Source organism: Rhineura floridana, chromosome 1, assembly GCF_030035675.1.
Source record: "Rhineura floridana isolate rRhiFlo1 chromosome 1, rRhiFlo1.hap2, whole genome shotgun sequence".
Classification (NCBI taxonomy): Eukaryota; Metazoa; Chordata; class Lepidosauria; order Squamata; family Rhineuridae; genus Rhineura; species Rhineura floridana.
This window is the reverse complement of record NC_084480.1, coordinates 301,489,076-301,561,164: the sequence shown is the minus strand read 5'-3', so window position 1 is coordinate 301,561,164 and position 72,089 is coordinate 301,489,076. Positions and strand designations below refer to the sequence as shown.

Here is a 72,089-nt window from a genome sequence, read left to right as displayed (position 1 = left end):
GTAATTTTAATGGTGTTACATGGCAGGGAGGGACATGGCTGTTTAAGTGGGAATGCGTACTACATCACTTACTTCAAAATGTGGTAAGCCAGCCCTGCTGTGTTTGGGGACCCTTCTGCTCATTCTGCTGAGTGGGGCCCTGGGAGAGGTGCCGGAGGATTGGAGACGGCCAAACGTCGTCCTGCTCTTTAAAAAGGGTAAAAAAGAAGATCTGGGGAATTACAGGCCGGTCAGTCTGACTTCAGTACCGGGAAAGATATTAGAACGGATAATAAAAGAGTCCATTGGCAACTATCTAGATGACAATGCTGTGATTAGTAGGAGCCAGCATGGGTTTGTCAAGAAAAAATCCTGTCAAACTAATCTCATCTCTTTTTTTGATCGGGTCACTAGCTTAGTAGATGGTGGAAATGCTGTAGATGTCATCTATCTAGATTTCAGCAAAGCGTTTGACAAAGTTCCCCACGAACTTTTGATTAGCAAACTGGTCAAATGCGGACTAGACGGAAATACTGTCAGGTGGATTCACAACTGGTTGGAAAACCGTACTCAAAGAGTGGTTGTCGGTGGCTCTGCTTCGGACTGGAAGGAGGTTTCGAGTGGAGTGCCACAGGGTTCTGTCCTGGGGCCGATACTCTTCAACATTTTTATCAATGACTTAGATGATGGGGTGGAGGGAAGCCTTATGAAGTTTGCGGATGATACGAAACTGGGAGGGATAGCTAACACAATGGAAGACAGGAATAAAATCCAAAGGGACCTGGATAGACTAGAAAATTGGGCTGAAATTAATAAAATGACATTCAATAAAGACAAATGCAGGATTCTGCATTTAGGCCACAAAAACAAAATGCATGGGTACAGGATGGGAAATACCCGGCTTAGCAGTAGTGCGTGTGAGAAGGACCTTGGAATTGTAGTGGATCGCAAGTTGAACATGACCCAGCAGTGTGATGCTGCGGCAAAAAAGGCAAACGCAGTTTTGGGCTGCATAAACAGAGCTATAGTTTCCAGGTCGAGGGAAGTAATAGTCCCACTATATTCTGCATTGGTCAGGCCTCATCTGGAATACTGCGTTCAGTTCTGGGCGCCTCATTTTAAGAAAGATATAGACAAGTAAGAGAGGGTTCAGAAGAGGGCGACGAGGATGATAGCCGGTATGGAGAACAAGTCTTATGAGGAAAGGTTGAAGGAACTTGGCATGTTCAGTCTGGTGAAGAGAAGGCTGAGGGGCAACATGATTACACTCTTTAAGTACCTGAAGGGCTGTCACATAGAGGAGGGTACAGATTTGTTCATTGCCGCCTCAGAGGGTAGGATTAGGTCTAATGGTTTTAAGTTGCAGGAGCGTAGATTCAGATTGGACATTAGAAGGAACTTCTTGACAGTAAGGGCAGTTCAGCAATGGAACCAACTGCCTAGGGAGGTGGTGGGATCCCCTTCGCTGGATGTCTTCAAGCAGAGGCTGGACAGCTATCTGCGGGAGATGCTCTAGCTGTGGATTTCCTGCTGTGAGCAAGGGGTTGGACTCGATGGCCTACAAGGCCCCTTCCAACTCTATGATTCTATGATTCTATTCTATATGCCCCAAAGTCCTGCCCTGATGCTTCCTCTGCTTTCGCTGGGTCACCATAGCTGGACCAGGATCTCTGTTTTTAAAATCCAGTGTGAAGAAGCTGGGCCCCTGCTAAAGACTGCAACTGATGGATGAGTAAGCTTCACCTACTGAAAGTTTATTTTGATTGACTAAATTTGATCAGATGGCTGAAAAAACATTTTAAATTAATACCAAGTGGTACAAAAACTGCAGATAGCAAGCAGCTTATTCAAAGAAGCATTTCCACCTCTGCGTGAGAGAACAGGGCAGAGCTGGGAAACCTGTGGCCCTCCAGATGTTGCTGGACCCCAACTCCCATTAGTTCAAGCCAGCACGGCCAATTGTCAGGGATAGCGGGAGATGGAGTTCAATAACATCTGGAGGGCCACAGATTCCCCATCCCTAGATGCCACTTCTAGGGCATTTGTGTGCCAGGATGTCCACAGGGTGTGGATCCAGAGTAGTCATCCAGGATCTCAGGGGTCTTAGACTCCTTACTTTTTTGGCAGCCAGGTTCCAGCATGGTCCCCATCTCTCCAGCATCCTATAAGCCAATCAGCATGAAAAGGGAGTGTATTGGCCACTGAGAAGAGGCTGCTAGCATGCTTGTCCTTTCCTGCTGATTGGCTCCTAGGGAAATAATCACATGTAGCCTGAATTTAGTAATTCAAGCAGTATCTCTGACAGTGAGTAAGGACTGTCAAATGGTGACAGTGACAGAAAAGCAGAAAGCAGTATTCAAATCTGGCTAGGTTATTCTATAATCTTAGAAGGTTGTATAATCGTAAAAGGGGGTGTGGCTGTGACTATCATGAAGGGACCCTGCACTTGTGAATTTGCCACTACACTGCAGAACATCCATGAATATAATCTAAAACCATTTCAGAACCTTGGGTTTAATGATATGCAGATTTATGCAGATTTAATGTGTAATTCTAAACACTCTTAGTAAGGAGTAAACCCCATTGAAGATAGTGGGACTTGCCTCTGAACGAACATATTTAGGATTGATCTGTTAATTGACTAAGGCTGAGTTCAGATGTGGGGAGTTTACGTTATTTTTCCTGATTATAATGCTACCACTTCTGTCCCAATTTCTAACGTTCCTATCACACTGCAGTACCTGTTGCATTATGGAACTGTGTTTTTTTCATCAATATACTGTCATGTCATGCTAAATTTCATTCACACCAGTGGGTGTAGTGTGACACAACAGTGGAATTCATTGGACATATCAAACCCCCCCTTTATGCACATGTACATTTCTGCATGCCTGAATACCACCCCAAATTTTGTTACGTGAGCAGTGTTGGCATGAACCAAAATGCATGGAAGCAAAATGGAAATGAGCACCAAACATGCATATGACTCCGGTAGATTTCCAGAAGTGTCTTTTGCATCATGTGAAAGGTCACATAAAATATAAAAATTAACAGGGGAGGAAGGAAATTGTTGGGAAACTGGAATAATGAATGCAGCCTAAAACTCACACAGTGAATGGAGCTATAGCTGATGCTTACTGGAAGTAAAGCATGTTGTGTTTAATAGGGCATACTCCCATATAAGTGTGCAGAAGATTCTTTAATCTCTTGTCCATCTATGTTCTGTCATTTTTGCGAAAGCAACCCCAGGATGCCAAATTTTAACTTCTGTCGTCAGATGGTGGATTCAGACAATGGTTTGTACTGAGAAGTCAGTTCACACATCAACCACTTTGTCTGTCTGCCCATTGCCAGCTATCTTCCTGTGTCATTCATTCGTGGTTGTCATTCCTTTGTGAATGCTGCATGTTGTTCCAAGTGGACCTTGGTGTATGTTGAATGAGTGGTTCGCTTTGGGTTCTCAGGGCAAACCATTCAGACAGTCTGAAAAGAAAAGTGACCAGTCATGGACTGAGCGGCTCTTCATCCCCCTTGTGAAAAAAAAAATCGCTTCCTGATTATCTAATTATCAAGCATTCATCCTGATTTCTTTGCACAACTTTTCCAGGGTGGTTATATGACATCCGCTGTTTATCGATCATTCGTTCTGATTTGTGGGCGTGGGTGTTCTAAGAGATTGCTTGAAGCAGTTGTCATCCAATATTTTCCAGTGCATTTCCCCATCGTTTTCCTCATTGCAACAACTACACCTGGGGAGGGGGCAGGTCTACTGCACAAAAGCACCAGATCCTGTAATTGAATCCACCCACAAAATAGTGACAATCTGGAAGCAGACAGGGATTGTACGGTTCAAAGATGATGAGAACATAGCAAAACTGCCTTATATCAAAGTCCAGATTGATTTTGATTGGTCTGTCTACCTGAGTACAGTACACGGACTGGCAGCTGCTCTCCAGGGGTTCAGACAGGGAGTCTTTCCTAGTCCCACTGGGACCTTCTGCATACAAAGCAGATGCTCTACCACTGAGCTAGTCAGCAAAGGGAGCCTTGCATTGAATGCAAGATGTGGGAGGTGATTATGGATGAAAATTAGTGCTCCCAACAGGATTCCTGCAGGCTATGTTTTTGTGTGAGCAGCTGGTATAGCACAGTGGGGAGGAGAGCCTGGCTGGGAGTCCAGAGTCTGTGAGTTCAAATCCTTCTTGTGTCTCCTGGGTGTCAAGGGCCAGCTAAAGATCACCCCCACAGGGAGTGGCTCAGTGGTTACGTGCCCTGCCACCTGTGCAGCTGTGGACAAGCTGCATAGTCCCAAGGAGCTGGCAGTTGCGGACAAGGAAGGGGCTGGCTTGCGCATCTGTGGCAAGCTGAGCAGGCCCTGGCCAGCTGGGGAGGTCTAGCCTCAGAGGGAGGCAATGGTAAACCCCCTCTGAATACCACTCACCATGAAAACCCTATTCAAAGGGTCATCCATAAGTCGGGATCGACTTGAAGGCAGTCCATTTTCATGTTTTCGTGCAAGGCAGCCTTTCCTCTTCAGGCTCCAAGACATCTTGAAACGGGACTTGGAGCTGAATGATCCTGACACTCCTGTGAAGCATCACCAGACAGTGTTAAAAGGTGTTTCTTCCCCCCCTCCCAGTTAATTCTTTTTTTTTTACATTTTATTTCTTCTTTGCCATACAAATATCAGAACAGCATAAAACAATACATAACACACACAACAAAAGAAAGGAAAAAAGTAGCATTTGTCACATTGTTGCATATAAAGAAGTCAATTTTTAAAAGGTGTTTCTAAATAATTTTGCATTTCCTTTCTTCTCTTTATATGTGTTCTTGGTGCTCTTTATATATGGATTTGAGTGCTGTAAAAAGTTTTGCTTTCATTCAATTTAAAAAACAAAACTCTAGAAAGTTAGTACCTGAGCAGGCATACAAAAATATTATCCAGATCTGTATCCTCTTTTGTCCTCATTTTGGGGTGATGACTTTTCTCTTTTTTGGTCACCATAAGTCGGAATCGACTTGAAGGCAGTACACACACACACACAAGTGGCCACTCTGGAAGTCACCCTGTAAACACACACACACACACACACACACACACACAGAGAGAGAGAGAGAGAGAGAGAGAGAGAGAGATGAACGTCTTGCTCCTTTCATTCTCCAGTCATAATTGATCGGTGTTTACTAAGCAATTAGCAACACTTTTACAGTTTGATCTCTCCCATTGAATGGAGGGACAACTGACAATGAGTCTGAAGATTCCCCAAAGAGGCCCCAGAAGATATGAAGGAAAGAATCCTTTTGCAAAGATGAGCTTTCCTTACTGTGGCCAGCTCAAGAGGCCCACATAGAAACCCAGGGAAGAAGACTGACTTTCCTGGGAAAGAGGACAAGCAGGACATTCACATCCAAGCGGGTATGGCTGGTCAGGAAGAAGCCACACACGATCAGAGTGTGCAGAAATAAAAAGGGGTCACAACACTGATTCGCTGGAACTGAAGAAAAACTTCTGTTGTCAAATCGGTTGCGAAATCCAGTCCCTTTCGTTTCTGGCAAATGGGATCCTTCCAGGCACGGTTGTTTTCTTTGCATTGCTGAGCAGGCGTGGCTTGAAACAGTCAACTGCCTCTGCTCTCATAAGCAGTGTAGAAGTCGTGGCTTGACAGCAATCACACTGTTGCCCAGAACTGATGCTAAACAGCCAATCCTGCTCCCCAGCTAGTATGCCTGTGGCAGGTATTTTAGGGCTATTCCACACATTGCACTGATGGAGGCATGCTCAGGGTTACCATTCAGTGTACACTGAAATGGATGCTGCAGCAAATTACAGCTCTGTCATGAGTGTACCTGAACAAAACCTGAATTCAACACCATCCTTTTTTTTTTCATTGTACCCTTGCAATTTAGGTCAGTGCCCCACAGATATTTTGGACTCCAACTCCCATCAGCCATAGCCAGCATGGCCAGTGGTCAGGGATGGTGGGAGTTGTAGTCCACATCATCTGGATCTGGATCATCTGGAGGGCACCATGTCAGCTACACCTGCTTTAGGTATGCATCTAAAGGATGTAATGTGTGATATGGCCATCATTTTCTATGGTTCTTAATGACACTTCCACCTATTGAGGCTATCCATGCAAAAATACTCCCTTCCAAACATCTCCAAGCCATTTTGAAAGGCCAGCGGTTAAAAGGTCTCCTAAAATAGCCAATGGATCAGAAGCATCACATCAGTAGGATTCCCTCTTTCACTCTCCTTCCCTCCTCTGGGCACATGTTGGTATGTTTGTTGGTGTTCTTCTTACTTTGCTTCTTTTCTGTGTTACTACTGTTTCTGCAGAGAATCTAACCTGGAAAATTATACTTCTCTCATTATTCATCATAGAAATCTGTGTCAAATTTATTTTTATTAATTTTTATTAATTCCAAAGCCTTTTTATTGGTCAGTGTCATATGATGGTGAAGACAGCCTTTTGTGTTTCAAACTGGAGGTTAAGCTCTATTTCTAGTTTGGGTGCATTAACAGTTGAATCTGAAATTGCAGTTTGATGTAAATTGATGTAAAATCAGACGGATTACAATATGCTGCTACTTAAGCAATGACTTTAGCTGTTGGAAAAAACAAACTTGCCCTGCCCAAGATGCATGTTTTCAGCCCGCTATGCTTAAACTACTCCACTTAAGGAAAGGTGGGCATGGTCAATTAAAAACGTAGAGCACACCTAGAATTTTTCTAGAATATATTTTATCTTCCCCTTTTTTATCTTGTGCAAACTGAGACATGTCCTCGTGTCCATTGGAAACTATTCTGCAGAACAGTCAGTGCCATTATTCCACAATTGTTTTTGGAGCTTTTTTTTTTAATGTTGCAAAGTGTTGCTGTATTTCACATATTCACAGAAATGGACTGCCTTCAAGTTGATTCCTACTTATGGTGACCCTATGAATAGGGTTTTCATGGTAAGCAGTATTAAGATGTGGTTTACCATTGTCTTCCTCTGAGGCTAAGAGGCAGTGACTGGCCCAAGGTCACCCAGTGAGCTTCATGAGTGTGGGGATTTGAACCCTGGTCTCCCAGGTTGTAGTCCAACACTCTAACCACTACGCCACACTGGCTCTCATTCACATAAACAGAAACAGAAGAAAATGATTTATTATAGGAAACTTCACTAAAATTGCAAAGTAAATCAAACATATTTAAAGTGACAATCTGAACTATATATATGTATTGTTGCTTCCTCCCTGCTAAAACAAGATCAGCACAGCACGTCTTGTTTGTTATTTGGGCTGACTGCAGGTGTTGCCACCACTCACCATATGCTCAGAGGCACATGTTACCAAATTCTTCCAAGCTATACAGGAAGTGAATTGGACTGTAAAAGACCAACTCAAATTGTGTTTGCATTTTGACAAATTTGTAGGGCAGTACAATATTGAGGAGGTCAGGTCTCCTGCTCCCCTGGTACATTCACTATAGCTTCCCAATTTCCCTGCTTTTTAAAGTTTGATAGAAATATCTGTTGGCTATAGGTACGTTCTTAAACCACAAGGTTTTTTGCCTATTAGTGAATTTATCTGCTTTTTAATCTGGAAGGTAAGAATGGGATTCTGTGCAAGTTTGCTGAGAATGGATTGATCATTTGCGTGCTCATTGAGTTCAGTGGGATTTACTCCCTTGCAATCATTCTTAGGATAGGTAAAACTGACCATGGGGAGGGAGGCCTGGAGTGGGCAGAGGAGGAGGAAGAAGCAAGAGAGGAGGAGAAGAGGAAGGGAGAAGGAAGGGAGAGGAGAGGGGAAGGAGGGGAAAGGCAGGTCTGATCATTTGCATGCTTATTGAGTTCAGTGGTATTTGCTCCCTTGCAATCATGGCTACGATAGGTAAAACTATGGGGGAAGAGAAGGTGGAGGGCAGAAGGAAAGAGGAAGGGGGAGAGGGGAGCAGAAGGAGGGGGAGGAGATTGGAAAGGGAGGAGGGGGAAGAGGCAACAAGCAGGTGATGAGAGGGAGGAGGGGCTTGATTATTTGCATGCTTATTGAGTTCAATGGGATTTACTCCCCTGCAATCATGTTTAGAACAGGTAAAACTGACCATGGGGGAGGAGAAGGGGGAGGGCAGAGGGCAGAGGGGAGGGGGAGGATGAGGGGATTGGAAGGGGATGCAGGAGGGGAAGGGAGGGGTGAAGGAAGGGAGTGGAAAGGGACAAGAGGCAGGGTATAGGAGGGAGGAGGAGGGGAGGGCAAGTTTGATCACTTGCATGCTTTTTGAGTTCAGTGGGATTTACTCCTGTGCAATCATGCTTAGGATAGGTGAAACTGACCTGAGGGAGGGGCAGAGAGGGGAGGAGAAGGGCAGGAAGGGGAGGAGGAGGGCAGGAAGGGGGAGGGGAGGAGATTAGATGGGTGGGCACTGGGTAGAGGGGAAGCCCCTTTCCTTTCCAAAAGGAAAACATTGTGAACAGTATCATTCTTTTTCAGTTTCCCCTACCTTTTTATTCTACAGCAGGCACATGTAGCCTCCTGCCAAAATTTAAACCAAAGCTGTCACTGGCCACATCCACACCAGACCTTTATTTCACTTTGGACAGTCATGGCTTCTCCCAAAGAATCATGGGAAGTATACTTAGTGAAAGGTGCTGAGAGTTGCTAGGAGAAGCCCTGTTCCCCTCACAGAGCTTCAGTCAGATTGGCTGACTGTTAAACCACTCTGGCCACTGGAGCTCTGTCAGGGGAACAGGAATCTCCTCTCAGGACCCTTCACAAACTACACTTCCCAGGATTCTTTAGGGCAAGCCATGACTGTCTAAAGTGAAATAAAGGTCTGGTGTGTGTGTGGCCCCCTGATTAGGCAAGCCCACCAACTGTGAGTCTGGCTTTTAGAACTCTGACAGTTCGTTCTTACTGGCCATGCCAGACCTTATCAGTGTTCAATGCTAATTTTAAAAAAATAATTAAAAATCAGCCAGGCATTTTTTAAACGTTTATTTATTTATTTATTACATTTATATACCGCTCCATAGACGAAGCTCTCTGGGCAGTTCACAGCAATTACATTGAAACTGCAGAAGATGAAGGTCAGAGTATGAGACAAGGTCAGTAATAGGATTATAGGTACTCTGTGAATATGGCTGATTTTTAATTAATTTCAAATATTTATGAGAACTCTGACAGAAAAGAAGTCCAAAAGGAGTCTGGTTTCTCTCTCTCTCTTTTTACACTTTGAACTCTCGATTCTCTCTGTTTTGTGTATTGCCATGAAAATTTGGAGGGTTGTTAAGCAAGCATTTCTAAGTTCAGGACTATACGTTTTGTAAGGTTTTGTTTTGAAATGAGCTTATGGGAAGCATAAGAATGGCATGGGGGTATTTTCAATTTAACATTGCGGAATGCGAAAAATTCATGCTGACTACAGTATAGTGGCTGTATAATTAAGAGATGCCCTGTGGATATATAAATCAACTGTAAGTCTTTACACATGTTTAAGACTTTACAACCTCACCACTGAAGTCCATGCGTTGGTCACCTAAAAGCTGGATTACTGCAGCCAAGGGTGTCCGTGGGGGGACACTCCCCCCCGTAACTCTAAATTTAATCTTGGGTGGAGTGGGTTGCCAATGACCTGTAGTAACAATTCATAGACCTCCTCCCCCCCGAAATATTTCAATCTTGACTGCAGCGTTTTCTATGTGGAGCTGGCCTCAGGCCTGGTTTGCAATCTCCAGCTGGCGCAGAATGTGATGGCTGGACTGCTGAGGGGGGCACATAGCCACCAACACATGACACCATCTACTCCTGAGCCAGGTTCAACATCCTTGTATTAATTTACCAAGCCCTGTACAACTTAAGTCCAGGGTACCTTTAGGGCCACCTAAACTCTTACATTCCAGCTTGATTCCTGAGATCATTTGTAGGAGCTTTGCTGGTTGTCCCCTGAGTCAGTGACACTCATTTGACATCAACATAAAACTGAGCCTTCAGTGTTATTGGTCCACTCCTGTGGAACGCTCATCCAATAGGAATTCAGCAGGCGCCTTCTGTATTACTTTTCAAATGCTTGCTGAAAACCTTTGTTTGCTGCCAGGCTAATGCAGACAATTAAGGAAATTTTCCCATCATATTCAGCAGGTGATCTGTTTTAATATTGTTTGTATGTGTAAGTGTACGTGTTTTAATGTATAACTGTTGTAATTGTTGTGCGGTTCTTATAACTGTTGCAAACCACTTTGATATGATTTATGAAACTGCAATATTGAAATATTTTTACAAATAAATAAATAATGCTTCAGCTGAAAAAAAAGAGTGAAGCTGGGGGGTGTCTTGTCATCAATAACTTCAGGAAGATTCCAGCATTTACCAGACAAACTCACCTTCAGTCTCTTCAGGTGATAAATGAGACAGGCTCCCCTGTTGTCGCTTTGGGTAACAGGTCCAATCCTGCCCTATTTGATGCTGGTGCCATCTTGGCCATCCAAGGGGGAGCAACCTGTCCAAATGGGGCCAGGTCTTCTAAGTATGGCCAAGGGCCAGAGATGATGGGAGATGCAGTTCAGCAATATCTGGAGAGCCAAAGGTTCCCCACTCCAGGTACATAACAATCCTGCATGCATAGGTCAAAACTGCATGGGTGACTCCCTGCTTTTATGTGGGGAATTTCGATTTGGGGCCAGTCACATAGGACTGGGTGTGCAGAGGCTTCATTTCGAAGGGCTGTCTCCATCTGGAAAGCAGAAACAAGCCAGCCCTACTCGCGGGGTCAGATCAGAGCTTTAAACTGTCATTTGCAGTGTAACTGCTTCTTTGTGAGTAAAGCACTCTTTCCCTCAGGGCATGTTTGGAGGGAGCACCTGCTTTAGCTGAGCCAAAACTATAAATGCTGCTGATTTAAGCTTTTAGATTCCTAAATGGTCCAGGGCTAAGAAATGGAAGGAATGAATATCTCAATATATATTCCCCCATGTGATGTGAGATGTTCAGAGGAGAGTCTACTGGCAGTCCCTTCATACATCAGAGCACAACCAAAGGCAATAAGATCTTGAACCTCCTGTTTGGAATTCTCTCCCTAGGGAGGGTGCGTTTGGCTGACTCCCAGACAAGCTTTTGCCAACTAGCAAAAGCCTTCATTTTTAGGAAGGCTTTTGGTGGGATTGCAAAGTACTTTGTTTTCCCAGAACTCTTAACAGCAATATTTTAGACTTGCTGTTCAGTTGTTGTTGCCATTGTTTTTAGATATTCCAGTTATTTTTCCCAATTTGTTTTTAGGATAACAGCTGGTATAGCACAGTGGGGAGGAGAGCCTGGCTGGGAGTCCAGAGTCTGTGAGTTCAAATCTCCGCTCCTGTCTCCTGGGTGTCAAGGGCCAGCTAAAGATCACCCCCACAGGGAGTGGCTCAGGGGTTACGTGCCCTGCCATCTGTGCAGCTGTGGGCAAGCTGCATAGTCCCAAGGAGCCCAGTTGCCCCCCAGTTGGCAGTTGCGGACAAGGAAGGGGCTGGCTTGTGCAGCTGTGGCAAACTGAGCAGGCCCTAGCCAGCTGGAGAGGATTAGCCTCAGAGGGAGGCAATGGTAAACCCCCTCTGAATACCTCTTACCATGAAAACCCTATTCATAGGGTCACTATAACTCGGGATCAACTTGAAGGCAGTCCATTTCCTTTTTTTTTTTTAGGATGTTTTTATTGACTGTTTAACTTGTTGTATGTATATTGCTTTTTCTGTGAACTGTTCCAAGCCCCTTCTGTGGGCTGAACACAACAAGGTAATAAAGGAGGAGGGGAATGTAAACCATAAACTCCCAAAATGCAACAGTCCAATAGGCATGGGTGATTGACTATGTCCGCATCTACACTATACATTTAAAGCAGTATTGTACCACTTTAAACAATCATGGCTTCTGGAGTGGTTTAGCAACCAATCCTACTTTCCAGAGAACTCTGGGAATTGGAGCTCTGTGAGGGGAATGGGGTCTCCTGACAACTCTCAGCACCCTTCACAAACTACAGTTCCCAAAATTCTTTGGGGCAATAATCACTGTTTAAAGTGGCATGAAACTGCTTTAAATGTATAGTGCAGATGGCGCCTATGGCTTCATGTTTCTGGTGTGTTATGTAATATTTTCATTCTGTTGCTATTTTAATATAGCTAGTGATGTGGGGAGTTTTGTTCAAAGGTGTTCAGTGGTTTTGGATTTTAATGTTTTAGGAAAGTTTACTGTTTTTGCACATACCATGGATTGCGAAAAAGACAAATACATGGGTGTTAGAACAAATTAAACCAGAACTGTCACTGGAAGCTAAAATGATGAAACTGAGGCTATCATACTTTGGACATTTAATGAGAAGACCTGATTCACTAGAAAAGACAATAATGCTGGGAAAAACAGAAGGGGGTAGAAAAAAATGAAGGCCAAACAAGAGGTGGATTGATTCCATAAAGAAAGCCACAGACCTGTACTTACAAGATCTGAACAGGGTGGTTCACGACTGATACTGTTGGAGGTCACTGCTTCATAGGGTTGCCATAAGTCATAATCTACTTGAAGGCACATAACAACAACAACAATTTTATTCACTTCCGGGAAGGGTGACTTCGCTTGTGCCTGCTTTTGGGACGGGCTCCCGCCTCAAAAGAAGCTTATTCAGATATAAATCAGTCAGAACATTTTTTTTTTGACTGATGAAATTTCTCCCGGGCAGGGAGAAACGTAGAGATCAACCTCAAAAGCCTGTTTTTGTTGGGAGGACTGGATTTCATTAATTTATGAGATAAGGTCCAGCCAACAATGCCGGACGGACTTCCGAACAAGCTCTATCTGTTTAAGCGATACGTTTATCTTTTCTTTAAAGAGAGAACGGACTAACAGGCAAGCACCCTTCTTTCTATTATTTTTTTTACTTGGTTTAAATTGTTGCAGCAAAAGGAGATTTGTCAGATTGATCGGCTTTGGACAACTTCTGGGTGAGCTATAACTCTTCTCTGTTATTCACGAAATTAACAGCTTATCTCTGTTTCTGTCGCAAAAAGCTGTCCTGGAAGTGCATTCTAAAGATAATAAACAGAAGAGGGATTTCTATTCCTGATTTCTATTCCGAGGAATATTATATTGTCTGGGACTATTCTCTTTTTGGTCTATTTTATTTTGACGAATCTGCTTCTTCACGACGCCACTAACTGTTTTGATGCTGGGAACTAAATTTGTTTTGCATTCTTGAACATAGAGAGATAAGGCAGGTTGCTCTGTTTATACTGTGATGTCATCAAGCCTGGAATATTAACCCAATTGTTGCTGAAATAAGAAGTGGTTCTTCTTTATTTTTGTTTTGCTTTGTTTTCGTGGTTTTAAAAATGGCAATCAAGAAAGTGGCTGAGAATCTGGAAGTAACTATGTTTCAGAAAATAATGGATGAGATTGAGATAACGAAACAAACCCTGCGACAGGGTAGTAAGGAGCTGAAAATTGAACTGAGCAAAATGACGCAGGAGCTTAAAGAAATAGGGGATCCTGTGAGAGAGGAGAATGAGATCAGAGATGAGAAAAGAAAAAATAAAGGGAAGATACAAGCCCTGGAGATTGGAACAAATGTGGAATTGGAAAAAGATCTGGAGTTTATGGATTTTAGAAATAAAATCTACTGTTTGGAATTTAACGTTATCTCTGAAGAAATTAATGAAGATATTAGAGATAAAGTTATCAATGGCTTGGATAATCTTCTGGACTGGAATGATGTGATGGAGCTTGATATAGAGAAAATCTATGGAATTAACTGCAGCCATGTGACAATGGAAAAACTCTTAAGAGATGAGCCAGTGCATTTTGTAAAAAAGAAGAACACAGATATGACTTTACAACAGTATTTCAGCAACTTATTCAGAATGGATGGCAAGAAAATATTTGGGATAGAGGAAATTCCCATCAGACTCTTATTATATGACTATGGCTACAACAGCAAGATTATTATGGAATACTGATAATGGAAGATTGGACACTGAAATTACTGGACTTAACAGGACTATTGAAGATGGAAGATGGAACTAATAGGGATAATGGAATAATGGCTATTGAAATTATTGGACCTAACAGATTCTGATGAGATGGATTAATCGAAATGTTTATTTGGACTATGGTTATGACAATAAGATTATTATAATTATTAACGAGATGGATTAATTGACATGTTTATTTGGAGAAAAATTGATAGATATATTTCTTAAAGAATTGAAACCTCTCTTTGACTTTTTGTGGAAAGAATAAAGTAATGTTTATGAGATTTGATGATTAATTAAGATAACTACTGGAGGAAAGTGATTTTATAATATGATTTAAGAGACAGGATTGTTATATATTGTAGACCTATAACTGATTTGATATGTGACAAATGGGAAGTCAACATTTTATTTTTTTTTTGTTTAATCATTTTTGTTTTGTTTTGTTTTTTGTCTTTGAATGTTTTATGATTTTGTTTTCTATGTTTTATGAAAATTTGAATAAAAATTATTGTAAAAACAACAACAACAACAACAATTTTATTGTGTGCTACTTCAAGTGCCATTTCACAGAGAAGGGGGTTTATAAGGGCTAGAAATAAATAAGCATGTGAGGAAGCTTTAAAACTAGAAACCCCAAGATGCATTGCAGTCATATGAAAAATACATGTGCAAAAATATCCAGTGAATGACTGCAAAAAAGAAAAAAGGGGGGCTAGGATACATCCAAATTTCAGTGTATATTTCCACAGAAATCCATTGCAGGAGAACCCACAATAAAATTCCTTCAGAAAGTTCTCAGTCTCCATATTTTATTGTGCACAAACTCTTGTAAGCAACAGATGGTATTAAGGAGTCTGGGATGGTTGCAGGAACATACCCCCAAAGGCTGAAGTGAAGTGTTAAGCAGGCTTATCCTAGAATATATTCTTATTTCATACCTGGATTTTCCAGATGTGTAAATTTGACCAAAGCCTTGCTAATTTGTCTTTCTGCTAGGATGACTCTGAAATCTTGGGATCTAATGAAGTCATCAACACTGTTTCTTGGCATCCCATTCTATTGCCTGTCCTTCAAACATCCATCATGACATATCTGTGCTGTGGGTACAATATATTGGTCTGGAAAAACTGTTCTCTGATACAGCAACACAATTTTTACGTTTTCAGCATGCATTTAATTCTTGCTATGGGTAAAATATTTAAATTGACACATAAACCAAGGCTGATTCCATTTTCAAACAAATGTATGATGGAAAAGATAAGCCCCAGGTCTGGCTCCATGCTAGAAATGCAATCAATACCTGCAAATTAGGGTGTGTGCTTTTGCCTGTCAACCTTGAGGATACTACAAGCTGAATACAGGCAAATCCTTTAGGCTGTAAAGACTGTGATAATGCCAAACTTAAATGAGATACTTTACCTGCAAATGAGTTTTGATAAAAGTTAACTGATTGCCTGGAATGGGCAGATTTTCCACAAAGAAATAAGGTCATCGTCAGAAGTAGCCCTGTTGGTACTTTAGATGTGCTATGCATGCATCTCTCAGTCTATCTGTCTTGCTACTTAAAGTAAATACATGTGTTTAAATCTGTAGTTTACTGTTGATTTTAATTAGATTTTTAATGTTTTTAAATACCCGTTTATCTTTTACTGATAATTTTAATGTTTCAATTTTTTTTGGGCAAACCACTTTGAGGTGTTTTTTTTTTACAATCCAGCGGTATATAAATTTTGTTAGCTAAATAAATAAAATATGTCAAGTTATGTGAGCATAACACACAAATATCACAAGGACTCAAAATGATCTTTAGATCCAACTCTTGGTTTTCATTCCCCAAAGCCACAAAGCTCAAGCATATGCAAGTTTATTTCTTAAAACACTTGTAGCTCTTATTTTGCACCACATTTATTTGTTTATTTGTGTGTGTGTGTGTGTGTACTTTTCACTTTTCAGGCAAAAGCAGTTTACACAGAAATAGTCAATAAGCATTAATTAAAACAATGTCATAAAACTGCAAAACAAGCTGCTTTTACAATTTGAAAAGCTGTTTTTATTTTTTTGAAAGTTTTCTTCTCTCCCCTCTCCGGGATGAAATAATAATAATAATAATAAACTTTATTTCTACCCCGCCCTTTTTCCAATAGGACTCAGAGCGGCTTACAACTAAAAACAACACCATTAAAACATACAGAAATATACAATTAAAATAGAATTAAACTATGAGAAAAATTAAAAACCATAAAACATACGTTAAAAATAGCGGACAATTTAAAATAATAAAATCATATACTGTAGACACCAATTCTATGACATTTAATCTTGGTCGTTCTCTATCCCAAATGCCCGTTGAAATAAAACAGTCTTTACTTGTTGCCGGAAAGACGGCAAGGAGGGAGCTAATCGCACCTCACTCGGAAGGGAGTTCCATAGCCTAGGGGCGGCCACCGAAAAGGCCCTATCTCGTGTCCGTGTCATATGTACTTGCAAAGGTGTAGGGAGCACAAGAAGGGCCTCACCTGAAGATCTCAAATCCCGGACAGGTTCATGTAGGGAGATACGATCTGTCAAATAGCCTGGACCTGAGCCGTATAGGGCTTTGTAGGTCAAAACCAGCACTTTGAATTGTGACCGGAAACAAATTGGCAGCCAGTGGAGTTGTTGTAACAGGGGAGTTGTATGGTCCCTGTAACCAGCCCCGGTTAGCACTCTGGCTGCAGCTCTTTGTACCAATTTAAGTTTCCGAACAGTCTTCAAAGGCAGCCCCATGTAGAGCGCATTACAGTAGTCTAAGCGGGATGTAACCAAGGCATGCATCACCCTAGTCAGATCAGGCAGCTCCAGGAACAGGCGCAGCTGGCGCACCACTTTTAATTGGGCAAAGGCGCTCCTGGATACAGCAGTAATCTGGGCCTCCAAATTCAAAGCTGAGTCCAAGAGTACACCCAAACTGCGAACCTGAGACTTCAGGGAGAGTGCAACCCCATCCAGCACCAGTTGAATCCCTATTCCCTGATCTGCCCTCCGACTGACCAGGAGTACCTCTGTTTTATCAGGATTTAATCTCAACTTGTTTGCCCTCATCCAGTCCATCACTGATGCCAGACACTGATTTAGGACCTGTACGGCTTCCTTGGCTTCAGGTGGAAAAGAGAAATAGAGTTGAGTGTCATCGGCATACTGATGGCACCGAACCCCAAAACCCCGGACAGCCTCTCCCAGCGGTTTCATGTAGATGTTAAATAACATGGGGGACAAAACAGAACCCTGAGGGACCCCATAGGTCAATGGCCAGGGGGTCGAGCAGGAGTCCCCCAGTACCACCTTCTGGGTTCGTCCCTCCAGGAAGGAGCCGAGCCACTGCAATACAGTGCCCCCAAGTCCCATCTCAGCAAGGCGGCCCAGAAGGATACCATGATCGATGGTATTGAAAGCCGCTGAGAGGTCCAGTAGAACCAACAGAGACACACTCCCCCTGTCCAGTTCTCTGTGTAGGTTATCCACCAAGGTGACCAAAGCCGTCTCTGTCCCGTAGCCAGGCCTGAAACCAGAAATAGTCTTTAGGTAGCCTTGTAGTGGTGGTTAGGGGAGGGAAAGGTCATCTCAACCCATCAAGGCAGTGAACAGTGGAAGAGCAACTGCTTTGCATACAGAAGTTCTCAGGTTCAAAACTCGGCATCTCCAAGTAGTGCTGGGACTAGGAGATATCCTGTCTGAAGTCCTGGGGAGCAGCTGCCAGCCAGTGTTGATAATATGGAGCAAGATGGACCAGTGGTCTGACTCAGTATAAGGCAGCTTCCTTGCCCAGGTAGGGTATGGTCTGAAGGTACGAGAGGCTACCAGCTTGCTGAAGCTAAGCCGGTCTGGGTCTGGGCAGTGCTTGGATGGGAGACTGCCTGGGAACCACATGAATGCCTCCTTGAGTTCCTTGATGAAAGAAAGGTGGGATATAAATGTAAGATAGATAGATAGATAGATAGTTATGTTAAAGAGAGAGTTAACAATTTAAAAACTCAAAAACTAATACAATCAGTTCAGCAGCAAAACTGAGAGATCGCTCCCCCCCCCATATTGAAGATGGCTTGGAAACTCCAACTGGTCCAAATGCTGCTGCCAGGTTACTGGCTGGGGTTCCATTTAAAACCCATGTAGCCCCTCTTCTAAAACACCTGCACTGGTTGCCAGTCCATTTCTGGGCCCAATTCAAGGTGTTCACATTAATGTTGAAAGCCCTAACAACCCTAATAAATAATAATGCCCAGGCAGCTGAATTAAATTGAATGTCTGAAGGGTTATTTACTTGGTCTATCAGAATCAGCCTGACTTGTATCAATCTCTTTTTGTATCTCTTCTTTCCTCTTGGCAGCTTAGATTGGATCCTCTTCATTGATTTAACAGCATCTTAAATAGGTTAGCTCCACAGGACCTGAGCAAGTTAACTAAACTGTTCCTGGAGGTGTCAGACCAGGCCAATACACAGGAGCATTTCTCCAAGTGACAGATCACATCAGATCACTGTAGATAGGAAAGAGGTTTTCCAGCTTTTATCAACTTGGGCTGGTCATTCACAACTCAGACAAGGAGTTCAGTTTGGCTTAATCCCAAGATTCTGCTCTGTAGAAGACAGCAAAAGTGTGACATTGTGAGTTCTCAATAGAGAAGGAATTCATTGGGACACAATACAGCCAAAGTGGAGCATTTTTTAAGTCTGGTTGATTTCAGAAGGAGGGATTTAAACATGCACCAAAGTCTCCCACTGAAATAAATGGGAATCAAAAGTGCCAGTCGTTGAGTCAATTTCAGTGCAGATTTGAAACTAATTGGAATTCCTCAGGATCACGAATTTCAGTGTGGTGCACACAGCCTCACAAGTTAAGTTACCAGAATTTGTTCACCTGTGATATGTTCTTTTTGGTCTGAAGTTGTTGTCCGTATAAATTTTGTACTGGGAAAATATTTGATATTTGCAGATATTCATGTACTTTTAAATTATATTCCTGTAGGGTTATGGTGTTGGACTACGACCTGGGAGACCAGGGTTCGAATCCCCACACAGCCATGAAACTCGCTGGGTGACGTGGGGCCAGCCACTGCCTCTCAGCCTCAGAGGAAGGCAATAGTAAACCCCCTCTGAATATTGCTTAACATGAAAACCCTATTCATAGGGTCGCCATAAGTCGGGATCGAATTGAAGGCAGTCCAGTATGAGAATTAAGGACATTACAACGAAAATTGATTTTGCAAGCTGTTATGGTCACTAAAGCTGCAATCCAATATGTGTCTACTCAGAAGTAAGCTCCATTGGGTTCAGTGGGACATACTTCTATGTAAGTGTGTATTGGATTGCAGCCTAAGTGACTTATGTTCAAGTCTGGAAGGATAAACTCCCACTGTCTATTATACAATGGTCTGAGGACTTCACCGCCCTTGCTAAATTTGAATATATTTCTATAAATGCCAATCTCATGTGAAGGGCCAGCGCCAAAGGGTGGCGAGGCTGGGCCCTAGCCAAGGGCCCCTGGGGGCCCTGGATAGGATGGGGGATGGGTAGCGCTCCCCTTCCGCAATCTGCACAGGGAAGGAGAATCCAAGCTGCCTGCCAGTTTGCTGGCTCCACCTACCTGTATTTCCTGTGTTTTGCAGCTGCACATGCTGCGCACACAGGGTTACCATTAACCAAGATGGCGGCTGAGGTTTCCCTAAGGTGCTGGTGCCCCTGCTGCCATCTTGGTTGATGGCAGGGATGCACACACGTAGCACGCATGCGTGCCATCAACCAAGATGGCAGCAGAGGCTTCAGCCCCTTAGGGAAACCTCGGCCGCCATCTTGGTTAATGGTAGCCCTGGGTGCACAGCGCACGCAGCGGCAAAATACAGGAGAGACAGGTAGGTGGGACATGCATGTGTGTGCATGCGCACATGTGTGCTGGTGCCCAGGGCAGGCTGGTGCCCAAGGGCCCCAACATGCCTGCCGCTGGCCCTGCTCATGTGGATACCTATCAATTTATATGGTTAATTTTAGATGGAAGTCCTGGTGGTGGTTGTATTCTTAATGTGAGCTGACACAGTGGTTTTTGTCATTGTGTTTTTTTCTTCCCCCCTTTTAAATCTTTCTTTGTTTTTGTTTTTTCTTCTTTGTTAAATTTGATTTTTTTTTACATCGTAAAAAGAAAGAAAGCATTTGTTCACCTACATGTGAAAGGAAAACTTCAGGTGTCATTTACTTACATTATAAAACAACAATATAATACAAATATTAGCAAGTATAAAGCTTTTGCCTTTTTTGCAGCCACAGTACACTGTTGGCTCATATTCAGCTTATGATCAACAACAATTCCAAGATCCTTCTCACATGTAATATTGCTGAGCCAAGTATCCCCCATCTTATAGCTGTGCATTTGGTTTCTTTTTTCTAGATATAGAACCTTGCACTTGTCCCTGTTAAATTTCATTCTGTTGTTTTTAGCCCAATGCTCTAGCCCAGCCTTTCCCAACTAGTGGGCCACCAGATGTTGTTGGACCACAATTCCAATCTTTCCTGACCATTGGCAATGCTGGCTGAGGCTGGTGGGAGTTGTGGTCCAACAACATCTCGTGGCCCACTAGTTGGGAATGGCTGCTAGCCTATCCAACTCACTTTTAATTTTGTTCCTGTCCTCCAGGGTATTAATTTTGTATCATCTGCAAATTTGATAAGCATTCTGTGCACCTCCTCATCTAAGTCATTAATAAAAATGTTGAAGAGCACTGGGCCCAGGATCGAGCTTTGTGGTACCCCACTCATTACCTCCCCCCACTTTGAGAAGGAACTATTGATAAGCACTCTTTGAGTACGATTCTGTAGCCAACTGTGGATCAGCCTGATAGATGTTCCATCCAGCCCACATTTAGCTAGCTTGCCAATCAGAAAATCATGGGTCACTTTGACAAAAGCTTTGCTGAAGTCAAGATATATTATGTCCACAGCATTCCCACATTCTACCAGGGAGGTTACCCAAGCAAAAAATGAGATAATATTAGTGTGGCAGGATTTGTTTCTGATAAAACCATATTGGCTCCTAGTAATTGCTCCATTGTTTACAAGGTGCTTTCAGACTGACCGCTTTATAATCTGCTGCAGAATTTTCTCAGGGGTTGATGTCAGGCTATTGAACACAGGGGCAGAAAGTAGCCAAGCATGGGAGAGGTTAGTGGGCAGGGAACAGTGCAGAGTCAGAGAAACTGTTAAGCTAATAAACAGTGGCAGCTGGTGGCTGTGTGTCAGTGGAGTACTGGAATCCGCTCCTGGTTTTAGTCTGAACTTTCAAGGAGCATGAATAGTGAGGAGAGAAAGTTGTGATAATGAGGAGAGCAAGTTGGTAAGACTAGAGCAGGAATGGGGAACCTTTTTTAGCTGGAGAGCCAGATTCCCTTCTAGGCAACCTTCTGGGGGCCACAGGCCAGTGGCAGGGCGGGCCAGAGGCAAAAGAGGGTGGAGCAACAATGTTCATTTACCCGCGTATCCCTCTCCATTCTCCATCCAGGTGAGCAAGAAGCATTATCGGAGTTCAAGAATACATCCTGGTCAGGCAAAAACAGGCAGGCAGGGTGTGAAGCAGGGAAGGGGTGTGGCCTGAGGAGAGTTCTTAGGGGCAGACAGAGAGGTCAGGAGGGCCTGCATTTGACCCCTAGGCCTGCGGTTCCCCATCCCTGGTGTGGACTAGACCCTGCCAGGCCTGCAGAACCTTTCTTAAGAGTTGCATAGAAGGGGGATTTTGCCAGATCTGGCTTCTGCTGTCACAGCAGCATCATGTCCAGGAAGGAAGGAGTGATTTGATTGTTTGGCTGGCTTCACGTAGCCTTCATTAGGGTGAACTTTGTGGACACCCAGCAGATGTCCAGGAAGTAAATTGTTTACCCCGGATTCTATTTGGAGCAGATTCGGCAGAGTTTGCCCACTTACTAATAAGGGGAAATGTCAGGGAAGACAAGACGCATGGCTATTTAATAGAAGCAGATGCTAAATGAATGGGAACAACTGTTAAGAGAGGTAATCCTGATGCATTGCAGCTAGTTGGCGTTTTTGGCACTGACTTGAACTGGAACCCTCTCAAAGGAGGCAGACTGCTACATGCTTTCCACTTGGGTCCATGTGCGTATATCTGCAAAAATATTGGCAACTGTATAACCTTTGGCTAGACAGGAGGAACTTGAAGGCTTATAATTTTCTAAACAGTGCCACCTGGTGGTAAATTCTCTTGAAAAATTTGATGAAGTGGGGAAAATACTGAGTGATTCTCTCCCCCCCACTCACCCCCAAAATGAACAAAGTACCATGAGTGGATAGTAATTCAGTAATCTTATTTACACCAATAAGGCATGACTGATCATAGCAGTTTGCTGATTTCTCACAACTGATAATACCTATGTAAGCTAGCAGAAGGCAGTAGCAAAGTTTGCAACAGGATGGGTGTCATTTCCCACCCAGTTTATAAATTTTTCATTGGCTGGAAAGGTATGATACAAATTTAAGTATTAATAAATAATAACAAGTGGGACCTGCAAACATATCTTGCAGTGCAATTGCTCCCTGTTTAGAATTCTAGGCACTCCATTCCATTTCCCCTTTCTCTTCCATCTCTCTCCACCCCCTCAACTGTCAGCGTTCTGTGACCACTGAGCATGCTGCATTTCCAAGGGGCTGGTTTGGGTGGGCTTGGCCCTCTTAGGGTGTTTTTTCCCCTAAAGATTTTTTTTGTACTTCTACAAATCTCAGGATGTGCCCAAATCTGCAGATATCTCTCTATTGTGTGTACGGGTAGTGCCATTTTGGCTACACAAGCAATGGCCCTCACAGCCTGGACATCAGAGATAGAGGGAATGAAATTATCTGTATCAGAAGTGGGGACCCTGTGGCCCTCCAGATCTCGTTGGACTCTAATTCCCATCAGCCCCAGCATGGCCAGTGGTGAGGGCTGATGGGAGTTGGAGTCCAACAATATCTGAAGGGCCACAGGTTCCCCAGCCCTGATCTATTAGAATCAACCACTGGGTTTTCAAACATGTTTTACCTCTAACAGGGTTTTAGAATATTTTTAACTGGTTTTTGGAATACTTTTCTTTTTGTTGCTGTTAAATTGTTATGTTATGTTTGCTGCCCTGGGCTCCTTTGGTAGGAAGGGCAGGATAGACATTTAATAAATAAATAAAGAAACAAATGGAGACATTCTGGTCCGGATCTGCTTGTGCAGAATTGGTCATGAGCCACAACTCATGGCTAACAGGATGGGGGTGTACACTCCCCTCTCTCCATCAAAGGTACAGTCAGTTCAGTGGGCCTTGAATGTGCACGGAGCTGGCAATGTGGATGGGCATCAAGGTGGGTATTTGTATGCTCAAGGGCAGCATGCGCAGAGAAGCCGCCTTTGGAACATGGATCTCCCTTGCTGGACTGGGACCAGAGCTGCTTCCGCAAAACTGCAAAGGGGATTCAAAGCTCACTACTGAGATCTTTCTTTCTGTTTCATCCAAGGCTTCCTATCCAAAGTCAGGCTTGCAGGCTGCAGAACCACGAATAAGTGCATTTCTCCTTTCCAAGTGCCTGAAGTCCCTTCCAGCCGTATCCCTTATTATCTTGCAAAGCTGGGCTGGATCAAGGAAGCAAAGCCAGCTTGTGTAAAGCAATTCCAATGAATTAAGAAATCATCAGAAAGCAATCTCTCCCCCACCCCAACTCACCACTTCCTTAGAATAGAGGGGGAAAATATGAGACCTAGACTTTTTTACCCAATGTGGACCAGAAATCCTTTACCACGCCCCAAAACATACAATATAATTCGGGGAGGGAGGAGGGGGTGGCAGTGTGGACGGATTTCAAAAGCCTAACTTTTCTCTCCCCCCCCCCTTTCGTCTGCATGAAGAGGAAATCAGGTGGTGGTAACATGTGCATATTGCATTTCTCTTTTTTGCAATTTCTGTTTGCAATTAATTTAATTGAATTCACTCGAGTTTAAACTGGTCCTATTGAATGGACAGCTCTCTCGCTCGCTCCCCCCCCCTTACAGGAGTTCCCTCCCTCCTTCCTCCACCCCCCCTATCCTCTCCACCCTATTAAAACAACCTCCAAGCCTCACTTGTTAAAAAGACCCCTTAACTTGGAGGAGGCAGAATCGCAACAGCCAAGGAAGAGAGGAGGCAAGGAGGAGGAGAAGACGGAAGAGAGAGAGAGGGGAAGAAAAAAAAAGAGAGAGAGAGAGACGTCTGGAAAATATTATCCACCCGCTACCCGCAACTGCTGAGGCTGCCGCCGCCGCGCTTGAGATAGAACTTCCATTCAGCCCGGACCAAAGAGAGACTTTTGCCTATTGATGCTGCGCCGCCTTCAAATTTCTTAACAACTTCTGGGGCGGGTGCTCGGATTCCATCGCCAGGAACTTTTAATATATCTGGAAGGCAGCTTTAAAAATAAAAAGGGGGGGATTTTTTTTTAAAAAAAACCAAGAAACTTGAACTTTAAGGAACTGGGATCCAGGAGGGGAGAAAGGATCCCCCCCTCCTCCCTGCCTACCCTTTCCCATGGTTTGGAGGCCGTTTGGATCCAGCCCCCCCAAGCACCCTCCCGAAAGCGTCAGTTGATCTATTACCTCAACCTGGCGGGGGGGGGACAAATCTCAGCACCCTGCACCGCCAGCCTCTTGTTAGATCTTGAATGAGCAAAAAGACAGAAGACAGGCAAGGTGAGTTTTGTTCTTAATGCAATTTTTAAGCAATGTAATTTTTGTTTCTATTTGTTTTTAAGTTATTCACGCAGAGTCGGGTTTGGGAATGATGGGGGGGGGCTTTTTGACAAGAGACGGAGATGTGAATAGGACTTTTGTTTCAGAGGACGTGGAACAGGAATGCTAATATTTCTGGAGCGCCATCAAGGCAACCTGGATTTGCTGGATTTGTTTTTTTAACCAGATGAAAAGGCAGGTCTCTGCCCCGAGGAACAGTCTATTTTAATTGTTGCCGCCATTGATCTCCGGAAGCTTATCTCAGATAATATACTGCGCCGATCTTTTTTGCATCCTGGGGGAGGGGTCGCGTGGAGCTTTTAACACCCGTCTTGCCTTGGGTACGTCTTCTGCCCAAGGACTTGACGATATCAATCTTGGATTGATAGACGATTGTTCAGGATCCTGCCTAAAGGCAACTGCGTTTGAAGGCTACAGTCCTAGGCGTGCTTACCTGTAAGTCCCATGTAACTCAAGGGGATTTACTGCTGAGTAAAGCATGGATAGGCGATGGGGTTGCACTTCTACTGGGAAAAAATCGTACTGAAAGGTGCTCACCTTTGGCCGGATCCTGCCCATTTTCTCTGTCTTGATATACAAACTTACCACCTCCCACCTCCCCCCCCCAAAAGAGAATTATGTTAATGCATTGACTTTGCGGTCCTCGAGTATCTTCCAAAACGGTCGAGGATCGGGCCCCAGGGATTTGTCTCGAAAGAGACCTTTCTCGCGAGTAATCCCCATTGAAATCACAGGGGCTGGTGCAAGAGTAAGTGCCTCTAGGTCAAAGGAGTTCGTCTCGTCCCCCGCCTCCACTCTTATTACTCTGATCCTTTGGGGAACATCCTGGAAATCAATAGGGTTACTCGCGAGCAAGTGTCGTACGTGGGGGGTCTTGTAGCCCTATGTATGTATCACGCACATGTGAACACGCCTCTATAAGTTATAAAGATTCTTTGGAAATTTGAAGACCTTGATCCGGTTCCAAATATCAGGGAGGTTGTATCCCGGAAGGCGGGTCTGCCTTTTTTTTTTGACTGTATACACTATAGCTATTTAGACACTTGTAAAAACACGAAACGTGACTTTGCCACGCCCTCTTCCCATTCCAAATGGCTGGGAATGGGGAGACGGAAGCTGGGAAGCAGCAAGAGGCGAGGGGGAGGGGCGTGGGTGTCAGGTTCCCAGTGATTTTTTCTAAGGGAGGGGTAAAGAACGGGTCACCCACAAAACGGGCCAGAATCGGCCAACAAAACTGCCTCGCAGAAGAAGAGAACTACTTGGCAACGCTTCCATGACATGCGCCTGTGGAACTCACTGTGGCATGGCTGTTAGCTTCAATAGCTTTTTTTAAAAAATGGGCAAATTGATGGGAGATGTAGATCTACCAACGGCTGTTCAGTGGACCTTCCATGTTCCGAAGTAGTATACCTCTGAATATTCAGATACTGGGAGGTGGGTGGGAACACCGGGCTGTTGACTCCGTGCCATTCTTATGAGCATCCTAAAAAGGGTGTGTGTGTGTGTGTGTTGTGGCTTTTCAGATGTTGTGGGGGACTCCCCAGTTCCCGTCAGCCCCAGCGACTATAGCCAATGGTCAGGAATGCTGGGAGATAGAGTTCGGCAACCTCTGCTCTAGAAGACTCGGCGGTCTGCTCGGGGTTGGGGGCGGGTGGACCCTTTGAGTTTGAGTTTGCAAATGTTTATGGGGGCCGGGGGGGGGGAGAGAAAGGTGCCCGCACTATCTTAACACACACCCCCAACAGACCTATACCCCTTGAATGTTGGCTGTTCTGGTATCGCCTTAAAGCGTCCGCCCTGACAGAGGCGCCGAGAGCTAACCAACGACGTGGCACCCGCTGGGGCACATCCGCACATCCGCACTCCCTGCCTCCCTCCACCATCCCTGGGGCAGGGCAAAGGGAGCGAGGCTGTGGAGAGGCTGGGTGGGGCCCCGCTTGGCAACTGCCTGCCGGGCTCCAAGATGACTATCTCCATCCCCTGGACAGCAGCCACTTCATTGTTCCGATTCCCGCCCGCTTTTGCTCCGAATCCAGCCATTCTCCTCCTCTCCTAAGAAGGCAGGATGGGGCTCGCCTGGTCCTTTGGCGGAGGCGCGGCGAGAGGGAAGGGTCTCTTCTCCCGGTGGAAAAGGCTCGTTACAAAATGCTTTTCGACGGTTCGCAGCGGCGGAAGGGGGCAGAGAGGCGGCTGTGGTGCGCCGAAGGCCCCTGAAGTGCAGCATCCATCACCAGTTGGAGCATCCAACAAGCCCCAGCCCGCAGATCCACGTACCTGCAGGCTGGGAAAAGGGTGCGACGAGCCGCGCCTGCCTCTCCCACCCACCTACCCACCCGCCGGTCGCTTCTCAATCCCCGCCCAAAAAGAGAGTGGCGCTCAAAGTCAGGGAGAATTTCATTACGGGCTGGGAACCCACGTGGCAGGCCAGAGCCGAAAGCAGGGAATGCCGATGATGAGGTCACTGCCTGCGAGGGTCCGCCTCCCCTGCGTGACGCGACGCCGCACCCGCTCCTGATTGGTTCTGGTCATCTGGAAGGGGTTCCCCGGCCGACGCAGCACTGTGAGCCTGGAAGAGGAACTTTTCAGTGGGGGAATTGTTCTTTCTTTTTCAATAGTTGGCGCTTGCAAGGGAGAAGTGGGAGAAATATCAAGGGAGCTGTAACCGGAGGCGTTGCAATAGCGGGTGGGGGAATCCCTACAGTGGAAGCTCTCTTATACTGAGAACTCTGCGGTGTCCACACTGGCTGGCAGTTGCTTCACTCTTTCCCAGCCCTGGAGATGCCAGGGATTGAACCTGGGATCTTCTGCATGCAAATTAAGTATTTTTAAATCCCACTATTTTTTTTTTTTTTAGGGGGAGGTGAGATTTAAACCAGGCTATTGAAGCCGCACTCTTACTAAGGAGCGAGTCCTATTGATCTGGGCAAACATTCTTAGGCTTGCCTTTGGCTGACCCCTGCCTACAAATTCCACGGGGGAGATTTATATCCTTAGATTTCAATCTAAGTGCATGCACACTTTTTCTATTATAAATACACAAGGTATTGCACAATAAAATCATATGAAAGCAACACAAGAAAAGAAACGCAGCCATCCAAATACAAGAGAGGTTTTCATTGGCGCAGGCTGGAGTGGAGAACATTTTAAGTTGGTCAAAAGCCAATTATGTTCCCCTTCAGAAATATATGCATTTTGTTGCCATTTTAATAGCATTATTAAAACTTTCATGTGCAAAGAAGAGGAAACAGATACTTTGTGATTTTGCTTTCAGTAAACAAATTATTTTAAATTTTAATCATGAAAAAGAGGGGTGGGGAACTTGTGACCCTCCAGATGCTGTGGGACTCCAGCTCACATCAGCCCTAGTCAGCATAGTCAGGGGTAATGGGAAGTTGAAGGTCAGCAACATCTGGAGGGCCAAACATTCTCCCGAAGAGATTCGGACCCTGGTTTCCTCAGGGTTTGGAGCAGTAGGGAGGGTGAGGTATCCTCCCACCATGTACACAATGATTGGACTCTCTTCCCTTGTCCCTGAGAAACCAACAAAGCCCAAGCACAGGACAATGGAAGGAAATAATTAGCTGCATCAAAAGGCCTTGGTGGTCACATCCAGTACGTGTGCTCAGATCCTTTGAGAAATGAAGATCTGAGCACACACATACTGGAAGTAAGCTTCATTCAAATCAATGCGACTTCATACTGAGCAAAGATGCTTAGGATCTCAGAATATTAGAGAGAAATAGTTTCCCAAGGCCACATCGAATCCATAAGTAGGTTAGTCTTCAGTCTTGAAGGCCCAATGCTGTTCTGCCCACTGGACCTCACTGGCTCTCCCTTGAATGCTCTTTGAAAGCACATGTAACTGACAACATGCATATACTCCCAATGGTTTCTATGCTTCCATACATCTTTTAAGTAATAGTTCTCAGCAGAAGCAGAAAGTGAAGTATTGCCACCCACCAGTGTGCACATGAAAGAGGCCAACGTGCAGTGGAGACAGCTTTGAAATATGAGACTTGGACTTTTTAGTTCTGTTTCACTCCACTGAGATGGTATGAATCAGTTTCCAAACTGTCCAAGGCTGTGAGCATCCTAGTCATCTACAGCAAATCATTTCTATGAGCTGCACCTAGAGGGGCAATAGGTTGATCTGCCAATCATCTGCAAAATCCATCTGAAGCAAATTAAAGCACACACACGCACGCACACACTTAAACTGATCCCACCAGGTTTTACAGTAAAAAGGGGACTAGTGTCATGTGCTCTCATTTTTAGAAAAAAGAGGTGGTGGTGGAGACGCACTGGAACCAGCAGAACAGTGCGTGTCTCTGTTCCCCAAGACTTCAGTCTAGTGCATGCTTGCTAGGGTGTTGAATTGAATTCAGCGGGACTTGCTTCTGAGTAAACATACATAGACTTGAGCTGTTAATAGGATGTAAGTCGCACTGAAGTAGGGGACTGACCACTAAGTAACATAAAACCCAGCTGCAAAATTCACAGTTAAGTGGTTTGAGAATGTAAACTTGAGGCTAGTTTGGCTTCTGATATTTTAAAATACGATTGCATTGTCATTGATTAATCCAAGGTTAGCAGTGTCTCTTTTGCTTTGCAGTGTATCAAGACCTGCAGGATGTGATTGTAAATAATCATTTTCAGCGATACATTGTCATTCCCATGATTCACACAGCAAGTGTGTTGCTTTATGTAGCCAAAGTGGCACCAGCCATGCACAAGAGGGAGATATCAGCAGGCTTGAAGGAACACCAAAGTTGTCAGAAGTACAACAAAACTATAGAAAAACTGTTTAAAGGGAAACTCCAAAGACAGCTCAATATGTGCTCAATGGCCACAGAATGTTGACTGTCTTGGGAGGTAGGGAATGGAAAACTTGGGGGAATGGGACAGAGTGGCTAGAATCCTAAACAGGATCATTCCACATTGCTACATTTTGTTGCAGGTCTCATTGGTAGGCCACACTGTATATACCATTATTAAAGATCTATTGACATTGGTGGGTGTTTAAGCCATTCTCACAATCAGTGGTTCTGTTGCATGTACATTTAGTCCCTTCTGTGGAAATGGTTGCTTGAGGTTTTGCTAATTTTAGGCTGTTAGGTTCACCTTTGGCCAATCCAATATTACAGAGACTCTTTTGCCATTTTACAGTACTTCCTTGCACATCTTTTCACAGAGGAGCTCGTGCATGCATGCTCATCACTCAGTGGCAGCATCGGCATGTGTACAAATGATTATTGTGTGGTCTGGTGCGGAGACTGAACTATCATTTGAAAGACTGCTGGGTCAAATTGCCCGTCTGACGAGGTTGTCTTGGGCAACTCATCTCAGCCTCACTGGGGAAGAGCTATTGCTCAGTGGTAGATCATCTGTCTTGCATGCAGAAGGTCATAGGTCCAATCCTTGGCATCTCCAGGTAGGGCTGGGAAAGAACTCTGAAATTTGGAGAGCCACTGCTGGTCAGTACAGACAATACTGAGCTAGATGGACTAATAGTCTGACTCTATAAGGCACCTTCCTATGTTTCTATATTATGAAGGTTAAGGCTGTCAATCACTGCTAGTTGTAATGGCTAGGTATTCCTTGGGAGGCAGTACACCTCTGAATGTGAGTTGCTGGGAATCACAAGTGAGGAGAGTGCACTCCGTCCTGCTTTTGGGCTTCTTATGGAGTTGGCCACTGTGAGCACAGAATGCTGGACTAGACAGGCCTTTGGTCCGATCCAGCAGGGCTATGATTTTGTTCTTATGGGGATAATAACTCTTGACTTCCTTTCTTGACCCATGGTAAGGACAATCCTTACCATAAATGTGCTTTGAACACTGAAGCTGCAATCATATGCACACTTACATGGGAGTAAGCATAACTGGGCAGAGCGGGAGTGACTTCTGAGTAAGCTTGCATATGTTTGCAGGGCATGAATGCTAAGTATAATTTATTATTGCTTATCAAACACAAAGGGTGGTATTCAGCTAGATAATTGTGTGAATAGAAGAATTACTGCTAGCACAATGGGACTCCCCTCCCCTCCATGTGCGCCACGTGCCATCCCCTGATCTGCTCCAGAGGGTTGGTGGAAACCCCAGACCAGATTTAGGGGGCATGTGGGGGGGGAGGAGAGGGGGAGGACATTCCTTACATGTTTGCCTTAGCACTATGCTGAATACAACCGAAAGTTTTCACTTCCAACACAACATTTTTCAATGGAGGCAATTCACATGCTTAGTTATGAGTCACTGGGGACTTCCAGGTCCCAGCCACACAATAGTCTTTTTTCTCTTTCTCTCAGTATGGATACAATTCTCTCACTCATCTATTGCTGAGAACGCAGACAACATTCCTTCCGAAATGGTTGCATTCCCATGCTTTCCGCGTTGCCATCCTATTTTCTTTCAAATGCTATTCTGTGTTGATGTTTGCTTGCTTGTTCCTCCAAGGATCCAAATGCAACACAGCATGAAACAGTTCAGATGGAAACAGGCTAACATTATTGTCTCACCTGGTGTGGAGGAGGAGGAGTTCGTGAGGGTTGGTGATTGTGCTTTCCCGTGTTACCTGCCAACGCACCTTGCCATTTTATTTATTTATTTATTACATTTACACCCCACCTTTCCTCCAAGGTGGCATACACACTTCTCCCATTCTCCACTTTGTCCTTGCAACAACCCTGTGAGGCCGGTTAGGTTGAGACAGTCACTGGCCTAAGGTCACCCAGTGGGCATCATGCCTGACTGGGGATTTGAACCCTGGTCTCCCATGTCCTAGTCCAACACTCTAACTGCTACTCCATACTGGGTACATGGTGTAGTGATTTTTCACACTATTTTTCCTCGAACAGGGTGGTATCCAACTAACTTGTTCCATCAGTGCAAGAACTTCCAACTTCCGTTTACACAATGGTGCTTCCCTCCTCCTCCCCCCACATCCCTAAAGATTTGTTCTGGGGATCCCCCCAACCCTCCAGAGCAGATCTGGGGAGGGCATGAGATGCATGCATGGAAAGGAGAGGGGGGAAACTCCATTGTGCATGCAGAACTCCTTGCGCTGAAGGAACAAGTTACTTGAATGCTATTTATGCTGCTGTCTGGATAAAGAAACTGACAATGTAGGGGGAAATCTGTTGTCGGTTTCATCATTGCTCTGTCAGTTTCTGCTTTATTTATTTAAAGCATGCCCTTTATCAAGGGGGTGGGGAATGCACAACTCAGGACAAACACCCCCTTCCCTCTTTCACCACAAACATCTGAGTAGCTACTATCAGCAAGTCAGCTTCATCCTCACAACCTCTAATCTGCATTTGCTAGCAATCAATATTTTGCCTACCAACACACAAGGCAGGGGTGGTGGCAACTGACTGGGCAGATCTCCCTTTTAACTCAGCTTGTCCTTAGCTAAAAGGTATGACAGTGAGAGCAATGGTGGTGGGGCAGGCAAAATGACAGTTCAGAATAGGGCCCCACATCCTTTAATCCAATTCTACTCAGAGACCCCATACTGGGCTTGTCCCAGGACATGAGAATGTACAGCTGGTTTCATGTTTATAATGGTCTGATTTTTTTTTTAGTATATATTTTTTTTCATTATTGAAAGCTGGGCTCTCCTGTTCTTTAATTTGCACTTAAAACAGAGACCTGACGTCGGCTTTGTCTGATCCCTGCAGCGAAGATCAATGACATGTAAAATCTGGAAGTGATAAATGAGCGGGAGACGAAGGCAACTGTGCTGCAGCAGTAAAGCCATGCAGATGTAACATAACTGTTCAGTTTTCCCTCCCATTGGCTGTTAAAATGGAAAGGGAGGAAATGCTGACAGCTATTTTATGTCCGTAATGAATGAACACTGGGAATCATTTGTACTTCAAAGATGGATTTACTTATTTAGCTGCCAAAATAAGTCTGAGCCAGCTTCCCAGAAATGAGGATGCCACTTCATAGCAATCAGCTTATGTTTTAATCTACATGTGTCTGTGTACAGTCTGAACGTAAATACAGTAAGTGTGAACTTAGATACCCACCCTCTGAAACTCTCTCTATCACTTTTGGAAGTTGTCATTATGGTTATTATTGACTGAATTTGTATCCTGCCTTTCCTCCTGGAGGAAACCAGGGCGACAGACACAAACAAAACCAATGAACAAAAAGAAGAGAAACCTATTAAAAACATTCCAAAGCACAATTACAATGAACAGCATTCTAAAACACAGTTAAAAATATTCTGAAACACTCTAAAAGCATTCTTCCATCAGTGATTGACCGGCACTGAAACTATTTCCAGGATCAAAGTGAGGAAACTGGGTTGTAGAAAGGGTAAACACCCTGTGCATCTTCTTGCCCTGTATGTTTGTATTCGGTGAGTGTGGATCCCTATGTCGCTAAAACAGCGCAAAGTTTGCAAAGGCATGCACACACACAAATCTCTAGGAATCTCAGGGGTGGGGTAAATCTAGCATAATGAGGACTAAGCATGCTCAGTGAGCACAGAATACTGACTGGTTGTTCAGGGGAGGGGAGCACAAAAGGGAGGGGAGGGGGAAAGGGCGTGTGTGGCTGGAATCCTGAACAGGAGAACTCCACACTGCAACATTTTGTTGCAGGGTCCACTTGTAATAACAGTTTAGCAGCATTGAGGTGCATAATGCTTTATCGGTTAACAAGGAGCCCATGGTGTGGTGCGCTGGCCCTTACCTGACCTTCTGACTGCAGAGTCTGCTGCTTACCAGGATGGAGAGTGGGAGGGGCAAGGCAGGGGAGAGGCTGGCTCTGTGCAAATCCACTGGAGTTGGCTCCACCAGTGTGTTTGCACAGAACCGACCTCCCTGCCGCCTCACCTCCCACTTTCCCCTCTGGAAAGTGGCAGTAGGGGTCAGATAAGTGCCGGTTGCCCCACCATGTCACCTGCTCCTGGAGTAACTTAATCAAGAGAGGAGGAGCCAAGGGGAAAACAAAGAAGGCATGGCTGGTGTGTGGGTGTGGGGAATATAAGCAAATAAAGTTACACCACATTAAGGTTCATTTTTCAGTATGGAATGAGGACTAAGAGATGGGGTTTGGTTATGGTCTGGAAAGAAGGGAGTAGCAGAACCACATCAGAGGAGACTGCTCTAGGAAAAAGAGGCAGCATACAAGAAGAATGAGTCAAGTCATGTGAGGGAGATGGAGACCTTTAAGTAGATACGGAGAAGCAGACAATAGGAATAGAAGAGTAAAGGAAAGCCTCAAGGGATCATGCAGCTCATGTATACTGGGCCGGGCATTAAAACTTATTCCCTTACAGAATCATAGAGTTGGAAGGGGCATGAAAGGTCATCTAGTCCAAACCCCAGCCGATGCAGGAAATCCACCATTACAGCAAATATACTCATACCTTTGGACTGCAGAGGGTGGTCCCTTCTATTTCCTTGATTTCTGTGAAATCAATAGGACTGCTCCAGTCTGAGTGGGTTGAGAGTTACAGTTGTAACCCTGATCCTCCCCTTTCAGCAAGTGCAACAGCCTGCATCTGCTCAAGGGGGTTGTCACTTGTCCCTGCTTTCAGCTTTTGCTCTTTTTCTGAGATCCCTTTTGAAAGCTCCTGAGTTTGTGCCCAAATTTGAAACAAATCTGGGCTTAAAAACCAAACCAACCCTTTATTATTATTTTTTCCTGAAGTGGAATAGAGCAGGAGCGACATTCATTACTTGAACCTGAACCAGAACAGCATACTTAAGTTTCCATTTGTTTGGGGGCTTACAGCCTGGATTGGCTAGACTAGGGCGCAAAGTGGTTGTGGCTTGTTTTTGACCTCAAGTGGGATTTTCTGGCTATTTGGAAGTTTTCCAGCCCTCAGTGCCTTTCCTTTTGCAGGCTTATCATATTTGAAACAAGCAGACTGGGGACTGGAACACCGCCAAGTAGCAGCAATAGCAGCCGCAGTTCGGTACTGGGTGTTAACTGTCACATAGTGAATGTCATATAGCAAATGCTCAGTTTCAATGTCCCGTATAAGATGTCCGTGTTTGGATATTGGCTGCAATCCTACCCATGGGGAGGTTGCTTAATTCTCATTCTCCTTAACAAGACTTCAGCTCTGTTCAGGATTCTACCCTCGGCAACTTGAAACCAGAATCTTAACAGTGGAACAGATTGGGGAAGTACTTGTGGATATTCATAGAATAGTATAGTTGGAAGGGGCCTATAAGGCCATCCAGGCTCAATTGTTTAGCATGGGTGCTGATTGCTTGCATTATTGCACATACCTGGGGGTAGAGCATCTGCTTTGCATGCAGAAGGTCCCAGGTTTAGGCCCTGGCATCTTCAGATAGGGCTGGGAGAGATCCCTACCTGAAACCTTAGAGAGCTGCTTATGGTCAGTGCAGGCAATACTGAGCTAGATAGACCATCGGTTTGACTTCATAAAAGGCAGCTCCCCATGTTCCTCATCCAATGCAATCACACAAAGCAGATTGAGTTACAGCTTCGCAGCTGTAAGGGAGGCAGGGATGCTCAACTGATCTCGCTTGGACATGGGTGGAACACACACTTCCTTGAAAACTGCTCCGGTACCTTTTTGAGGGGGGCGTGGTTTTTAAAATGCATTTTTGTATGTTATTTTGCACTGGTATTTTCATTGTTATGTACACTTTCCCTAATACATGCATTTTTGTAAACATTCTTTGGCTGGAGAACTTCATCACAGAATTTGCCGACATGTCAGTTTCAAAGGATGGCTGTGTTTCGGTTCTCATATTGTTCCAGAAAGCACAAACTGTATCAAATTTCTCCCCCATCCCTATCCACAACTCACTTCTTATGTTCCTGTGAATATCCGACATTTGGTGAAATTAAATGCAGGAACTTGAGGATGTTTCCAACATGTATTTTGTATAAATGAATTCTATGTACTATGTCTGCGAGGGGGGTAGGTAGGTAGATATTGCTGTAAATCTTACAGGATGCTTATTATAAAACAGCCACAAGCAGCAGGAGTCGTTTAATTATCAAATTGTTGCAAAGTCTACACTCTTTGGCTAAACTCACATGTATCAAGTCCTGATGCTTTGAGTGCTTCATGAAAAAAATGACTAAAGCCAGAAAATTTCCCACAGACTCTGCTGTGCTTTTAAGTAAGTGGCAAAGCTCCCACTGAGTTCAAGGCAGCCAAAATTACATCTGTCAGGTTGGTTTGATTCATTTGAAACTATGGACTTAATCAGCTCCACCAAGGGCTTTTTTTCACATGACCATTTGGCTCAAGCACAGATCTTGGACGCCCAATTCATTGCTGTTATATCTGCTTTCCATCTAAAGCGAATGGGGAAAGGGCCAGACTTAAGGAAGGTGTGTGTCTGTGTGTGGTTGTTCTTCTTGTATAGTATTCATCCCAAGTACATCTCACCACTGGGGAAACCCGTGTGAGCTGGGCTGGCTTCTGGAGAAAGAACTGTCACTGGGGGGGAAGACACCTGAGTTCCAGTTTCAGATGTTGCACCAGGAAACACCAAAAGAGGAAGAAGAAATGACCCAAGTGGTGCAGTCCTATATGTGCTTGTACTCCAGAAGCACAAGCAGCTTGCACTGGTGCTCACCTGGAGGGAAAAGGGGAGTGGAGAGGCAGCAGAGAAGTCCCCATGGTGCAAATGCACCAGCAGAGCCAATCCGGCACTCCTGATGGTCAGACCTCCCTGCCACCTTACCCTTCCTCTTCCTGGTAAGCAACAGTGACCCACCTGCCAGGAAGCTAGCATAGCAGCTCTGCCTCACCTGGCAAGCCACTTCTCTTCTGAGTAAAACCTAATGCAGGGATGCAGAACCTGTCACCCTCCATATGTTGATGGACTGCAAATGCCATCAGCCCCGATCATTGGCCCCGCTGGCTGGGGCTGATAGAGCCCTGGCTTACAGAGTTCAGTGGGGTTTATTTCAACTTCTTCTCTCTGTGCTGCTCTATAGATCTGAAGCCTTTCTATGGTGCTGTCTGAGTTTGAAATGATGCTCCTGTCTCTGGTGCCACTTCACTCCTCTGCTGAATCCTTGGCCCTTATCCAGACCTCTTCATCCCGTTCATCTTCTGTGGTGTCTTAGCACTGGCTCACACATGAATGTGTATCACTGGGTTACCCAACCCCTGGTGCAGGTAGCTAAACATGTGAGCTGACTGCATTGTTGTGTTTGGGATGACCCACAGGTGATGATAATTAAAGTTATGTCTGTAGTGTTAGATCTTGGATGGCTCACTTGCATCTGCAAATGATATCTTGATGTTGCATTCATCCAGTAGTGACAACAAAAAGTGGCTAGCATCCAAACCAGGAAAAAAGAAGGGCAGAAACCAAGATGCTAGAAAAGTAGGAATTTTTTGTTTGTAAAAACCCAACGCATTTCAGCCTGTTGATTTTCAGGCCTTCGTCAGGGGATTATAGGCTGGTGAGAAATTCAAATGAGCAAGCATCCAGGAGGCGTTTATAGTGTAATATTGTTGTAAGCGGTCTGCTCATTTGAATTTCTCACCAGCCTATAATCCCCTGACAAAGGCCTGAAAATCAACAAGCTGAAACGCGTTGGGTTTTTACAGACAATAAATTTCTACTTTTCTAGCATCCATCCAGTAGCAAGCATATTATTTATTTTTTTACATTTATATCTCACCTTTCTTCCAAGCAGAGTGAGTGTACAACCCGAGAGAGTGTACAACCACGGTTTTCCTCGTCCCAATTTTATCCTCACAACAACCCTGTGAGTTAGGTTAGTCTAAGAGACAGTGACTGGCCCAAGGTCACCTGGAAAGCTTTATAGCCAAGCAGGGATTTGAACCCTGGTCTCCCAAGTCCCAGTCTGCAATGCTAAGGCAAACCATGGTTTAGCATGACCATGCAGGTCCCCAGAGAGGAGACTGCAGCCACTTTCCTCCTCAGGTCCTGATGCTGCTTTGTGTCATTCAAACTTGGGCTCATGATTTGTCTTGCTCCAGACAAACCACAAGCTGTAACCAAGGTTTATCCTTGTCAGACAACACACTAAGCCAAACAATGATTTAACTCACACCAGTAGTGGGACTGGAGGAGGAGCAAAGCAACCATTATCTCCTCTCTGGAAGCCTGCACACTCACACGTTTACACTAAGCCATGGTTTAGCTTAGCATTACATGCAAAACTAGGTCAGTGTGAACCAGCTCTTTGCATGTCTCTACATGGTGCTTGTTTCCTCAGGCTGAATATTGGCCTCCATGGGATCTCTCCTGACTATCTTTGGGTGCAGGGATGGCATAGAGAGGAGTATTGCTTGAACTAGCACTCAAAGGATACACAACAGCTTATGACTTCAGCTCCAAAAGGTGCCTTCACAATTCTGGAAATGGCAGAAGGAATATATCCAGGAAGTGCCTGCCCATATATATTCTTTGCTACACAATCCTATTTGCTCACGTGTAGATGTATTTTAATAAATGAAGCTAAAGATCTAAGACAACCCATCTAAGCCACCTTCCCTAAATCTCAGACAGCTGCCTTTCCCTGCCCTAATACATCAGATCCCTTTTTGCTATGGATACATGGGAGATGGAACCTTCTACATGAAGGAACAATAACTTGGGCTTTGCCACTGAGAAATGACCTTCTTTTGTTTCATGGCCTGTTCAAGGAGATACAAGGCAGATTCTCTGAGCCAAACATTAGATAGTAAAATCTGAGGACATAGTGACTTTCCCCCGATTATCATTTATGCAACCAAGCATCCTCACTTATGTGGCAATAACACTGCAGTAGTATATTCTCTTGCAGAGCAGTTAAGACAACCACACCACCACCAGCACCTAAGCTTGCCCTCATTGTCCCCCTGCAGTAGCCTTCCCCAGTCTATAGTACTCCAGACATTGTTGGACTACAACTCCCATCATTCCTGACCCATTGGCCATGTTGGCTGGGGCTGATGGGAATTGTGGTCCAAACAATCGGGGGACAACAAATTTGAGAAAGCTGTCCTTGAACCTTCATAAGTCATCACTGCCTTTGAAAATAATCACTGTGTTATTATGTATCAGTTTTCACTTATTGCCAGCCACCGTACACACATACCGTAGGGCCTAGGGCCACACTAGATATAATGGGGGATGCATCTATGCAAAATCAGGTCTGCTGCCAAATCCCCATAAAACACTGGGAGAAGGGGGTGATTTAAGCACAGCATGGTCAGGCAACAATTGCTGTGTGTGTGCAATCCATCATCTGACTATATTCCTCCAGCAGCAGTTTTAACTGTTTTTTTCCCAGCAGAGCATCATGACTAGAAGAAATTCCTGCCAAGGCGTGGGGGGTGAGGAGGCTTTTAAAAAACTGCAGGGTAGGAAAGCATGTGCCTTGGTTATGAGCTGCCCCCTCCAGACTTCCCCTGCTGTGCTTTAAATGGCTTCCTCAGTTCCTTCATAGAGAAGGAATTGGGAGGTGCTGGGTGGATTTTCCTTTCCTGGAAATATTTAAGCAGAAGCTGGACGTCCCTCTGTCAGAGATGCTGTAGTTGCCTTCTGCATTGTAGATCCTGAAGTGAGCAAGAGGTCAGACTATAACTCCTATGATGCTACGAATTGGTAGGACCCAAGTTGGCTCCTGCTACTATCCCATTTGCTCTGGCATGTTTGCAAAGCACTTTGGAGACAAAGTCACTTGTATCTCTGATACATACCAGACATACATATATGAATTAGAAACTTGTAGTTGATGCAGGTCCTGTAAAAGACGCCTAGAGCATCGTCTAGTCAGACTTTGTGGGATGTATTTCAATTATTATGGCCTGTGAATGTGGACAGGACACTTGGATGGGTTCAGCCAACCATGTGCTCTCTCGACCCTTGCCCATCATGGCTTATAAAGATCTAGCCAAGAGGAACTGACTGATTCCAGGGGGTGGATAATGCCTCACTAGAGGAGGATGTGATGCATATTGCCTTGAAAGAGCCAGTTGTTCAATGCCTTCTTAAGATGCTCTGCCTGGACCAGGAGATCCTTGACAACTACCACCCAATCACCAATATCCCTGTGCCAATATCCTAGTCTTGTGACTGGGAATGTAGGCTCGGCTGGCCAGCTGCATACATGCTTGGAGGAGCAAGATTATCTAGACCCATTGCATTCCATCTTCAGGTCTGGGTTTGCCACCAAAACAACTGTGGTTGCCCTGATTGATGATCTATATCAAAAGAGAGACAGTGGATGTGCAACTCTGTAGGTTCTCCTAGACCTCTGCAACTTTTGATACCATTGATCACAGTATCTTCCTGGGACAGCTCTGCTAGATAAGAAACAGTTCTTCTTTTATCTGTTGCTGTATGGAAACTGCTCACAATTGTAATGTGTTTGGAAAGAAGCCCTTTAATTCCAGAATGGAATTAAACTTCTGAATAGATTGAGTTGGGTTGAGTTTTTGTTTTGTTCTTTTATAGACCTGAAGGATTGCAGCATCAAGGGATGTGCTAATGAACCATCACAGCCATGTAACACCATAAGATTGATCTTCTATTATCCCATTGCCCAAATCTTAATGGTTTTCAGTGGAGTCAGTTCACACATTCAGTTCCTTGTCATCTGACACTGAGAAATCAAGTGACAGACATGGACATGCAAGAAATAGCCTTTAAATTTTAAGCGGTTGCCACAAATTTAGGGTGTGACTATGTAGAGCCTGCCAGATCTACAGAGGTTTAGATCTTTAAGAATGTCTTCAGGCTCATTCACATGGGAGCTGAACTTTGCAGTAAAGATGCAGCTTTTGCTATTGTGATAGATTTGCAAGGTTCACACTTCCTACCTTCCAATCTGCTGTTTTCCTTTCACACAAGCAGGCGTTCCTCTGGAAAGGTTTAGTATTGCTGTTTCCTTGTGGCCCCACCCCTAATTTTACGTGCTTACTCCCTCTGGAGTACGATATTGCTAATGAAGAAGGGAGGGTTTTTTTGCCAGTTTCATTGTTTCTTGTCAATTGCATGCCTCCCCAGCTGCAGAGTGTGGGAGTGCAATTGACACAAAACAGTATGAAACTGAATAGGGGGAGTGAATGAAAGGCAGCTTTTGTGGGTGGCAGAGAGAGAGAGGGAGCTGGTGATGGGGCATAAAAGAGCCCGCCCACTAAAAAAAAATCTGAGGAAAAGCACCTACACAGAGGAGCGCAGTGAACCTGAGACTGTTTTTCCTTTTCTTTTCACATTAAAATTAGATTGGTTTGATATGGGAAAACTGTGATAGCTGCTGATTGCCTGCAATGTCATGTGAAGCATGTAAATTAAACGGGGATGCAAGTAGTACCAATCTCACAGTAAGTCGCTGTGTGAACCAGCTCTTCATTACAGAATCTGGAATAAGCTCGCTCTCACTCCTTCCATGCATGAAAGCAGCTTACTGCTTTTTTTCAAACATCCACACGCTCTCTCTTAACTTCAAGATCTTTGAAAGAAACCCTGTCCCAGTACGATTCCTGTCCTTATGATCTGCTAGGGATGATTGTTTTTCTACATGGGTGAGCAGCTAGCTGTTTCTTCATTTCTAGCTTAAAAGGATGCATTCCCTCCAAGGCTGTAAGTTTCTGTAAGACAGAAATGTAAACAAGTGATGAGTGTTGTATGGCTATAGTTAAGTAGTAACTCTTTCCCAGCCTTTCAAAGGGATGGTCCTCAAGCATATATGATGTCAAGAGGGTGTAGTTCCAAGTCAGATGTAGCCAACAGATGGTGTGCAGAATATTATCAGCATACATGCAGAAACTGGTAACTATAAGGATAATGCAAAAAGGAGAGAAAGTATGAAGATCCAACTGGCTACACTACCAGAGTCTTTGGTTCAGGGATACATTTCAGGCTATGCAATTGTGTGCACAGCTTCAAGTGAAAAGGTCTCATCATAATATGTGTAAATATGTTATCTTAACTAAAGAAGCAATCCTAAATTCTGGCATTAGAGAGAAAGTCTATCAACCTCAATCTGACCTCAGCTAGCCCCTACCTGCTTGCCTTCCTGTAACCAGTCTAGCAGGTGGCGCTGGCTATCATCTTCCTCTTCCTTAGTCTCAGTGTGCTACCCTTGAAGAACTCAGCAGGGAGGAGGATAAAGGGAAAACTAGAACTAGTTGGCTCTGTCTATCACTGGCTGTGTCTTTCCCTGTCATTGGCTCTGGCTCCACCTACTGTTGGTCTCCCTGCCTTCTACCCCACCAATCCCAATGGGCATCAGCCACCACTGGCTGTGATCAAACAAATGGCCACATGGAGCTGAAGAGCTGAACCCTGTGTGCTCTTTGACACAGCAAAGGATCCTGGGGAGCGCCTCTCAGATTGCACGCAGCTTACAATATTGCTTTTCCAAGCGATGGCTTCAGTTGCTTGCACAGCTTGGCTGCTGTGGAGGTGCAATCACGTGTATGAAATAATATTTGAGGCTGCTGGGGAATCTTAATCCAAATGAAAAAATTATGGTGACGTGTCCAAGCTCCTAGCCTTTGCCCCATTTGATGTTTTCTCAAAGCTGATAAAAATTATACACAATTCTGGATGCACCTGAACTGGTACATATGGTACCTTCCCCCCTCACTGTATGAAGTCTTGTTTTCCTTGATTGCTGTATGTGAGATCTGAAGATACAAACCATCTCAAAATGTTTGAAATGAGGTTCTTTGAGGGAGGCATCCTACCTAGGGATTGGGGGACCGAACTGATTCAGTTCAATTTCCAAAACAATACAAGAACTGACACACAGCCATCCTTTGAAATTCACAGATTCCGCAGTGCAGTCCTCTTGCCAAGTAATGTATGCAAAAATGCATATGCTGTGGTAACGGGTGCATAAAAATGCATACATTAGTTAAGATAACATTAAAAATGCATTGCGTTAGACAAAACTGTATACTGCTGTGAGTTTATTAGGAGAAATAAACGCTATTGAATTTTCATGAGGACTTTTTGTAAAAAAATATATCACAAACTGATGGGGAAATATGGGAAACTGAATTTAAGATTGGAAAAATGAGAAACAGAGAGATTCATCCATCCCTAACTACCTTCCTCTTCCTCCTTCCTGCTGTTTTTCACAACTCTAGCTATTATTACTGAGACTGAGGCGACACTATCTTTGACCACCAAACTGGCTTCATATCCTGAGTGACAATTGCTATGAACAACTAAGGTTGCAGTCAACTGCACACTTATCTTAGGATAACCCCCATTACTTCTAATAAACAGGCCTAGGATTATACTGTATGACTGTTCCAGAGCAAAACAAAATGTGTTTCTTTAAAAAGGATCTTGTCCAATTGAAGGATTTTGCTGAAACTTGCCCTACTGAAATACAACTCAGGTTTGAAATAGAGCTTTCTGAGGTTTTGTCCTCTGTGCAGAGCAAACCTATGCATCTTTACTCAGAAGGCCTAATGAATTTACTCCCAGCTTTAGGAAATCCTGTGCTCACTTACCTGGGAGTAAGCCCCATTGAACATAGTGCAACAGACCTCTGAGTAAAGATGCATAGGACTGAGCTGCAGTTCCTGGAAAGGTTTATATATATACACTTGGCTCATTACTGTGATGCCTTAGCATCTTATTCACTTGTTAGATCTTGCATTCTTGTTAGATCATGCATAACACAGAGTTTAGCATTACGGAGATTCCAGAGACAGACAAACTAAGAATACCAAAAGTTGCCAGATTCTATTTCAAGCTCTGAAAGGACTCCAACTATATATAGTCTGTCACCTCCTCTCTTTTTTTAAAAAAGAAGGCCTTCTAATATTAGTGTAAGCAACATGGAAGAATAACACGGCTGATGAAGTCACTTTGCACTTCAAGTTTTATCTAGCAAGTTAAGACTCGAAGCTGGAAGATGTTGTACAGCTTTTTCGAGACTGTTACAAGTGTGTGAATTTTTAGAAGTCTTGCTCGCGCTTTTGATACCTTGGGGAAATTTTCAATTTGGGTTGTTTGTGTTTTTAAAGGCAGCATATAATTTTTTTATTTTTTTCTAAAGTTTAAGAAATATGGAATCACTATTGGTAGTTTATATTTAAAATCCATAAAAGCATAATGCACATAAAGGATGGTTTTCATCTCAAATATTGTTTTGCTGGTTTCTAATATAATACAGACATGGTACATTTTGAATGCCTGAAGCATTGCCTATAAATTATATCCGCCTTTATTACAGTCCTGTAAGGCATGCAGATATCCTCATATTGTGGAGGGAAAGCTGGAAACCAAGAAAATTGTGGGTTTTTATGAAAGCAGCATGTGAGTTCATTGCTATGATGTGCTTTGAACGATGGCACTGTACACACTTAGCTGCCACATTTATCAGCTCACCAATGCATCCCTTTCTCTGTATATGCAATTTACATACATTTTGGAAAAGCTGTAAAATAGTGGTGATGCATGTGTTGGGATTCAACACTTCTGACACAAGGGTCTTAACACAGGTGTGGGGAACCTTTGGCCCTCCAGATGTTGCTAAACTACAACTCCAAGAGTTGTAAACTACAAGACTTTCCACTTCTCCCAGGCATTTTAGCATGTGTTTTTAAATTGCTTTTTAAAAATGTGCTCTTGAATTTGTATATTTGTTTTTTAATGTTTTAAATTGTTGTAAACCGCCCAGAGAGCTTCGGCTATGGGACGGTATACAAAAGCAATAAATAAATAAATAAATAAACTCCCATCATCCCTGGCCATTTACCATGCTTGATGGGGATGATGGGAGTTATAGTCCAGCAACATCTGGAGGGCCACAGGTTCACCATCCCTGGTCTAACAACTGGCCCCAACAGAAATATAGTGTCTATATCATGAAAAGTAATGGTACCTCTGGAGTACTCTGTCCAGTTCTGGGCACAACCATTCAAGGTGCATATCAATAAACCGAAATATGTCCAGAGGAGGGCAACAAAAATAATAGGAAAGGTCTGGAGACCAAGTCTTATGGGAGAAATGTTTAAGGAATTGCATGTGCTTAACCTAGAGATGAGATTATTAAGAAGCCATATGACAGTCACATTCAAATATCTGAAGGACTGTCATGTAAATCGGCCAAATATGTTTTCTGTTGTTCTAGAGAGTGGGACCCAAGTCAATGGGTTCAAAGTACAAGAAAAGGGATTTAAGTTAAACATTAGGAAGCGCTGTTCCTATGTTATTATTGTAGTTTATTTCTATCCCGCCTTTTGGCCAAAAGGCCCTCAAGGTGGCTTACAAAAAATAACCACAAATATAGAAATACATATCAATAAAACCAATACAATTTACAAAAGTTAAATAACAAGGTAATAACATTATTAAAAAGCAACAACAACTTCCAATGAAAACACAGTAACAAATCACACTTTCATAACTCTTTCCTAATCAATTCCTAACAATTAGACAATGTCCACTAGTTCTCACATCAATATGTTGACATCACAACATGATACCACTGGGGTGTCCTGCTGGTCCTGCATCTGCCAGTCCTAATACAGGAAAAGGAGCAGGAGCAGTCCAGCTTTTTGCCAGCATAGACAATGTCCACGGTAAGCAGTACTTCAACTTGATCACAGGGATGAAGTGGTCGAAGTTACGGCAGTCGTAGGTCGATGCAAAGGTGGAAACAAAAAGAGAGGAAAGAAAAGACAGGAAAGAAGTAGAAGCCTGCTCAGCGTGGGTGGGTCTGCCCACGGGAGAGATGGAAAGATGAAACGATGGGCTCTTGAGAGGAAAGGAGAGGAAAGGGGTAGAGGACTGCTTGGCGTAGATGGATCTGTCCACAGGGAAGGCCCCGGTGCCAGAGAGGAAAGTTGGTGTGGCTCCGCCATCACGGCCAGGTTGGAAGACGACAAGAGTTCAAATTCATCAGCTGTTTGGCTTGGCTAATCAGGGGACCACCCCTGAATATGAACTGTTCAACAGTGGTCCAGATTACTCTCTCCTTCATTAGAGGCTGAATGGCCATTGATCAAAGATGCTGTAGCAGCAGAGTTCTTGCATCAGCAGGGGCTGGACTAGAAGGCCTTTGAGTTTATTTCCAGCTCAAAGCTAGTTAGAAGCAGTTGGCTGAACGTAGATACTGCAGGACTGAGGACAGCTCCTGTTGTGCCCCAGACTGAGGGAGAGCTAGATTGGGGAGAGGAGTCAGGTGAGGATGAGATCCCTTGGGAAGTTGGGGGAAGGGAGAATATTGGCGAGAGTTCTGGCAGACCCCAGACTCCCATGCCCAGCATGTCCGTTGATGCAGTTCCTGCCCCTTCTGCAAGTCCAACATCTGAGCAGTTGCGACAAGACTCCCTGGTCACACCCTCCACGCCTCCGCAGAAATCCCCACCAGACACTTCGAGCACTTTCCAGCCAATCAGCGTCCAGCTTCCAGAGCCTGCGCTGTCACCTAGTGAAGCCCCCCTTACTGATGTGCCATTTGAGACTCACCCCCCCTCACCCCATGCGAGGAGGCGTGAGAAGAGTGGAACTCAGGCAGAGCCGTTGTTTACATGCGAAAACCTTCTCTACTTAAGGTGCAAGTGCTGAGTCAACTTTCCCCAAATGCTGCAGAGACTGCTTAGTTAGGATAGTTAGGAAAAGTAGTGAGTCAGAATAGTCAGGTGTGTGAAGTGCACGGCTTTGGATGTAACCATAACCTTCATAAAAAGAGAAAAAGACATTGCCTCAGTCTGAATCCTTTGACTCTGGGCAGGACAGCTTGACTCAGCCACCACCTCCCTTCACCTTCACTGGCATTCCCATGATAGACGGCATGGAGAAGAGCACCACCATGGAAGAGGATCTCCAGAGAACAGTTGAAGCTCTGTATGCAGAAGTCCAGAACCTCTGCACAGAAACCCAGAATCTCTGACTCGAGAATCAGAATCTCGGTCTCTTGTTTAACCAAGCTACTCAAGGGGGAATGGCTCAAGCGGCCGTGCCAGCAGCCCGTGTCAAAGCACCCGTGGGAATGCCTCCACACTATGGCAGTAGGTGTGACCAGTTTGCCACATTCCTTGCCCAGCGTGAACTGTATATGCGAGTGCGTCAAGCTGAGTTTCCGAATGTGAAGGTGGCTTTTCTTATCGGCCTCTTCGAAGAGGAAGCTGCCACATGGGCTACTCCGTTCCTGGTGAGGAATGATCCTGTTTTGACCCAGCATACAGCATTTGTTGACTTGATGAAGGAGATGTTTAGAGATCCTCAACGGAAAGAGACTGTGTCCCGTCAGTTGGGAACCCTGAAGCAGGGGGAAGGCTCTGTGGGGCTGTACACCAACACTTTTTGTGCCCTAGCCCAGGAGGTGGATTACAATGACTCTGCCTTGATGTATTTCTACCGGAATGGATTCAGTGCAGAGAAATCCTGGACTAGTTGGCATGCGCCTCCCCACCTGGCAACCTTGCGGAATTGATCCAGCTATGCCTGCAAATAGACAGTCAGCTTGAAGGTCACCAGATGGAGCGCAAGGCTGAAGCCCCACGTTCCCAGGCTCCCATACCACTTCCTCACGCCCTTTTCACCCCCAGTGTGGGAACTTCAACATCATTGGGCATGGAACCCATGCAAATTGGAGGGGCGAGGCCACGCCTGTCGGAGGAGGAGGTGGAGAAGTGCAGGAGGGAGGGGTGGTGTTGGTACTGTGGGAAGGCTGGGCATCTAGCTCAGGGGTGCCCCTCCAAAGGAGAAAGGGCTCCGGTGCAGGAAAACTCCAAATCCCAGCTCTCATAGAGGCCAAAGAGTTGGGAACGAAGCAAGAACAGTGGTCTCATTGCCAGCCCCTTCCATCAAAGCCAGCCCTGCACCTGCCAGTCCAGTTGGTTCTGCCTTCGGGACAAGTCCTCCAGGTCCATGCCATGATAGATTCGGGTGCTTCCTCTGGTTTTATGGACTGGGGTTTTGCTCAGGAGCATGGAGTGCCAACCCAGACATTAGAGAAGCCCTTGTCTGTTGAGACCATTGATGGGTGGTCCTTTAAGTCAGGAACTGTTACTAAGGCTACGGAGACGCTAAGAGTGGAAATTCCAGGACATGTGGAAAGCCTGTCATTCTACGTAGCCACCCTGCCTCGCTTCCCAGTGGTATTGGGGATGCCCTGGTTGTTCAGCACAACCCTCTATTTTCTGGGATGAAACGGTGGTAGTGCATCCTTCGGACTATTGCCATCAACACTGCCAGCCACAGAAGGAGACTCCACCCGCTGTCTTGGCTGGCACTAAGCTGCAGGAGGGAGTCATTCTGCCTAAGAAATATGAGGAGTACCAGGTCGTCTTTGACAAGAAGGAAGCTGACCAGTTACCCACACACACACACCGTCCCTATGACTGTGCCATCGATCTGCTGCTGGGTGCGCGTGACCCTTCGGGATGGATTTACTCCTTGTCGGAGCCGGAGTTGGCAGCACTAAGGGAATTTCTAGACACCAATCTAAAAGGGGGATTTATCTGACCATCTCAGTCACCTGCTGGGGCACCTTTGCTTTTTGTTAAGAAGAATGGGGAGTTACAGCCACATAATGACTACAGACAGTTAAATAAGATCACCATTCCCAGCCACTACTCCTTGCCGCTCATCACCAAGATGCTGGAACGACTGCGTTCAGCTAAAATTTATACTAAGTTGGATTTGAGAGGGGTGTACAACCTTGTGCGAATCAAGGAGGGGGATGAATGGAAGACTGCTTTCAAGACCCAATATGGACAGTTCGAGTACTTGGTCATGCCGTTTGGGCTGTCTCAATAGCCCTGGGGTCTTCCAGTGTTTTATGAATGACACCTTTTAGAGACTATCTAGACCAGCTCATGATTCTGTGTTTAGATGATATCCTCATTTACTCAGACTCCCCAGCTCAACATGAGGAGCATGTGTGGGCAGTGTTGCATCTTAAGTGGTTCCTGGGGGTTCACTTACTACTATCATAGGTTCATCACAGTTTACTCAAACAAAACTGTGTTGCTCATGGACTGCCTGAAGGGCTCAGGTCCCTTCTGTTGGACAGAAGCCACGCAAACAGACTTTGAGGAGTTAAAAGTCCTGTTCGCCTCTGAGCCCATACTTCAGCATGCAGATCCTACACGCCCTTTCGTGGTGGAGTTGGATGCTTCGGATTTGGCCATCAGAGCTGTGCTTTTACAACCAGCCAAGAAAGGAGAGGGTCTGAGGCTGTGTGCATACTTTTCATGTAAGCTATCAAGTTCCAAACAAAATTATACCATGTGGGAAAAGGAGCTACTGGCCATCTGCAATGCCTTTGAAACGTGGTGACATCACTTGGAAGGGGCACAGCACGAGATAGAAGTTCACACAGATCATCTGAATTTGGAGAATCTCCACACCGCACACAAACTGAACCAGAGACGAGTGCATTGGGCTCAATTCTTTGCTCGTCTTCACTTCAAGATTCATTACATTCCACAGGTGCAGAATAAGTGTGCAGACGCAGTGTCCCAAAAGCCGAAGTATTTGGAGAATCAGACCCAGAAACTGCTGTGACTCATTATACCCCTCGAGAAGATGGTGGCGGCAGCGTGCCAGGACTCTTGGTTCAAGGAGTTACAAATGGCACAGGAGCAAGATCCTTTTGTTAAGGAAAGGTGGTTGGAGTTGGAGTGGCAGCCTCGCGCAAGCGCAGTGGACTTCACACTGAAGGGTGGGTGCTGTATCATTACTCAGCTATGTATGTGACCCCAGGAGACTTGAGAGCCAAGGTTCTGCAATAGTTCCATGACTATCCTACCGCTGGACATTTCAGAGTTTTTAAAACCCTGCAGGCAATCACAAGGGAGTTCTGGTGGCCAAGGATAAAACATGATATGAGAGCTTCAGCTATGGGGCGGTATATAAATGTAATAAATAAATAAATAAATATGGAGTGTTGCGTCCAGTCCTACCCCACCTGTGCAAGAGCCAAACACACCATGGGACGACCAGCAGGTCTTTTGGAGCGGCTCCCTACACTCGAGGGACCCTGGCAAATGGTTTCCTTGGACTTTATTACTGACCTCCCTTCCTCTCAGGGGAAAATGACAGTCTTGGTTGTCTTGGATGCCTTACCAAACTGGTTAATTTCATTCCATGCTCAGGGCTTCCAAATGCACAGGAGACAGCTCAACTATATGTTCAGAACATTTATTGCCTACACGGACTTCCAGACAGTCTGGTTTTGGATTGGGGCCCGCAATTTATGGCTTGGTTTTGGCACACTATGTGGCAACTCCTGCAGAGTGAGTTGAGGCAGCCTTTGTCTCATCACCCACAAACAGATGGACAGACTAAGGTTTAATGCCACCTTAGAGCAGTACCTCTGCTATTATGTCAATTACCTGCAAGAAAACTGGGTGTCCTTCCTGCCTCTAGCAGAATTCATTTACAACAATGCAGTGCACACTACCACCCAGCAGAAACCCCTTTTCACTAACATGGGGTATCACCCTCGAGCCTTCGCCACTCCCAATGCCAGCCCAGCTGTACTGGCAGCCGAGGAGTTTGTATAGGAACTTCGGGCTATGCAGCAGTTGCTAAAATAACAGTTGGAGAGAGACCAACTATAAGACAGTAGCTGATCAACATTGACAGGTGGGGCCAGAAATTCATGTGGGAGGCAAGGTATGGCTATCCACTTGCTATCTGCTGACCTGGGCACAATGTCATAAATTGGAAGCCAGAAGATTGGGACCCTTTGAAGTCGAAGCTCAGATCAACCCAGTAGCCTACCGTTTGCGACTGCCCTCCTCCCTCAAGATTCACCTGGTGTTCCATTGCTCCTTGCTTATGCTGGAGCAGCCCCCAGATCCCCATAGGGTGCAGGAGGTGCCGCCACCCCCTATAGATGTGGATGGGCAAGAGGAGTATGAGGTGGAGCAGATTTTGGACTTGTGGGAGCACCGAGGGCGTCTACAGTACTTGATTCATTGGAAGGGGTATGACCAGGCAGAGCATTCTTGGGAAGCAGCTACCAACGTCCATGCGCCGGATCTAGTGAGAGAGTTTCATGAAGTCTATCTGGATAAGCCCAAGCCTGTGGGGTGGGGGGAATTTGAGCATGGAGGGAGAGATGATGTTGTGCCCCAGACTGAGGGAAAGCTAGATTGGGGAGAGGAGTCAGATGAGGATGAGATCCCTTGGGACATTGAGGGAAGGGAGAATATCGGGGAGGGTTCTGACAGACCCCAGACTCCCATGCCCAGCATGTCTGTTGATGCAGTTCCTTCCCCTTCTGCAAGTCCGATGTCTGAGCAGTTGGGGTGAGACTCCCCAGTCACGCCCTCCACAGGAATCCCCGCCAGACACTTCGAGGACTTCCTAGCCAATCAGCATCCAGCTTTGAGAGCTTGCATTGTCACCTAGCGAAGCCCCCCTTACTGATGTGCCATTTGAGACTCACCCCCCCTCACCCCGTGTGAGGAGGCGTGAGAAGAGAACTCAGGCAGAGCCGCCGTTTACATGCGAAAACCTTCCCTACTTAAGCCAGTGTCATCCACGGTACAAGTGCTGAGTTAACTTTCCCCAAATGCTGCAGAGACTGCTTAGTTAGGATAGTTAGGAAAAGTAGTGAGTCAGAATAGTCAGGTGTGTGAAGTGCACGGCTTTGGATGTAACCATAACCTTCATAAAAAGAGAAAAAGACATTGCCTCAGTCTGAATCCTTTGACTCTGGGCAGGACAGCTCCCAGAGACAGCAGGCTTTGAGTTCTTGCATCCTCAGGTGGAAAATATAAAGAGATAGCACCCTAGAATGGAGCCAGTCCATACAGTACCACCAAATGGCTTTTGACTGTGCCCTCTGCCAATTTCAATTCAACAGCCAAAATGTTTGAGCTGCCAGTCCCTAGTTCGATCTGATGACTCATAATTGAGGGGCTCTGAGATCTCCTTGGCTCCCAATCCTGGCTCAAGATCATCAACAGAGAGGTCATCATGTGGGGAGAAGGAGAAGAGCAGGATACAACACAGTTTGCAGGAATAGGCAATTTCATACTATCTACTTTTGTTATGTTTTGTTTCTTTTTGCTGTTTTGCATTTTGGTTTGTGCAACATAAAAATACATCCATAAAAAGAACCTTATGGCACATCTGTCTAAAAAGGAGATAACCAGAATTGCATCCAAAACTTTAGTTTGTCTGAGTCTTCTCTGCAGCTGCTTTCAATTGTCCACCAATTGTCCCCTCCATGACCCAGCCTATCCTGACCCAGGAAAAACAATGCAATGCAGGGCACTATGGTGCTGATCCAGAAATAAACCAAGATCATGTGGAGCCCTTGCATTTGCAGGTGAACAGCACGTCAGGTGGAAAATCAAGGGTGAGCGACGGCGACTAGTATTTTTTTCCTCTTTTGCTGTTACTTGCAAGGGATTTTAGGTACATGTGTTGGAATCTCTGACACAAGTGGTTGCAAACACACATTTGCCACTGCCCATCATATGGCGTGGCCACCTCATTCCATCTTTGGAGCCCATACTTAACCAATGATTGATTTGGTCACTGTTGCCTGGGCCTATAGCACAGGATATAATCAACAGATACTGTATCAGACAGGACTAAATACTAAAAGCAAAGGTTTGTTGAGAAAACCTGATACAGTACATTTCAAGATAGAATAGAAAGTCTTTAGGAGTTGCTTTTAAACTATTTTTAGAGCTAGACTTTTTTTTAAGCTCAGAACGTGATGAATTTGGCCCATTTGCTAATCTCCAAGATAGATACATAGGTGACAGCATATTATGTAAATTGAGTAGAAGTGTGATCAGATTACAAAATGAGTTCTGCAATGATTCTACCATATTGCTCCATGTTTTTCAACATTATATTGTTTTCCCCCCTATCAAAAATGAGAAGGTGCAACTTACATAGCTGTGTCTCAGGTGCAGCATTATAAATCAGTTCCCCTTCCTCTAGCAGTGGGAAACTGGCCCCAACTCCCAGCTCCCAACCATTGGCCATGTTGACTGGGGCTAATGGGAGTTGGAGTCCCAACAACATCTGGAGGGCCACAGTTCTCTCCCTGCCTGTGTTAAACTAACCTGATGACTACTTTTATCCAGGATATGCTTTAAAAACAATGATCTGTCTTGATCTTTTGCAGATGCATTGCGAGCGGTTTATATGTATCTTGAGAATACTTGGAACCACACTCTTTGGGGTGTCCCTCCTGCTTGGAATCTCTGCTGCTTACATTGTCGGTTACCAGTTTATCCAAACGGACAACTATTACTTCTCCTTTGGACTCTACGGTGCCATTCTGGCATCGCACCTCATCATCCAAAGCCTGTTTGCCTTCCTCGAACATAGGAAAATGAAACGGTCTCTTGAGACGCCCATCAAGCTGAACAAAACTGTCGCCCTTTGCGTTGCTGCCTACCAAGAAGATCCCAGCTACTTAAGGAAATGTTTACTTTCAGTGAAAAGGCTCACCTACCCCGGAATTAAGGTGATTATGGTCATCGATGGGAATTCTGAAGATGACGTTTACATGATGGACATTTTTAGTGAAATTATGGGCAGGGATAAGTCTGCTACTTACGTCTGGAGGAACAACTTTCACCAGAGAGGCCCCGAGGAGACGGAAGAGTCCCATAAAGAGAGCATACAATACGTCACTCAGCTGGTCCTGTCCAACAAAAGTGTCTGCATCATGCAAAAATGGGGTGGGAAAAGAGAAGTCATGTACACAGCATTCAAAGCACTGGGGAGAAGTGTGGATTATGTGCAGGTAGGTATGAAAAGCCCTCCGTTCGCTGCCAAGTAAAACAAGCCTCCAAAGAAAGCAGGTCTTGTACATTTTGTGCTGGACGCTGTAGTGCATCGCCCATCCTAGTCCCTCGGTGAACAGAGCATCCCTTTCACTCTCCGCTTGGAAAAACAGCAGGGCTGTTGAAAAGCTTTGACTTCTGAAATAGTTAAGACTTGTCAGATGGTATACAGGGACAGGTCACACTTTTCGAGGGACAGTTTAAGGAGGAATGGGCAGAATCTGCCGTTGCTGCTCCATAATGACTATTATTTCACTAGCAAGGATTCCCAAACCATAACACATTCAGATACCAATTCAGCAATAACAGTCAGCAGGGTGGGGGCACTGTCTTGACCTCCCACCAATGGTGTTGCTGTGGCTTATAGGGAGGGGGAAGGGGGAAGCGACAGCATGATCTGGGTGGTGCAAATACTCTGGCAGAGCCAATCCAGCGCTCCCACTAGTGCATGTGCACCATGTTGCTTTGCTCTTCCCCCTGCCTGTAAGCTGCATCAATGCCTATGATGGGAGGTCAGGTAAGCGCCAGTGCAGTGCAGTGCAATATCCCAATTCAATACAGCTTTGATGCATCAGTGATAGTATTACCATGCCTTCTCCACAACCACGGTTGCCTCCGAATGCCTCTTCGAAGGCACCAGAGATGGCAGGGCTTGTTTGGAATTCATGGGCAGCTGACCTATACCAAATCAGACCCATTTGTCCATCTAGCTCAGAACTGTCTATGCCATGGATGGGGAAGCTGCAGCCCTCCAGATGTTGTTGGATTCCAACTCCCAGCATGGCCAATAAGGGATAGTGGGTGTTGGAGCCCAGCAAGATCTGGCCACAGGTTCCTCAAGCCTGGTCTACAATGACCGGCAGCAGGCTCTGCAGGGTTTCAGACAAGTCTACACAGACACACACTAGGGGATTTAACCTGAGACCCTCTCCACTGTTCTGCCACTGAGCTACACCCATTCCTCACTCCCTAGGCCACTGATAGGGAACTGTGGTCATCCAGATGTTGTTGGACTGTAACTGCCATCTTCCCTTTCCATGGGCTGTGCTGCCTGGGGATGATGCCAGCTGGAATCTTAACAAAATCTGGAGGACCACAAGTTCGCTATCCATGCACGATGTAATTTTGATTGCATAATTATCACATGCTAGGGGCTACAGATTCCAAAGAAGGTTTGGACTCCAATGGATTGTTAAACTCATGGGCCAGTATGCAATGAATTATGGTATGGGGACCCCCAAACCTGTAGTTGACCAAAACAATTATCTGGATTCCAGTATATCCCTAGCCTTAAACTGGCCTAAGAGATTGGTCGCCATATAACATCATGGACCAAGCAAGACTGGCTCTCTGCACCGCCTCATTCCTTCACCAAGTGATCCTCTCCCCCAACCATCTTTTGAGGGAGGGAGGGAAGCGGGTGCTCTTTGTAAATGCTTCCACATTTGTAGTACCATATTTGTCTACAGGCAGTTGTTTCGAAATCTGTACATTGACCGCTTATACAGGTTACATTACATGCAGAAGAAACCTGAGAATGAATTCAGAGATATAATACTGTAAAGACTGTTGTTGCAGCCTTTTGGTGAGCTATTGCTCAGAAGGAAGGAAGTGAGGGCTGGCTGTGGGTTACCAAACAATATTTGCCTTCCCTAACCATTTCAGCGGGGACCGGCCACCCGTCAAACATGGGGAGGAAAATGCTGAGTTTGGAAGATGTGCTTTGAATCAGCAGGCACCTTCTGTTTTGACTTTTAAACGCCTGCTGAAAACTTCTGTGCCCCCAGGGTTCTGCAGGCAATTGAGAAGATATCTTTCTGCAATAGTTAGTCAATGATTTCTGATCTTAAATTTTTACATGGATTCATTGTATGCATAGATATGCTTGTTGTAGATCACTTTGATGCTTTTTATGAATAGCGATAGATAAAAACATTTTTATAAATAAATGATAAATAGTCCAAAGTGCTTTCTCTGCAGAGGGAAAACTGAGCATTCGCCCCTCTGCAGAGGTTGCAGTTTAAACACTTGCAGAGGAGGAAATGTGCCATTTGAAGGAAGCGCTTTGAATCCAAACTGTTTCCTCCATATGGAGAAAGCAAGCCCCCTTAGCTGCACTAGGGAGCTCCTGACAGGGAACCCCGTAGTGCAGCTGATCCCAGCGGTGCTGATCAGCTGATAGGTGCTGACAGAGTGTCCCACTTCCAAAGGAACTCCCCGTTGTTCCTTTAAAGCTGAATCTATACCAGCTCCACAGCTGACATTGCATATGACATCAGGTGTAGGGCAGGTGGACATGGTTCGTGGGAAACAGTTTAGCAAGCCAAAGTGGAACCCATGACAGGCCTAATGAGGCCCAAGGGCCAGAGGTTCCCCCCACCAGAAGACTGCAAGTTTGGGTGGGGGAACAGAAGGGAAGGAAGGCTATAGCTCAGTGGTGGAGCTCATGCTTTGCATGCACAAGATCCCAGGTTCAACTCCAGCATCTCTAGGTATTAGACTCCTGTATGAAATACAGTGCCAGCCAGTGTAGACAGTTCTGAATCAGATGGACTGATAGCAAGACTCAATACAAGGTAGCTTCCTAAGATGCTCAGTACACTTACTGTACCTCTGGCCATTTTTTCCTGCCCCAGTTGCTTTTCCATTATATTATTATTATTTTATTATTTATTACACTTATATTTAAGCTGCCTAACTTGTATTCAGGGTAGGGACTGAACGATCTGTCAGTTTAGGTATTCTCTGTTTCTCATTTTTCAAATCTTTAATTTGGTTCTCCACATTTCTTGCAGCAATTTGCAGGTTGTTGTTTTTTTAACAAAGTCCTCATGAAGATGCTTCAGCGCTTTTGTGCAAATGTCTCCCAATTAATACATGTTTTCATGCAGTTTTGACTCATGACCACACTTTTGCAAGTAAATTATCCTAATATAGTGCATTTTTGTTTGTTATTTTCACCAATATATGCTCTTTACACTGAGTTATGGCCCTTCCATTGGGCAACTGCTGGGTCCTGAGTGTCCCTCCGTGGCCTCTACCAGGAGTGGCTGATGCCCACTAGGACTGGTAGGGTGGAAGGCAGGGAGGCCAACAGTATTTACTTACTTACTTAATTATACATCCCACCCTTCCTCCCAGAAGGAGCCCAGGGTGGCAAACAAAAACAGTAGGTGAAGCCAGAGCCAATGGCATGCAGAGACACCCCCTGAGTGGTTGTAAGTTAGATGGCAGGTGGGTGAGTTCAGGCTGAGGTTAGTGGGGCACTGTCTCAATTGCCCTAACAAGCCAGCCTTCAATGGCCTCTGCCATAGGCATCAGGGTCTGGTAGTCGCCTGTCTAGAGCTTGGAAATGTTACTTTTTTGAACTACAGCTCCCATCAGCCCAATCCAGTGGCTATGCTGGCTGGGGCTGATGGGAGTTGTAGTTCAAAAAAGTAAGTTTTCCAAGCTCTGCGCCTGTCATACAAAATTTCCCTTGAGTGCCCAGCACAGCATCACTCCGGGACAGTGTCTTTGTGGCCCGATGTAAGAGATTGGGATTTACCAAACAGTATTGCTTTGCAAGCCAAAGCAGCATCATAGTTAAGGAGTGTTGAACTTTGGCAGCAGAGATCTGCATTCCAGTCCCCACTTAGCCCTGAAGCTCACTAGGTACCCTTGGGCCAGGCTCTCTCTCGCTCTCTGTCAGCCCGGCCTACCTCACCGGGTTACTGGAAGGATAAAATGGAGTAACCCAGATCCATGTATTCCTCCTCCCTAAGCTCAAAGGTAACTATTAACACAAGTGGCTTTTGCATGAGTGAGAAGCAGCTCTTTGTGTAAGCTTTCTTTTTTCGTTTTTCAGGCCCAGTAAACGTGGAGGGGGGGGATGTCTGTCAGATACAGCACAGCTGGTGAATAATCCCCGCCCTGCAGCTTGCGCTTTGCAAAGGGAGGCGTGGGCCCCGCCTAATTCATTTTTAAGTGAACGGTGTCATTGAGGCTTTAAAGGCCCAGCTTTTGCCTTGAGTGAGGTAATGCAAGCTATAAATGATGAAGCCAACACTATTTGGCTGAGGGATCTTTCTTGTTTGTATTTCTAAGCTCCACCCCCCCTCCCGGCTTCTTAACAAGTTTTCATAGGGTTTAAAATCTCTCCATTTTCGTGGACTCTGCCAATCCTTTTAGAGACTCTTTTTGAGCAGCAAATCCATATGTTTGCAGGCAAGAGCCTCCGAGTTTCTCACAGAATGAATCACAGCCTCAGATCCTGGCATATAACTGGCAAAGCAGAGAAGTTCTTTTTAAAAAGCAACAACAGAAATCTATTAGTAGTATTGCTATTGATATCATTAGTCTCCTTTGCATTTATATCCCTCCTTTCCTCTAAGGAGCATAAGGCGGCACACATGGCTCTTCTCTCCATGTTAACCTCACAGCGACCCTGTGAGGTAGGTTGATGACTAGCTCAAGGTCACTCCATGAACTTCATGGCCAAGTGCAAATGTGAAACCTGGTCTCCTAGGTCAAAATCCAACTGTCATAATGGGTCATGACAGAGTTAAACACTGTCTCCAGTTATTATGGGTTGGAGCTAAGACTTACCCTTTAGCTTTTTCTTGTATTACTTTCAGTTTCCTAGTGAGTTATGTGATAGCATGTTCAGCAGTAACTGGCCTTTTGTTATGGGTCTACCAAGTGTTTATATTACATAAGAACAACACCAACATTTTAACCACTACACCACACTCAGGGCTGGCGCCAGGCAGGCCGGGGCCCTTGCACACCAGCTTGCACTGGGCCCTGGCGTGTGCACGCATGCGCACACCTACCTGTCTCTTGCAGAGAGGGAGCTTTGTCCACCTGCCCATTTGCTGGCTCCGTCTCTCCTGTTTTTTGCGGCTGCGCAGGCTGCTACACATGCGCATCGCTGCCATCAACCAAGATGGCGGCAGAGGCTTCAGCCCCTTAGGGTAACCTCGACCACCATCTTGATTAATGGCAGTCCTGCATGCGCAGCCCGCACAGCCGCAAAAGACAGGAGAGATGGGTAGGTGGAGCCAGCAAACATGAGGAATCTCTACTTTGTGATGCTCTAACCCAGGCTGTTGCTGGTCTTTCCTGTTAGCAGGGCTGGCTCCAAAGGGAAGCCAGGTGGGGCCCTGGCTGAGGGCCCTGGGGCTACAGGGGCCCATGAGGGGCCCCTCCATTCCCCTTCCATGATTTACGGCAGGATTGCTGCCACGACTGCAGAGCGGGAGCTTCGGAGCCCCCACCATTTCCTTGTTCAATCTCCCTTTCTTGGCTGTGTTTTGTGGCTGCACTTGCACTGCACACAGGGCTGCCCTTAACCAAGATGGTGGCTGAGGTTTCCCTAAGGGGCTGAAGCCTCTGCCACCATCTTGGTTGATGGCATGCATGTGTGCTACGCGCGTGCATCCCTGCCATCAGCCAAGTTGGCGGCAGAGGCTTCAGCCCCTTAGGGAAACTTCGGCCGCCATCTTGGTTAAGGGCAGCCCTGTGTGCGCAGCCGCAAAACACAGCCGAGAAAGGGAGGTTGAACAAATCACGAATCACAGAAGGGGAGCACCAGGGCCCAGGGCAGGGTGCTGGCCAAGGGCCCCGGCATGCCTGGGGCTGGCCCTACCCATTAGCAGTTTCCCCATTGTGAAAACAAAAAGGACATAAAAAACACCTTGTGATCACTAAGCTCGCATGCAATTTTTGTTTCTAAATAAGCAGGAAACAAAACTGTAAATCTAGTGAATGGGAAGGTGTATTTGCATACATATTACAATCTTCATGCACTTTTCATATCAACTTTAAATAGAACTGCTAGCCAACCCAGTAATCTACTGGTCCAAGCAGGTAACCAGTGCTGGCAGTCTGAAATGACAGTAAACACCAGATGGTGCAAGCCTCCACTGGCCCCCACTTAGCCCCTCAGCATCACCCCTGGCCTACCAGATTTCACCCTGGTTTGCTCCCAGGCCTATGAGGTTCTGCTTCTGATCTCTCCTAGGGGGCAAGACTTTTTTTTTTAAAAAAAGGTTGGCAATTCTAACAGTAATCAAAAGACCCTACCCACTGCCTGTCATCTATCACTATTGCCATACAGATGTATGTTTTGCAGGGCCAATATTTCAACTGGTGAAGCTGGTGGTAAGACGTTTGGGGTTAAATTCCTGCTTGAGCTATGAAGCTCACTGTATGAGCTTGCGCCAGTCACTAGCGGTTGGCCTAAAAAGGTTGTTTGGAGGAAAACTGGGGGGAAGGATATTCCCAAGTGGATGCCACCCTGAGCTCACTGGAAGAAGGCTGGGGTTGAAATGTGTGTCGCAATTACTGCAGATCACACTGCTCTCCGGTTATCATCATAACTGGGAACATAAGATGCCTTATTTCGAGCCAGACCATTGGTCCATCTAGCTCAGTATTGTCTACACTGACTGGCAGTGGCTCACTAGAGTGTCAGCCATGTGTCCTGCCACTGATCTATAGTCCTTCCTTCCGGGAGCTCAAATTGGGTTGGCACATGTACACACTACGAATGGGAGATAATATTTGCTAAATCAGATTTATTACCAGATTTTGACATAATCCCACAATCCACATTGGTTTTGGACTGGCATTGCTGGCACAGTTGTTGTTTTTTTTAAAATCCACATTTTACATTATTGTCTTCGTAATCAGCTTTCTTCTAAGCTGGTGCATTCTGAACTTAACCCAGTGAAAAAGTGCCTACAGCATAAGCATTTTCATTAGCAATTACTTTTTTCCACTGGAAAAAAACCCTGCAAATCAGCAATTGCACAATCAGGAACCCCCCCCCCCCAAAAAAGGCAGATAGGTACTGAAAGCCAAACTGTCGGAATGCAAACAGATAGGAACCAGCTACCGAACCCCGTCCCTAATAAACATGCACTCCTTACGATAACCCTGTGAGGTAGGTTAGATAGCGACTGATCCAAGGCCACGCACTAAGCTTTCGGTTTGAGGAGGGCTTTGAACCTTGACCCAACTTCAACACTCTACACTTTTACACCCAGCTGGCTTTTACAGGAACTATTTCAGGGACTGTTTGGCTCATAACAGGAGCAGTGCACACACTAAACTATCTGAAACATAGCAAAGACTGGGGGTAGCCACCGCTCATGCCACCTCCCACAATATAGCTCCAGTGTAGCTGCTATGGAGGGCCTTAGATTATAGTCAAGCTTGCAGTCACTCATGCAGTGGAAGCTGGCCCACTGGGGCAAGTGGGGCACTGCCCCACCAACCTTAGCCTGTCCTCAGCCAGCCCCTGCCTGCCTGCCATCTGACTTCCATCCACTCCAGGTGATGGCTCTGGCTATCAATGTCCTCCTCCTCCTTAGTCTTAGTAATGCCTCTGTAGAACTTAACAGGAAGGATGGGGGCAAAACTAGAACTACTTGGCTCTGCCTGTCATCGGCTCTGGCTCCACCTGCTGTTTGGGCTTCCCTGCCTTCCACCCCACCAGTCTCCATGAGCACCAGCCACCGCTGCGCTCATGCTGGCTTCACTCATGCTTGCAACTGCTCTTTCCAAAGGAGAAGAGAATACATTTTAAACGTGCTATCAGTGAGATCAGCAAACCCTTTAAAACAACATGGAGAGTATAATAGTAACAAACAGAGCAATATTATACCCGACAAAACAGGAGTAAATGGTGTTTGAGAAACAGTCCTTTAGGGGTGTTTTGAATGGTAGAGCTCCATGAATGCAAGTCTGAAGAGATGTGGATGGCAGAATCAGCTTCTGGAATCCAATAGATGCATACATATATAGCTCACATGAATGGCTAAACCTTCTGTGAGCAGAAAAAAAGGGTTATCATATTTCTTCCCAGATCCTCTGCCAATTTTTCATAAGCATCTGTAGGTTCACTCATCATTCATTCCCCCCTTAGGACAGCGGGAAATGTTTGAACTGGGGGCACCAAATGCATCCTGTTTCCTTCTGTCAAATGGGATCAGGAAAAGTGCAGAACACCCGCAAAGCTGTCTCCCCCCCCCAACACACACACTTTTCAGTGCCCCATCTGAAAAATGCTTTCCTTGTTCAAATAAGTACAAATAAAATAAATACATCTGATTCTGGGAACAGACCCTTCTTTATAGCTACAGTACTGACACGGCTGTTGTTTCCTTTAAATGATATGCCTGGTAGTCTGATACAAATACTGTTTTAAAAAGAGAAAGACAATGAGCTGAGGTGGATGCGAGAAGGGGTGGATTCAAATCCTACGCTGAAAATGATATTTGAAATTTGCAGTTAAAAATTCAAACTTTGCAATAAATACCTTCCTCTTATTTGAATGTGGGTCCCTTTGGGCGGTTTTAAATCAGGCATTGCTAAGCCTTGCCAATCTGGTTCCAAGATTTGCTGCCTACAACCTGCGATTCACTGGTAATGAAGGCAACGTCACTCGAGTGGATGTGTTTCAAAAGTCAGCATTTGTGAAGCTCATAGTTTTACTTTTCAGCAATTCCGACTCCGATATCCTGGTAATTCCATATTTTTTTCTTACGGACAGGTGTGTGATTCTGATACAATGCTTGATCCAGCTTCATCAGTGGAAATGGTAAAGGTTTTAGAAGAAGATCCAATGGTTGGAGGCGTTGGGGGAGATGTACAGGTGAATATAGCAACCACTTCTATGTATTCCCTTATGATTTTGCAAGCAAAGATTGCCATCCATGTAAGAAATAGCACATATATTTTAAGTGCAGTGTGAGCATTTTTCCTACTGTGAATGCATAGATCAAAAAGCCACTGGATATCTAGGCTGAATTCAGGCATATTGATCCATGAACTGTCCACAAGAGACACTCATATGTGATGCCACAGTTAATGCATTACAGTATGTCTGCTATTCCTTTCTGAGTAGGCTGTGGTAATACGTGAACCAGCCCTTTTGCTAATCTGAAAAACCTACATGAGGCCTATATGTGTAAAATGGACCCAAATGTATTGTAAAGGATCTTGGACATGAAATGCTGACAGATGGATAGCAGATGCCGGAGAATGTGCTAATCACAGCCCAATTCTTATGCAATATATTCCACATGGATTTTCACCTTTTAAAAAGTTGGAATCAACAGGTGGGTTTTAGGCAGCTACCTGCTCATTGGGCAAGGTTCATATTTTAATTATATAGGGGTAAAATTACATCATTGGGAAAGAACATAACATAGATATGGCAATGTGGGTGATCAGGACAAAGTGCTCTCCTTTGCTGTCTGTGCTTAGTGGCAGCCAGGAGTGCTTAAGAGAACGTAGAATGGATCCATGCCAATGCCATCATCGGTCCGTGCTGGGTCCTGATAACTGCTGCCCAGAACAAACTGGAAAATTCAGGTTGTACAATTAAAGTGGATTGGGCAGTGTTGTACAACAACCGACCCACAAAACCCACCCATAGACTTTTTGATTTGTTTTCCAGGAGGTTATAACCACCCATTGAACAAATCGGAATGTATTTATTAACAGTGGACATCTTATAACTTCTGTGCAAACTTTGTGCAAAGAAATCATGTTGAATGCTCAATAAACAGGTCATCTGGAACCAACCAGAGCCATCTGATAGGAAAGCAAAATTGAGGGAGTCAATAATTAATGATAATTTACAGTGCAATTCTATGCATATTTACTTAGAAGTAGTCCTATTAAGTTCAATGGGACTTACCCACAGGTACATCTATATCAGCTTTCAACTTAAAGCTTTAAATACTTGGCTATTATTTGACAATATTTGACCAACCAATTAACTACGTTAAGGGAGTAGGGTTAACTGGCAAAATGCATTTTAAATAAATGTTTTTAAAGTTGTTTTGTTTTAATGTATTTTAATGTCTGTTTTTATGATGTTTTAAAGTGTTTTTAGTGGTTTTCTTTGCTGCCCTGGGCTCCTGCTGGGAGGAAGGGTGGGATATAAATCAAATAATTAATAAATAAAATAAATAGATGCCAGTGTTTCAAATTCATCAGCTGTTCTTCATTTTTTTTTAAAAAAAATGGGAGCGCAGCATATCCAGTCTGATGATAATGGAGTGGGAATAGGAAGATTTGAACAGGAACTACATTAACTGGATTACAAATCTCATTGTTTAAGAACATAAGAAACATAGTGAGATGAGCCTTGCTGGATCATGCTAGTGGCCCATCTAGTCCATCATCCTCTTCTCACAGTAACCAACCAGATGCATATGGGAAGCCTGCACTGAGCATATTTCCTGCATTGAGCAGGGGGTTGGACTTGATGGCCTTATAGGCCCCTTCCAACTGTATGATTCTATGATTCTAAGCCCGCGAGTAGGTTTTGTTGGAGGTAGGGATGGGAGAGAAATTCAGTTCAGTTTGCATTTAAAGGTGAACCTACCTAATATGTACTTCCTGAAACAATATACGAACTGAGACACAGCCATCCTTCAAAATTCACACTTCTCTGAATTTTTCAGTGCAGTTCTCCAGCCAAGTAATGTATACAAAAATGCATGTAAAGTGTACAAAAATCCATGTATTTGTGAAAAAAAAACATTAAAAATGCATTACATTAGCGAAGACTGCTTGCAAAAAGTTTTATACATTGGGTAAAATCGCATACAAAAATGTGCATTAGGAGAAATTCACACTAAAATGCTAATGAATTTTCATGAGGACTTTAAAAAAAATAAATAAATCACAAACTGATGTAGAAGTGTGGAGAACTGAACTTAAGACTGGAAAAATGAGAAACCAAGAAGCCGAAATTGACAGATTCACCCATCCCTAGCTGAAGGGCTCAAATTATACACCTCCTGAACCAATAGACAATAACAAAATCACCCAGACGCTGGGAAAGATTACAGTCTAGAAATAAATAGAAAGTGAAATACGTTGGTCCGGGGTACTTATTTGACTGTGAAGACTGCGAACAAGGAAATGATATGCATGTTTAGTGTTCATTCTCTCATTTGAGATCTCCTGCAAATATTCCATTGTATGTTCAGTACTTTATTCAAAAAATTGGGTCCCAAAGAGAGGAGAGAATGCTGAAAATAGCATGAGAGACCCCTGAAAAGCCACTGAGCAATCCTAGATTTTCTCCCACAGTATAGTTTGAAAACCACTGCCACAAAAGATTAACTTTGCAAATCTGTGTAACATTGGTATTATGTTATGAGAGCTGAAGAAAAGTGCATGAAAACATGGGGGCTGGGGGAAATGAGAAATAACATCTCAGAATATTAAAAAGAATGTGGATGGCATTATTTTATGACATATGCTTTATGGCTTTTTAAAAAACCCTTAATATGTTCTTTTCCTTAGGAACTAATTTTAAAACTTCCTTTTCATTCTCGCCGCTTGTAGATTTTGAACAAGTATGACTCGTGGATCTCCTTTCTTAGCAGTGTTAGATATTGGATGGCGTTTAACATTGAAAGAGCCTGCCAGTCCTACTTTGGCTGTGTACAATGTATCAGCGGACCTTTGGGGATGTACAGGAACTCTTTACTCCACGAATTTGTGGAAGATTGGTACAATCAAGAATTCATGGGATCTCAGTGTAGCTTTGGAGATGACAGACATCTCACAAATCGAGTCTTGAGCCTTGGCTATGCAACAAAATATACGGCTCGATCAAAGTGCCTTACTGAAACACCCATAGAATATCTCAGGTGGTTGAACCAACAGACTCGTTGGAGCAAGTCCTACTTCCGAGAGTGGCTGTACAATGCAATGTGGTTCCACAAGCATCATTTGTGGATGACCTATGAGGCTGTCATCACTGGGTTCTTCCCATTTTTTCTTATTGCCACCGTCATTCAGCTTTTCTACCGGGGGAAGCTATGGAACATTCTCCTTTTCTTGTTGACAGTCCAGCTTGTGGGTCTTATCAAGTCTTCCTTTGCCAGCTGCCTTAGAGGGAACATTGTCATGGTGTTTATGTCTCTTTACTCAGTGTTGTACATGTCAAGTTTACTTCCGGCCAAGATGTTTGCAATAGCCACGATAAACAAAGCAGGGTGGGGTACATCGGGCAGAAAAACCATTGTGGTCAACTTCATCGGGCTCATCCCAGTCTCCATTTGGTTTACAATCCTTTTGGGTGGTGTTATTTTCACAATATACAAGGAATCCAAAAAGCCATTTTCTGAATCGAAACAGACAGTGCTGATCATCGGGACGCTACTTTACGCATGCTACTGGGTAATGCTTTTGACTTTGTACTTAGTTCTCATCACCAAATGTGGAAGGCGGAAGAAAGAACAACAGTATGATATGGTGCTTGATGTATGATTCGACCACTGTGTGTCTTTTCTTTTTTGCTGCCCATAGAAATTTTTTTCAATGACAAACCTTCTAGCGTTTGTGGCACTGAGTTAGATCTCATCAAGGGAAAAGTATCACTGCTGCTGGGACTTGAAGAATAACAAATTCACGACCATGCCAAAGCAAAATAATAATAATAATAATTAAAAAATGTGATTGTGCCTTTTATCGAGGGGGGAAAGGAGAACAAAATCACATGGATTCAACCCATTCCTGTGGGTAGTCTCTGATGATGCACTTTCCTCTGTTGTGCGTACGCCCCAAAGTGTTAATGTCCTATATACCTCATTGGTCATGCTCACATGGACGGCCATGGAAGAAAGAGAGTTTTGGAGACACAAGCAAAGGATCTGGTAACTAATTGCAACCTAATTTATGAACCTTCTTGTCATTCTGTGATTTTTTTTTCCTGGGAAGGGGTGTGTGTGTGTGCGTTGACTGTGTGTGTGTGTGTGTGTGTCTGCCAAATGTAATTCCAAAGTCAATTTTTATAAGGTTTGATGACCAAGTTGTATTTTTATATAATTGTAATTATTTGTCTTTGTTTACTTTTTACACCATTTTTTCTTTAAGTCTTGTATTTTATACTTCTGCCCAAAAATACACTATTTCAACCCCATTCCATCCCTGCTGCTGCCACAGTCTCTCTTCTTTTCTAAATAGGCTTTGAAGAATTCTCCCTTTACAAACAAACAAAAAACCCTTGCCCACAATGTGAAAATGGATGATGATTTGATTTTTTTTTTCACAATGGAAAGAATAAAAGGTCTCTCTGTACTTTTAAACTGATGAATGGTTATTTCTGTGAAAGTATTTAAATGTGTGCTTTTGACTTTATTTGGAGGGGGAGGAAACCCCCACCAATATCATTGTCAATATCTGGAGACAAAATCTTTGGGCACAACGGAAGAGCACAATGCCCCAGTAAGTTCTCCAGCATAGATGCCATTGAAATGAATGGGAGCTGCTTAAGTGGCCATGCAGGAGAGCCAGTGTGGTGTAGTGGTTAAGGTGCTGGACTACGACCTGGGAGACCAGAGTTCTAATCCCCACATAGCCGTGAAGCTCACTGGGTAACCTTGGGCCAGTCAGTGCCTCTCAGCCTCATGAAAACCCTATTCATAGGGTCGCCATAAGTCGGAATCGACTTGAAGGCGGTGCATTTACATTTACAAGCGGCCATACTGGTGGCGCTTTGAGGATAGGACTCCAGGGCAGACATCCAAGGTCCCATTCAGCAGAGTGAACAGGGCAAGGCAACACATTGGGGCTGGCTTACCGTAAAAGGAATGGTAAGGCCAGAGGCCAAAATTAGCTAATTGCAGCTCTGCACAGCTCCTGCTAATTTCAGCGTGGATTGAAGAGGAGAACTTTCTGCGGGATTGGGCCCATAAAGGCCAAAGGGATAGATATGTGCAATCTTTTCCTCCTCCTCAGCAATTCAGTAAGTGGGAACGTATAACTTCCGGCAGATGGTGCACATCCAAGGATTTAAAAACATGCCTTAATAGCTGTCCACCCCTCCCCAACCCCCCCCGAACCGGGGGCCTGATGCAATATCCTCTCTTTCTCTCTCTCTCCTTTTAATGAAGAGTCTCTCAGTATTGATTTTTTTCTTAACTACCCCTATTACTTGAACAGTGTTCCTAGAGTGAAGCTCGTGGTTTCCAGTTTGGAAATCCTGTGAACATGGGTGAAATCCTAGATTCATATCTTAGTGAGCAGGGATGAGGCAACCTGTGGCCTTCCAGTTATTGTGGGACTTCCAACTCGCATCAGCCCCAGCCAGCATGGCCAATGGTCAGGGATGCCAGGAGTTGTAGTCATGTATGCAGAGGAGCTCCTGCACCAGCAATATTGATGGCCCAGGTTGACTAAGCTACAAATGAGCTTGTAGCAACATCTGGAGGGCCACAGCTTCCCCATCCCTATCTTAAGAGTCTCTGAGCAACTGGAGCGCGCTTCATTTGGTGCAGGATAAGCACTGTTTCTCCAGCACCGGTGGTAGAATAGAAGTGGGAGAGTCCTGAGTTGGTAGAATGGATTGTACCGTTTCAGAGTGCAGGTGTGTAATCCATTGTTGATGTTTTTAAAGTCTCCCCTATACAGAAAGCTCCCTCTATATAGTAACTTTGTCATGGGTACAAAGTTTTAGCATATTCTTCTTAGTGATTTTTTTTAAAAAAACACCTGTTCAGAGAGTTTTTCTACATTGGGAGCATTCAAAAGTGGTATTTTCTCTCCTGAAGTGGTACGGTCCAGAATTCTGTCACTTCAGTCTACCCTCTCATTCTGCCACATAGATCAGGCCTCACTTTGTAGTTTTTGAGATGAATCTTGCAATTATAAAAACCAGTGCTTGCTTTCTAAAATGAGGGTTTACATTCATCAGAAATTTAGATTCCCCTGTGCTGGAAGCTTTAATTCTACTTATAGTGAGTGGTGAGGAAAAGCACTGCAGGCTCAGAGTGCTTCACATGTTCCACCACAAGTGGGCTTCCCCATTAATTTCAATGAGCAGGGTGGCTCCTGGGGTTCATTCCACTGAAATGAATGGTGAAAACGTTGCAGTTGGCAGAGCCCCATGTATGCATAGGAGCTCCTGCACCAGCAAGATTGATGGCCCAGGATGACTAAGCTACAAATGAGCTTGTAGCAAATTGGCAACCTACAGGTCTACCTATGAACGTTACATCGTATATGATTTATTCATGCAAGGTGTTTGCCCATCTTTTCAAATATAGAATTGTATTTGTACAGGTCCTCCTGTGTTTTTCAGTCATAAGGCAAAAAAAAAAAATTGCCCTAAGTTAACTTGCTTTCCAAGTTGCAAAGAAATGTAGTTTAGGGATGCTGAAACAGTTTAAAAAATAGATATGGAATTAGACGATTCAAAAGTAAATCACAGCATGTTCACATCCAACCAATGCTTCGTTGAAAGTGAGACACTTTCTGAATGTGCAAAATTGGCAACACAATTTAACACTGTGTTGAATAACTTGGTTGTTCAAACTGAATTACACCAAGCCAGTGAAGAAATCCTTCCCAGCCTAGAACAAGGGGCTGGATTTATGAGGGGAAAATGAGCTTTATGGCAATCCCTTAGCTTCTAGAGGTTTATTGGGTTGGATCCAGACCAGTAGTGTAGTGGCAAATTCAGAAGTGCAGGGTCCCTTCATATTAATCACAGCCATGCCCCCTCCCTGCTTTGTTGCTTTGCTGTGGGGTTGAGAATGAGATCCGTGTTAATGCCTAGGAACCAATAAGAATGAAAGAGGAGAGTGTTAGCTACTGAGAAGAGTCTTCTCAGTGTTTGACTCACCACCTTTCACTCTGACTGGCTCCAGTCAGCAGGAAAGGACAAGGAAACATGTTAGAAGACTCTTCTCAGTTGCTAACACAATCCCCTTTCATGCTGATTGGCGCATAGGATGCTGGAGACATAGGGACTCTGCTGGTGCCCTGCTCCCAAAAAGGTAAACGGTCTAAGACTCCCTGAGACCCTGCACAACTACACTCTTGATCCAGACTGAAGACACACTTCAGTCCCATTAAAATAATGGGACTTACCTTACTTCAATTGATTTCAGTGAGCAAAAGCATGAGTAACTTATTTTTTATTTTTACAGAGTCTACATACAATTCTGGTTTTTAAAAAAGGAAAATGTGGGGCCCATTACCCTAAGAATAGTCACTAATGAGTGAAAAAGTATCAGCACCATATTAATTACACTTTTTTGCATTATTGCATGGACAAGCACTGTGGTAAAATGGAAATCCTTCTGGTTATTTTTTGGGGGATACATATTTGTCTTCTTTTTAATGCAGACATGACTTTGATTTTTCTGCTGTGGAATGTGTAACACACATACTACCTTTTACTTGTCTGATGGTATAGAGATCACGTTTGCTTGCAAATTCGCCTTAATATATGCTTGCAACTGGGGGAGAAAATAGATCCTTTTTGGTGACCAAATGGATCAGTATTAAAACTTTTTTTTATTTTTGAAAAAACAAACAAATGACACAAATGAGAAAAAGAAACTTGACTTTGCCTTTTTAACTATTTATATTGTATAAGTTAAAGCTTTTGGGTAATAACTTTCTCAAGTGTCAAATAAAATCTCTCATTCTATAAAAGATTGAATTAATTGCCTGTATTTATTCCAGCAATTATTCAATGCATTTCAAGTATAGGTTGTTTAGTACAATTGTTACTTTAATAAATAAAATATTTTTGATACGATTGTGAGCATTTTGTGTTCTTTCCTGGGCTTTGTGTGTGCTTTTACAGAGACCCAATCTAGCAAGGAAGACCTGCATTCAGAAGTAGGTTTTGTGTATCGACTTGAAGGCACATAACAACAACAACATCTGAATGCACATATTATCTATATCACAATGCTCACCTGGTCCCATTGTTGGCTAGATGCATCTTTTTCTAGGTGGAGCACAACATGTGACCATATTCACTGCCTTATCTGGATAGAAGTAAGACTATTGGACCATCTAGCCCAGTATTGTCTAGGGGTAGCCAATGTGATGACAATTCCCATCTTCCCTGACCAGGGATGGACAAATCTGTCCGTTTTGGTTTTTCTCAGTTGGTCATTTTTCCCATTCTTAAATTCGGTTTCCCACATTTCAGCAGCAATTTGCAATAAAAAAACTATGTACATTTTCCAGCATTTTAGTGCTGACAAATAATAAACTCTCCGAATAAATTCATTTTTATATGCAGTTTTGACTAATATGTGCATACATACACACACACATATCAAGGAAAATCACCTTTCAGGTGAGACCAATGGTCCGTTCCCATCAATATAGTCATATTAAAACACTCACACATTAGTAAACAAACACAAACAATGCAATAAATTAATGCAGTGCAAAAGAAACCCAGAATAATTCAAAAATAAATTCTCAGAAATAGCTGCTGAGCGCCAGCCCAATGCCTGTTGACATAATCCCTCTGGGGGCAAGCCAGAGCTCAGTGGTTGAGCATCTGCTTTGCATGCAGAAGGTTCCAGGTTCACTCCCTGCCTCAAAGTCTGGAGAGCTGCTGCCAGTCAGTGTAGGTGATGCTGAGCTAGATGGACCATTGGTTTGACTCCGTATAAGGCAGCTTCCCACATTCCTCACCCAGTGCAGCAGTGCACGGGTCATCGCTTCACAGCCGTAAGAGAGGCAGGGCTGCTCATTTGGTCTCACTCAGACATGCATGGAACACACACTTCCTTGCACACTACAACAAAGTGCATAATTGCTACAAACCCAGGGTATATTTTGAAGGCACAACTTTGCTGAAGCTATTCAGGCTTGGGTCTGTGTGTGAGGAGGGTTGGGAGCCCTATGTATGTTGTGAACTCCCCTGTAGGAAAGATGGGATAGAAGTATAATGAAACGGGACACTTTATGGTGGTGAGTCTAGACTAGGTGTCAAAAAGAATGCGTGTGCATGGCCCTGTTTTGGAATTGGGAAAACAACATATGTAACAGACCTGGGGGGGGGGAGTTATTTCACACCTGACCGCAGCGAGCCTTCATTTAGCTGCAGATCAGGATGATGCAAAAGGGCCCTCGAAAAAGAGAGTGTCTCTTTTAGCAAGCATTTTTAATAGGAGGGCAAAGAAGCCGTCATTCATTGACTGCCAAAACTGTTCCAGTGTGGAATTATGAGCCTCTGTGTGTGTGTTTAGAATCACTATCCTTTTCAACAGCAGGCAAGAATGTAGGCAGTGCATGCAAATCAGGATTATGTAAAAGGGTCCATAAAAGAGAGAAAATGAGAGAGAGCGCACGTTTAATTTTTATACATCCTCCTTCTAAATAAAATAGACATAGTTTGGTAGACAAAATTCTTCCAGAGTGCATATAATTAGTAAGAGGTTTCTGGTTTTTTTAAAGGTCCCTTGAGGGGAATTTACCCATAGCTTTCTATAAAAATTGCTATATCTCTAATTATACAGTAGCTTATGATATGCACTTATAAGGCTGAATTTTTTTGTTGAAGCGAAGTCTAATAACAACAAACAATAACAATATCAATATCAATTTATTCATTGATTTATTATTTGATTTATATCTCGCCCTTCCTCCCAACAGGAGCCCAGGGCAGCAGCAATAACAATAATAACATCATCATCAACAATAATAATAATTTGCTTTCCATTCCTAGGTTTTTTTTAAGGGCTTGCTACTCCAACCTCCTGGCAACCAATACTGCTACTTTAAACATGTGGTTATGAATGTTCTATATTGAACCCCAGCCATTAATCCAGGTGCTGCATTCTGGACCAGCTGACATTTCCACGTTGTCTTC

The 72,089-nt window shown here is 44.4% G+C and overlaps 1 protein-coding gene across 1 annotated transcript; it reads left to right on the top strand.

Annotated features, from left to right (window-relative positions):
- The first annotated feature begins 24,038 nt into the window (after positions 1-24,038).
- Positions 24,039-66,549, top strand: HAS2 (hyaluronan synthase 2). The gene is made up of 4 exons (XM_061605855.1): positions 24,039-24,676; positions 52,780-53,406; positions 61,986-62,087; positions 64,802-66,549. Exons 2-4 carry the CDS (start codon positions 52,780-52,782, stop codon positions 65,729-65,731), a joined length of 1,659 nt encoding a protein of 552 aa, XP_061461839.1. The 5' UTR covers positions 24,039-24,676; the 3' UTR covers positions 65,732-66,549.
- Positions 66,550-72,089: the final 5,540 nt, after the last annotated feature.

What these genes read in the sequence shown, in the direction of transcription:
- HAS2 (XM_061605855.1), top strand. Translation starts at nt 52,780, where the DNA reads ATGCATTGCGAGCGGTTTATATGTATCTTGAGAATACTTGGAACCACA. An exon ending in GAAGTGTGGATTATGTGCAG is followed by an intron (nt 53,407 to 61,985) that starts GTAGGTATGAAA and finishes TCTTACGGACAG; the next exon opens with GTGTGTGATTCTGATACAAT. An exon ending in GCGTTGGGGGAGATGTACAG is followed by an intron (nt 62,088 to 64,801) that starts GTGAATATAGCA and finishes CGCCGCTTGTAG; the next exon opens with ATTTTGAACAAGTATGACTC.